We start from the raw sequence: 60,348 nt of genomic DNA, 5'->3' as shown, positions 1-60,348 counted from the left end.
TTTCTAATTGTTGTACTTTCATGGTAATCCTTTTTTTACAATCCCTAAAATCAAGAGTAAGCCTTCAACCACAAGTCACAAAGAAGTGTTTGGAATTCATCTTAAAGTTGTCAGTTCAAAGTTTTAACACTCAAACTTGTGGTATAAACAATGTTAATTCCCCAAGAAACTGCTTGCAAAAAGTGCTGGAGGAGCTTCACAGCATTGCCATCATAAATAATCATCTGCTATATATTTCAATTTCATCACTCCCACGCATTTCCTGTCTCGATCAATCCTAAGCCGAGGAGCCCTGCATGCTGCAGTAAAATGACTGGAATCTGATGGATACAGTCCCCAGTAGAGCACGTGACTTGTCTCCATCTGTGCCTATGGCACCACATTTAATCTAAATGTAGTCCTTGACAACGGGAGGATCCTCACTCAGCTGTGTGGGATATTTGCAGTTGAAAGTGTAATATGTATATATGTATATACATATGTATCTATATATATATAGATAGATAGATATATATGTATATATGTTCTTTCATGTGTTTTTTACTCTGAAATGTAACAGGTTACGCCATCTGTTTTTGTCATCTTGATTAAAATGGTTTAATTTGAGAGGAAGAAAACAAAATGTCAGTTCATGTTTTAGTATTCGACTTGATTTGAGCAGCAACAATAATTAGTCTCAGGCGAATAGTGACATGCTTTAAAGTTGTGAAAGTTGTGTCAGTGTTCGCTGGAGGATGCAGGTGGGAGCTGGCCAATCCAGTGCCAGCTCCTTTCCACTCAGCTCCTTTCTCCAGGGCAGGGCAAAGCGCTGGCCTGCTGAGAGCACACATGAGTGGTCCACGCAAGGGCCGAGATCCGGACAGCCCTTACCCCCCCCCACCGCCGACATCCTATCCTTCTTTCAGTGTGTTGGCACTGTCAAGGGTAAACTGGGCTGATCTGTGGGACAGGCGGGGAGGGCACAGGAGAGCAGCCTTCCCACTGGAGCCCCAGACCAGCACGCTCAGATTAGAGGAAATTTGTTCCACAATATTGTGGCCTCCTGCTTTCCAAGGCTGGGCCCGCACAGAAGGCAGAGGCAGAGATTTGGGCGGTGGCCAAGCCTTTTCGTCGGGCTCCTCGTTCGCACCACATGTGCCGAGCTCGACTCCCCACTGATCCTTCTAGCTTTATAGCCTCCCTGCCTGATGGAACAAATGCTACATCGCAGAAAATAAACTTATCTCATTTGGATGACAACACATTCCCCCAGGTTATAATGCTGCAGCATTTTGAAAAGGCAGACAGGGTCAATTGTACATTTCCAGCTCAACCGGGGAGTCTTTTACTGTGAAAATGCCTGTCTCGCCACATGCCTGACAGTGAATTTGGAACAATTTGCCTTATTGACTCCCTTGGTGTTTAGTGTAAAGTATTCTCCTTGTTTGGTGCTAAACATATATATTTAAACTCACATTTTCTTTTTGTGAAGAATGGAAGAATGGAAGGGAGTTGTTTTATAATAGGTATGTTTCAATCCATTACATCAGGCAATGTGTTTTTTTTTTTTTTTGCATGACATGATTGATGACCTTAGTAGATTATCCCCAATACAAAAGCCATCATTGAACAGCAGGGCTGCCATTGTGTGTGGGATTTCTCCCATTGATTTAAGTAGTATATTTTCATGATCTATAAAGAGGCCAGCTGGAGAGAAAATTGTTTGCTCTCAAACATTTAGTGTCTATAAGCCATCACACTCGTGATTAGAAAATGATTATCGCTCTTTGAAATCCTTTATGTTGTTTTTTCTGGGACAATAGTATAGTTACATTCTTTACCAAAAAAACTTGGTTATACTGAACTGAATTAAGTTAAAATGTCAGTTAAACCAAATTACAAAAAGAAAAGAAAAAAAACACATGGTAACACTAATTTGCTTTGCCAACTAAGTTTTGAGAAGCAGTAATTTCTGCCTGGATTACATGAACTTTTTTCCTATCCAGAAAGTGTGACATCCTCATATTTGGCAGAAGTCTTAGGAAGGAAGTCATGGTGGATGTTTTGGGAGAACAAAGCACTGGAGACTGGAGTTTACTTATCCACTAATAACATCTATGATGACTTACAAAGCTCTCACTGATCTGGCACCAAGCAGTTTGTACTCAACAGTACGGTATCCATTTAAACCCATTTAAACTCATTTAAACTCAGGATTAATTTACGTTACACAGATATTTTTCAAAAGTGCTTACATGACCTGCAACAAGGAGAAAAAAATTGCTATTGTTAAATGCTTGGACCCACTTAACATTTTCAAATGTATTTTCTCCATATCAGAATACCTATGCTCGCTGGATTCTTCAATACATTAAAGTTTGATAGAAAACATTGAATAAAACCTTAGAAAAGCCAGTGAACTTTTTAAAAGATCCTTAATAGACTCTGTATCTTACTGCTATATAATCCTCCTAACTTCTTGCCTTTCCTGCCACAAGTGGACTACACACATGTGCAATGCAGATGTTGCAAACACTATAGGAAGGAGACCAACTTCCGCTGATGAGGTCATGTGATTTTCTTTCAATGCGGAGGTGCCTCTTGTGGAGGTCCACCATGTTGTCTGCAGCCAGGTACTCAAGGATACTTTAAATATAAATGTTTCCTCATCATGTTGAAAACACTTCATCCTTGGTGGCATTACATTTCCTACAAATTATATGATCTTGCAAATTAGTTGTAATTTAAACATGCAAAAACTGAGCTACCTTCTACCAAAGAAAATTCTACCAAACCTATGGGTTTTCCAAAATAACCGGGTCATTCCTCTAAAAAGAGACATTACAAAAAAAAAATCCCATTCACCTTAATTGGTGTTGGTGGCAGAAATCTCAGAAGCTGATATCTCAAAACGTTGGCAAATAAAACCAAAACTATTTGCATGGCTGTGCCAGCAGAGGTAAGTGAGAATATCTGTATTTTGTACTTCAGGTGAACTAATCCTTTTAATCCTCAGCACTGAAAAGGTACCTACATTTGTAAACTAACAATACAGTAAAAAAATAACAGCTATAAATGCTTCACTGTTGATCTGAATAAATGAAAGTAGGAATAAAAATCTAAAGCAAATCTTATCAAGATGAAGTCAACCTGCAGAAAAGCAGCTGGTTGTCCACGCTGTTATCAGTGTCCTTTCATTTCAGCCAGTCCTCCCATTCATTCCCAAAGGACTCTCCAATAGACCTCTTCTGTCCACTGAGGACCTATTAACCGTAGATTTGTTTTCATCTCTCTGACAAACCAAGGGAAAAGTGTACTCTCCACACAAAAGAGCCCCAAAAAGACATGAAACAAAAATGCGAACAAAAAGACTAGAGGATATCATTATATACATATTAATTCTCTCCGGAGCCGTTGCTGCCCCCTCTTTTGGCTAAGAATTGGAGTGTCTTAATTGCTTTATCACTTAGCCTCGTGCTTCCCAGCAATCAAGTTGCTTCCATTTAATTCAAGTGCCACAAGATGGGGAGAAAGTGGCCTCTCCCCGGCCCTGGAGCATAATAGACAGTGGAGAGTGAGGATACACCCTCCAAATTGGAAAACACTGGGCCACAGATTAACAGAAATGAACACCATTAGCCTGGCGACGAGGAAATCATTTTCCCCCTCAGGTGTTTTGGAAGGCACAGTCAGTCTGTGGCTGAGGTGGCAACTCTGGAAGATTGAATCTTTTTTTAGCTGACCCTCTTGAATATTCAAGAGCCGAGGGATTTGAGACAATGTTTAGTATTAATTTACAGTTTTAAAAAAAATTGAAACATAATCTTGATAAAAGAAAATATTAATTACAGGGGGCAATGACATATCAACAGATATGTTTTTCATGCCAGTCCAAGGGGAAATACCTTAGGACATTTTTATATTAAAGAGGAAAAAAAATTACTTTCCCCTTTTTAATTATTATCTTTATTAGCCCAGTTTACACTGACTGTTTTCAGCCGGTTTATTGGTGAGTGGGATATCTAAATATAAAGTCAAATTGAATTTAAAATTCGTTTTTGCTGAGAAAGCAGTAAATTTAGTATATCCATGGGGTTTGTTTTGACTTGTGAACCTATTTGGCCAAAATTCAAAATTTTAATTTGTATTTTTCTCCAGTGGTAATGGCAAACTGAAATTAAAATTCACTTTTCCTACGATATCAGTATATATATCCATGGTGTTTGAAGAGAATTAATAGCGATATGGCCCTCTACATTTCTTTCACTGTAAAGACCGATGACGTTAGTACTGTTAAACTGAATGGTGCAAATTGTTCATAATATCACTTCAATGCCAACGGGCATACAGGCAGTTAATCCCTAAAATATTCTGTGACTCTGCACTGTTACTCTATGTCATTATTCAAAATCACAGAGTTACGTACGTAGTGCTGAGGTAACGGGACTACTCTTTGCTGTGAGTTAAAGCTAGCTACATCCCCACCTTTTCCAATTCAGGACAAACACATGTTGTTCAAGAGGTGCCAGTGACTCAGCAGGTGTTGAAATCAAATGAATGAAAAGTAAAATTTAGTAGAGGAACGAGGCACAAACCGGCACTCTGTGGCTCTGAGCAGTTGTATTAGGTCCAGAAAATACACAGGGACAAGATACAACAGACTGGTAATTCATTTTACATGTAGCTAAAGAAAAAAAAATGGTAGTACATTTACATGGTAACAACAGAATGATATAGCAAAAGTTTTCTGGTTAAAACTTCTGGGTCAATATACGCTTGGTTTCTTGGCCCAAGTCTGGCCCATTTTCTTCCACATCTGGGCTGATTCCGGCTGTAATCCTCTAATGTTGGCTGACAGCCAGGAAGGTTTTCTGTGTGTGTGCCAGAATTGGTCCAGATGTGGTAGCATCTGACAGTTATGCTCTATGTGGGCCCGACTTGAAACGAGGAGCAAGGCATATATTGAGCCAGAAGAAACACAAATATGTGGCCCGAGTATCCGCCGGAATAATTTTGCTATCTGGGAGCTGACTTCATGAAAGCAAGCTCCAGAAAAAAGTAAAACAAAGAAAGAAATAATTCAGTTGCTCAGCAAAATACCATACAACAAATTACACACAACTAACATCGTCACAAAAGTTTTATGATGTGGTAATTTTAAGCCCTTTTTTAACATGTCAAGTACAGAAAATATGGTTTTACCATCAAAGACAAACTTGTTGAGGTATTTTAATGGAGCTTATTACAGTTGACTGGTCATGAAGCTTTTGGCAAACCCCTCCTAGTGGGAAAATTAATATAACGCATTAAAAACAAGCTTAACAAAAATACAATAGTAAATAACATCATATTAAAAATAAATAATTTACAGTTAAAATGTCTAGTAATGGCAAGTGGAATTGTTATAACTCTGCTACAGTATGAATCGGTGCTAACATTAACTAGCTTACCTAATTAGCGTCCACTTTAAGGCTGGAAGCTAGTTAGCTTAGCTCGCTAACTTTGACTTTCTGACTCGAATACAAACTGAAGCTTGATGAGACCTCACAATTGTCGAACGTTGTGAAGGGATGGGTTAAATCCCCGTTTTGTTACAGCTAACGTTATGTGGGTGGTTGAAAAAGGGGGTAAAATGGCTTCTGTCAACGTTTGTTGGATGCCGCGGATCAAAAGCCGACAGCGCGTCTCCTAGCAACAACAGCCCTCGGATGTCAGTCAGCGGCTGTTATGAGAAAGCTTAGACGCTGTTTTCGCGAATACGTGCGAAAATGGTTTTGTATTGTTTGGAAAAATGAAAAAAATATGCACAATAGCTGCAGTATCGTTATAGCTCATGTTTCCCTACACCAAAGGAGGAGGGTAACCTCGGGCTTCAGTTTGACTGAATCAAATCTGTCTTTGATGTATGTTTTTATGGCAGTGGTCTGACACGTAGACTTTTTTTTCTGATGATAGCACAGCAGACATCTGCAGACGTGAGACTGTTCACTGATCTTGATCAGCAAGGGCTGTTCTCACACTTCTGCAGCGCTTTAGACGGAGGTGAATGACAGGTGCATGAAAATAAAATCCCTCATCACAAAGAGCTCGCATTTTAGTCTTAGATGTGGCAACTGAAGTATACAGTATGTTTGTTGTCTTTGTGCAAGGCGTTAATGATGCCTCACAACCAGGAGAGTTGACAGGTTTTGTGACCAACCAGCTTCATGTTTGTTTTCAGCCTGCTCAAATCCACCAAACTCATCCTCCACTTCCCTTCAGGTTAATCAGGAGTAATTTAAAATCCAAAATTCCTGACAGTACATTTTCTGATGGTATTGCCTGTATGTTCTGCATGGCTGTTTGGATCAAAGACTGGTTATCTCTTCTATTGAGCTGTGCTAACCTCTGTCCACTCTCATTACAGGCAGGCAGCAGTGAATTTCCTAAGCAATCAGGTCTAACGTTCCCGGGCAGGTATAGACTACGACACTTTAACGAGTTAAAATGCAAAGCAGAGTAGAACATTAAATCAGAGTGAATGAGACAGCCGATACCCAGCGTCATCAAGCTTCTTGAAAAGAGAGGAAACACCCGGTGACATGTCTGTACATACATGCAAACACCTATTATTTTATAAAGCTTTAGAGTTTAGTTCTGTACATACATACAGCATGGAAACAGATGCAGTGTACATTATTAAATTATATATGAACACCTATTATTTTATAAGGCTTTACACTTTAGTCTTAGTTTCCAGACCTCTTCCCCAACATATATCTAAAAAACATATATCTTAAAATATACATGGTAACATTGCTTGAAATCCAATACATTACCAATGTTGACAACAAGACCTCTTGCAAATAGAACAAAATTTTCTCTTTATTTACAATGAACCCCGAGACTGTCCTCATCAGAAAATGTACAGCATCAGTCGATTACTCAAAATGACCTAATGCTTCCGTTGTCCTGACTTCTTTTGGTTATGAGAATAATGATTTTCCTCTATTAAAAGTAGAAGTGAAAGTAGCATAGTTTCGTTACAGTATGGAAGTTTCGACCATGATCTTTCCCTAAACTTAAGCAAGTTACAATCCAAATTTTGATACAGTGTATGGCTCGCATTTACTCCGCTATAGATAGAAAAATGTGTTTACATTCACTAGCTAACTCGATACTGTGTACAGCAGCGGCGGCAGGGTCCACCATTTCCAAGTCGGATTCAGATGGCTCGCACAATCACAAGGAAGTCACAGGAACTGCTGCACGCATCTACTGGACAAAAATTCGACATCAGCTGTGGCTTTGCAAAGGAAGCATAAATTCGTTTTGGTGGAGCTACAGGGATTTATAAAGAAGACATCCAATTTTTATCACAGGATTATAACTTGAATTGCCAAACTGTAAACACAGAGATGGATCCAGAAAAACTCTCATATGAAACGTTTTTTGTAACGCATAGTTGTTATAATAATTAATCAATAGTAGTTACTTTTGGAAGGCACTGACAAACGACCTATTTTCGTTTAGGTATGAGGGAGACTGTCCTTCCAATAAGAAAGACATCGACATCATCCGTCTCAGCAAGTGCCCCCAAAATGAAATCTGTTTACGTTGAAGTGACGAAGCCCTCTAGTGGCCAGAGTAATTATGACTCTGAAAGATTATGTCCTGTCGATGGGGACGTCAGATCAGAAAACGCTTCTGTGTGTTACTCCAGAGCGCATGGACATCCATGTTTCTCTTTATCTTTCATTAACTAGCTATCTTTATTCTTACATTTGGCAGAGACGTGTTCAGGACTCAGTCTGCTCTGGATCCTTGTCTCAGTTTCAAACTTCTTTTGCCGAGAGCTCAAGCGTAGCTCAACCAACTCTTTGCAGTTGAAATAAATATATTTATTTCATTTTGATTAAATACTGACATCATGTCAGTGTCGGTTGGTGCTACTAAAATGGTTTGCCACTTAACACTGCCACACAAAGGCAGTTTAAAATCTGCCATGAATACGTTTTGTCTTTCTTTTTGCTACGCATTGGAGTTATTTCAGTAACTGCTTGGTTTTGTGAATGTATTTGTGGTTTAAAATCATAGTGTATCTCTGTTTCCTCTAAAAGTGAATACGTGTTGTAGGTCACCTTGCCTTGAAGAGGTACTAACCAGAGGAGAATTCAGAGAGTTTTCTTGTGCCACGATGGTCTATAAGCTTTTTCAGTGGCTTTTTAACCCTGACAGATTTCTGAAAATCCTGACGGCAACACTGAGTACTTGTAATGAGTTGACATGAACCCTTGTCTTGCCTGCAGCCCCGATAAAAGAATCAGACGGCATCATGAATCTGGGTTATGCATGGTATTCAGGGTAAACTGGGGGGGGTTTCGGTGGGGTGAGGTGCAAGGTGAAGGTAGATCTGAGAGTTTCGACGCTGAGACGCACCAGCTGTGTTTATAGATTCCAACTGCACCTGCTGGGGTTACAGAGCAAGTGCACTGAGGGATTAAGCGCTGGGGCACTGGGGCACTGGGAGAAGTAGAACAAGGAACAACAGATTCATGTTAAGGAAGCATGTCAACACCTCCCTGGTGTCTGTACTTAATCTATTCATTGTTGTTGGTTGCTACGTAGGTTCCAAACTAATCTGTGCTTCTTTTTTTCTTAGCTGTTAATCAAATATGCCCAGCTGAAGAGGAAATGTGTCAACTTGTTGAAAGAGGAATTTGTGCAGAAAGAAGAGGACGACATTAAGACGGAGATAGGGAAGATAAAAGCTGTTGGACAGTTAAATTTAGTGTCCATAGACATTTACATTTTGCTGGAGTGTGCTTCTTCTTGATTACAATGTTGACATTTTACTTAGAATTAACCTGATTAATGTCACTGAGCGTAAAAGCCCATAGCTCAGCATTTCTCATGATCACAGGAGATGGATTAAGAAAGAAGGCTTTCAAATTGAGTATACCTCTCCCTGCTCAGCCTGCTAATTGTGCCATTTACCACTACTTGAGTCACTGACCAACGCTATTTAGTCAAACTAGTGATGATGCAGAGTCCGAGGCATCCCATGATAATTAAAAAAAAGCTCTCTCTCTTTTTCTGTATTAGCTGTTTTTTTGTTTTTCTTTTTTTCGGGAGGTATCGTATCGAGCTGGAGTTGCTTTGTTCCTTCATATCACTTGTAGCATTGTAATCTGGAAAATGACTTTTTCTTTTAGAATCCATTCTCTGTCACTTGCTATTGATTACGCAAAGTAATAACCATTAACATTCTTGTTTTGAACTTTTAATCAGGTGAGCCTGTTCATTGAGCACACAGCATCTGCTCAGAAAAATCTCTCACTTGCCAAGACATTCATTCATTTATGGAGAATATTAGAGTTTATAACCTCATTGTTCTTACTGGTCTTATTTGTTTTTCAATGGTTTTTTTTATTGTACTCTTATGGTTCCACTTTAGGTTGTTTCTGGGGAGGGATCACTTGCGATTCTTATCTGCATTTTTTATGATTTCATAATCACATTTGGTTTCATTCTGCCTGTGACATATTTTGTGTTATCTGTTTTGTGTTTTTAATCTGTAACCTATTGGCCAGGAACTCTTGTTTAAGAAATTTTTAATCTAAGGCTGGTTAAACAAATGCAAAACATCACCAGCAATGGACTTTTGTTGAAATGCTTAAAACGACCTTACGTTTTCCTGACAAGTGACCTCTTCTGCGGAGCAAACGCTGTAGTTTGGCTCAACAAAGCATAGTTGAACAAAGGAGACCATCCTTTGAGTTTTTTTTTTTTCATCATGATCCCGATCTGTCACTAACCTCAACCAAGTTTTGGTTGCCTAAGTCTACCAGAACAATCTAAACCAAACTGTAACCACGGAGGTGAAGGATCAGAAAACACCCAAATAAATTTCCTTCGTAATGGTCATACAGGTCTATTTGGACAAACAACCTACTGGTTTTGCTTTGGTTTTATTCTGTCATAAAACAACCTACACATGTTTCCACATATTGACAAACTTTCCACACATAACCTATTTTGACATTAAGGTATGAGGAGTTGTTGTAAAAAATGTGTGAGAAAATGTGTGCGTAAACTTTTAAATATATTTTAGTCAAGTTTCAGCAAGGATGTTTTTGCCCACGGTGGACATGCTGTCTACACATGCAGGCTTATTTTATGGTTGTGTAAAAATTCAGGCTCCATCCAGATAGGGAGGGGGAAAAAATCAGCTTTACTGTAATGCTTTCCATCTTCTGGCCTGATTGACTCTGATATCACCAGTGTCTCTGAAATAAAATGCCCATGTGTCCCCGTAAACACACAGCATTTGTTCGGAGGCAGAGCGGCACTGCAGAGCGGAGCAGAGCTCCTCTCCGGCAGCACTGAGCCTGACCGAGCCAGGGAATAAGTAAATGAATAAATAGGCTGATGTTGAATTTTCCCCTCACTTGCCTCCACTGACACAAATAGGATCTACAGTAATTTATAATGCTGTTAGAGAGGCGGCTCTCTCTCTAACCGAGGTGTCTGTCACCTCTCGTGCAGGAGGCCTCTCAGTACCAGAGTGGCGGACCTGCAGCACCCTGACACCCTGCTTTGCTATTCCACACACACGGTCCAAAGGCTAAGTGACATCAAGCCTCATTATTGTCATCACATGCCACATTTGTAACTGGTTAGCGAGCAAATTGTGATAAAATAGGCTGATGCCCCTTCTGAGCATCTCTGGCTACACAAGCTGGACTTTCCGTAACGTTGGGAACCACATCTGTGTGAATGAAAAAGAGGATGAGAGCTGCTTTTTGTGGTGCCAATACAGGTTTTCTTCTATCTTGTACACTATTTATGTAAAACAATGGTTCATGTCCATAACAGTGACTTTATGTGCCCTGATATAACTCTGGAATAGGAACTAGTGAGCTGGTATTACGTTTATCACCCAAAAGTGAGAAAAAATTACACTGAGTTCTGTCAGACCTGTAATATTGGAATTCTAGATTACACCAGAGGCTGCGCAGTCTGTGATATAAGCCCTATGTTGCCTTTTATATGCATGGTATTTCTAAATGCGTAACATCTCTATAATGTCTCTGGTGAGCTGCTGTACATGTTCATATAGTAGTGTCTCGGTCGTACAGTTCTGTTTTTTTTTTTTTTTTTTCATATAAAGAAATAATGAGGAGGAAAATCTCTTGCTTGCATCAAACTCAAATTGGTGAAATGAAAAACTGTCTTAGACAAAAGGAAAGACCCCCATGGCATCTGGGTCTACAGTTTCTGTCACACATATTCCTTGGAGGTTTCATGTGACAAAACACAGAAAGTTGCTTTGTCCCTCCTCTTGTCATGTTACACCCCTTACCCATAGGTTTTTTTTTTTTTTCCCTTCCTGTTGTCTGGCTGTCTATGCTGTCAGCCCATAGCCTGGCACCTGCTCTCATGTTCCTAATTAGTCTCATTTAATTAATTATATACTGCAGCACTTCTCCTTATTTCTGGCTTCCTCTGGATTTCGTCGCCTTTGTTTCAAACTTGCAGAGAAGATCAGCTCTCAGTGAGGTACTCAGTTTAGGGCTGTGACTATGATGCCAGTGTGTGGTTTCGACGCACAAGATGTTTAGTTAAAGTATTGCGACACCCATGACAATGGGAGAATTGGATGGAAAATCATTTAACATTCCTACATTAAGGTTCTATGTATTTCTTGTTTCATAAAATTGCTTTGTAATGCTGTTGGGGCAGGTGACGTTGCTGTTTTGCTCTGGATTCTTGTGTGATCTCGGTAAGGAATACCTGAGGGCATCAGCAGCATCCCAGCTGCCACTTCATCCTCCTGTTACACTGGGATGCTTAATGTGCTAAAGAAAAGGTTCCATCAAATATTTACCACCTGATCAACACAACACAACAGGGAAAGATCGGACCTTTGACTGAATAGGTCAACCACAGACTCATTGAGTTTCCAGCATAGAAAAGAAACTGTAGGAAGACAATAGTGGCACTATTACGTTCTATAGAAAAGGAACAAAAAAGGATTTGTTATTTTTTTATTCTTTAAGGAGGGTTTTTCATTGCATTAAATGAAATGGTCTAAAGAAAAACTCATTTACCTTAAAGCAGATTTCTTTCAGATTAACCCATCACATTTAGAAAGGACTGGGTACTCTGCTAATGTTTGGTCAGTCAGTCCTTCATTTATCAGTTCCTCTCATTTCACAGATGATCTTTTACACAGAGTGACTTACATTTGATGCAACGGCACAATTAATTACAATTTCCGGATCACTGCAATCAGCTTGCAGTAAAGAAGTCAGCGGTTCGGTCCCACTGTAACGGAGATGGCAGAGAAGAATCATCTAATGATGATTAACTGAGGTTAAAATACAGTATACTGTAATGAAGAAAATGTACGCTGCGTACTTCCGGCAGAATGGTGTGATGTCCAGTTTTTGGTTATTCTGCCATCTTTAATCCACTCAGGCCAAAAAGCCTAACATTGCAAACTATTTTACATCTCTCAGACAAATAAAAAACCCTTCGTATTACCATAAAAACTATCTAGTGTCCAATAGAACTGTAGCTTTCATATTAAGCTCGTCATCATGTGAAAAAAATGGACGTCCCTGTACCCTGGCCTCATTTTCTCAGTTGACTTTACGATATCATTAGTTAGCCCCCTCTGCGTTTTTTGTTTCAATATGATTTGGGGTCCCTTTAATGAAAGGTTATCTGTAAGGTACATAATTATGAAATCTCACAAAAGTAGTACAGGATATTTGTGGAGGTTTTAAAGTGAGTTAACAGTAAATCTTGCCACGAATGGTACAGTAATATGGAGCGCTTCAAGACTTCAAAAGCACATTGAACAACAGGTAACTAACAAAAATTTTGAATTACAAAGTCTAAACAACTGGTATTCTTGCTTTGACATTTGATTCAAAGGTGTCCTTTAACAATAGTTTTTCTTAATCAGATAAAGTATATTAGATCTCTGTTCCCAACATGAAGGTCGGGACCCTCACAAGGGATCACAAGATGAATCTAAAGGGATGTGAGCTGATCACCCAGGTGGAAAATAATTAAATTCTGCAAACCATTTTTCTCTGTCTTTCCTTTAATTGTGAAATACTGAACAGTTTTACCTCTCCAGGCGTCTAAAAAGTTGAAAACTTATACACAAGCCTGGGTCACAAAGACGTATTGCTTTGTTTTAAGAGGTCAAAGCAGAAAACAACAAAAAATCAAGGGAACCACTGTATAAAGTGGATGTATTTTTTCTAACAGGAGTGTGCGCTCTTCGAGGGGTGTTTATGTTTGTGTTGTTTTTGTGTCGAGAGGTCGTGAGAGTGACCTGACTCGCTGGAGCCCTTTCGCTGCTGACCGCTGATCAGCTGACATAACACAAGGCCAGATATTGTTTCCTTGATGACAATCAAGTGTTTACACTTTCAAAGAGGGTCACACTTTTGAACCACTCTGAGCATGACAACTGATTTTGCTTTTTTTTAAAAAATGCAACAGCCGTTGCAACAAAAATATTTGCCCGATCGGTAAATAATTACATTTTCTCCTGCTTTTGTTCGGGTTTGTTTCTAAAGGACCTGTTTATGGAGAGGAAATGACAAGAAGTCGAGTTGACAGGCCCGGAGTGAGACAGTTAAATGCCCCTTGCTGCTCTGGATAATTAATAAATAAAGTACCAGGGGAGTCCTGTCATGGCTTCTTCTATGACAGGGGCTGTCTCCAGTGCGCTAAAGCATTAAATGACCAATTCCTGTCAGGCTAACTTCCACTGCACTCCCTTGGCGCCCTCTCTCTCATTCTCCCTCTCTCTCCTTCGCACACACACACACTGTCTCTCTTTCTTCCAAAGAGAGCTACTTTGCTCTCTTTGCTCTGAGTTTTTCAGCGACTGATGGCTCTAGTTCATTTCTGGCGAATTAATTGGTCCCTGAATGAATTCTGTTGACAGGGCAATTCATCATGTGTTTGGCCTGACAGTGACTGGGGTGTTGGGAGTGTGGTGGTGTTGGTGGTGGTGGTGGTGGTGGTGGTGGGGGGGCTTCAGGAGAAGCTGGGGTTAGCGGGGGGAAAGGATGGGGGTTGATGATTGTGCCCTCTCTTCTACCCGCTTCTATTATTCCCTCTTCTGCTAACAGGAATAGCCCGCATCAAATTCTGCGCCCCCCCCACTTCTCTCTGAATATTTCCCTCCGGTTGCAAACAAACAGGCCTGGCTGACAGATCCAGCTGATTAGGGGGCTCTTCTGTCGGCTTTGGAGGATATCCCCATTACTGGCCAGTCAGGTAGCAAGCGCCCGTTAGCCAAGGACCACCGGTGCCTGTTATGTGGGACCTGACATGTTCCCTAAGTGAGGTGCATTGCATTAGGCTTTAATTGCATCATGTATCACAAAATAGCCATTAGGGTAATTATTTACTGGTGAAGGGTAAATGAGCTTTGGTGCTGAGCTGAGCCAGCCAGGCAGGCAGCTATCCTCGTTTTGGCAAAGGTGTGGTGCTCACCTATACGCTAACAGATGTAATCGTTGGCCATTTGCTTCATTTGGAAATATGTTGTCATCCAAAACACACTGCCCCCCCTCCCCGAACCCCCCCACCCCCCACCCCTTTTTTTTCTCACACTCGCTTTCAGTCAAGCAGGGCACTTATTATGTCCAATCAATCAATGCTCACTCATTAGGAACCTCCCCTCAAGTATCCTCTGGATGGCCTCACACAGCTAGAGTCAAAATTACCTCATAATTGCTGCTCAGGCATCATAACAAGCTAGGCTGCCCCACTGACACGGCCATACAAACAGGTCTAACACAGGAACTGATGGATACTGGAGAATCGTATTATATATTGCCATATCCAATTAGATACAGCACATAAAGCAGCAGATCCATTCCCTCCTTTCATAACGTCCAAACTAGTACTCAGATATAAAGACGTGAAATGCATTTTCATATTTCCACAGACCCCCACCCTCGTCTTGGTGTGTCACTGCAAATGATAACATCCTGAGGATTTATTGTACATTTGACACACCAGTAACCAAATTATAATTCAGTTGCTGCGGCATATTCCTAGAGCCACTGTACAAATCGCACAGAGAGTGTTCAGTCAGCATGTATTAGTGCGGAGCAGCTGGAAAGGTCAACAGTTAGATCTGACATTGTGGTTTGAACTTATGCATGATGGGCTTCACTGTTATAATACCGGAAAAAGAAGTGTTTCCTATTACTGTCAAAACTATATTTGTGCGCACAACCTCCCACATGTAGATCTCCAACCTGGTTCTTTTTGTAAATTAACGATGATTCTTCTAATTCGTTAATGGATCGTAAATTTTCAAGATCAGTCATTCTGTCTGCACATAGTTTTATCCTGTGCAACTTTTCAGACTGTAATAATTCAACTTGCTCAGGAGCAATCTACAGAATGAGATCCACTCATTAAGATAATTACTGCTTATCCAATGAGGAGTAATAAGATTAATGTCACAGTTAGCTACAGAGCAAAAAGTAGAGTATAAAAAAGTATTTTCTCTCAAGTGCATTAAAAATCTTAGCAGCAGAGCAGCCTTTTTTGTGTAGAAATTTCACAGTAAATAAAGATTTCAGCACTTGTGCATTAATTGATTACTGTACTAGTTTTTCGTGTGAATAAAAATCTTTGTATTCAGCCCTCTGCTAAGTCTAACTTGTATCTTTATTGTTTTTTTCAGATCAAATATGCAATTTTATACGGGCGCTTACGCTTAGATGTAGTTCATCTGAGACAAGCAGTGTCATTGTTGTGCTTTTAGTGTGGATTTTCTTTAGGAGCTGAATGTTTGACGAGCAAAGACAGATGCTGATTAGAGCCAATCAGTTCATCCCATTGCTCTTATACAGTAAATAATATATATATTTATATTCTAGAGGATGCTGTTGTCATCTGGCACAGTGTAGTCATTTTGAGCTTGATTGACAGATATACAGTTTATTGGTTTCGGAGGAGAGAGCCAGATATGCCAATTTAGCCAGGGAAAGTGACAAAAAAGTTTCCATCTAAATTCTGCTTCTGGGAATACTCAGCTGGGGAAAGGAAAGAATCCAGCTCTTTTTTTCCCCCCCTCCTCCTTTAACAAGGGCTGTGAATGACAAACATATACAACAGTTAGGGGCTGACAGAACATCAGCTTTTGATGCTTCACAGGGGAGCTATGAAATAAACAACAGGCAGAGAAATTGAATTACAAAGCAAAAAGGGGGTCTCTCCTTGTGGGCGGAGAGGCACCAGTGTGCACCAAAAACAGCTCAGCTCAGTATGTTGTAGAGAAGCTTAATTTCTCTTTTGACAATGTTGAAATTTGTAGGAAAATATGTGACAGAAGGATAGAAAGTTAATATTTTACCTAATAAACTTCAGAAAATTTTCATTTAATATCACATCACTGCTATCACTGCAGGACCGACCAGAGGGTCAAACTCACTTTTTTGCCATTAAATCAAGATTGAGAATAGTGTTTGGACCGACAAATGGACGTCTGAATTGCTGTGTTATACATTTTTATATTCTGTCTGACATCATTTCAAATGTACATGCCGCTTCATCATGTGCTACCGCGGCCCAAATCCTTCGCAAATCGCACAGCGCTAATCAGGACAGTGTCCACTTGTTGTAAATCAATAATGATATAACTAAGTCATACAAGCTGGCAGTGGCGGAGGGATTACGGAGCGAAGGAAGAGTGAAAATAAGCTCTAAGAGGGATTTCATGCATAAATCTCTCGCTGCAACTTAGCACAAATTGAAATCAGGCACACTGCTAGAAAAATTAATTCAGCTTTACAAAGCGAGGAGAGGTTAAACACTGTATGTGCTGCTCAGTGATCCAAGTCATGGAGAAAACATTCAGGGAAATTCTCACTGTAGCCCCTTTTTTACCATGTGATGCTTATACCTGAGAAGTAAATACATCTATCACAGAACAGTCTGATTAGGTGCCTGAATTCATGGTGGCGTATTGTTTATTTCAACAGGCTCAAAATGATATGATGATAATTTGTCATCTCAAGCGGAATTTGTAGACATCAAATGTATACTTAACATGGTAAAACTTTATTTAACCCATTATTTAGCATTTGTAAGCAGTATAAACACTTAAAAAAATTTTTTTTACTTAAGTAAAAGTAGTAATACAACACTATAAGAATACTCAATTACAAGTAAAGGTTTTTAATTTTTTCAAAAGTATTTTTTGGGGCAGCAAATAAGAGAAAACTGGGTGGATGACATGTAACAAAGGACACAGACTGGACTCAAAGGTCGCTTCAGAACCTTATATTTTTATTATGATGTTGTAGATTATATTAATGAATTATTATTACTGATGATTTTTTGTTTAAGTGGCACTTTGATTTTGTAGTTCGTCAGTGTGATTCCAACTTCAGCTACTTTATCTACTGTGTGAGAGTTGAATCTATAACAATGCATCATATTTTATGAACTGAACATATGTTTTTATGTAAAATGTTTACCTGCAAAGTAACTTTTAGTTGTCCACTAAATGTAATCGAGTAAAAAGTACAGTATTCCCTCCGAAAGGTAGTGAGGTGGAAGTATAGCAAAAAAATGGTAATACTCAAAGGACAAATATTAAAATTGAGTGTTTAAACCTTTAACCTCACTTAATATCACTATTTTGACAGATCAATTAAAATCAAGCGTATGATACATTAAATAATGGGGACCAAATATCAAACTGTCGCCCAAAGGCTCAAATTTAAGACACATGACCTCTAAGGCCCATTTGATACAACTTGTTCAAGATTTGTTAATAAAATTTAAGTATTTGGGTCCAAATTAGGGCCACGAATAAGGATTATTTTCATCTCTTCATTATTTTTTCAATGAATTTTCAAATCATTTAGAATACAAAATGTAGAAAATAGTGAAAAATGCCTATGAAAACTTCCTAGAGTAAAAACTGACATCTTCAAGTTGCTTCTTTTGTCTGAGCAACAGTCTAAAACCCCAAGATACTCTATTCATAATATGAAACAAAGAAAAGCAGAAAATTCTCACTTTGAGAGGATGAAACCAGTAGATTTTTGTCATTTTTTCTTAATGAATAAATACAAGGATTGACCAATTATCAGAAATGGGTTCATTTAATCTTCTTTCTATCGGCTAATCCTTTCAGCCCAACTCCGCACAGTCAGAAACACCATACAGCCCCTTTTGCGTAAAAGATTTCAGACACTTTTATTATTGTACAAGTGAGACCAGTGTAATGAAAGTGATAATACCCATGAACATGAAAGACATTTTTTCTTACTGTATTTACAGAGAAGTGTCTTCACATCACACACAAAAAAAAAACCTTCTACAAAATGAACAATTTGTAAATAACATAACAATTAAATAAACTCCACCTACCTTTAGGTTTACAGCTGAATATGCATATGATGACCATCTCTGCACTGCATAGAATTTATACATTTACTTTCCTCATGAACAACGTGGGTTTTTCCTAATAATAATTATAATAATAATAATACTGCTCTCATGATGCATATATGCGGCCTGTAAATTAACATTAACAAGAACTAAGTCTTTGGCAAATGCAAATACATTCACTTGACGGATGAAGAAACCATCATTCCAGCTTGACTCAAAGAAACGACTTGGCCTGAAACATGCGAAGGAGCTGAAGTTAGGAAGGAACATGTTTAAGGCATTTAGCTGAAATCGTTGCCCTGCTTTTTGACATTATTGGAGTCCTCAGAATCATCCTATCAGAGTGAATCTGGATGCTTCTGGCATCAAAACGAGACAAATGATGATACTGGTTTGACTTGGGATGGCTGTTATATCCTTTTCTGTGGTTGAATGCCAAAGACTTAATCAAATTAAATAAAAATGTAAGCTGGGAGAACATAGTATAGTGCACGTCAAGGCAGTGACATAATGGGTTTTTGAAGTACAGGAAAAAAACAGTGAAACTGTAAGTGCCTTTTCAGACTGAGACTCATTAGACTTACAGTCATCTTCATGAAATAAAGCAAATATGCATCATCATTTTTCTGCATAATAACGCTCCGGTGTTGCAAACCTCCAAAATAGTGCAAAATTAACAAAAAACACAGAAAGGATTTGCCTGATGACCTCTTGAATCCTGACAAATAAGAAATAGTAAAACACTAGCCAAGCAGTCTGCAGTTTAGTCATTAAGAATTATAAAAATGAAATAAAAAAATTATTTTAAGAATATATTTACTAGTTTCTTGAAATCTTGCAAATAGCAGGCCATGGTGATATATTGTCATGGCTCCCTCTATTTCCAAACTGATGTTTCTTTATTTATTTCATTTTCATTTTTACATCTTGATTGTGTATCACAGAGAATATGTCCTAATCTTCTCATGGCATCAAAAGTGATCGATTTACTCATGCTGGGTGTTTGGTCGGTGACTGTTCGGATGGATAAAAACGTTAGCCTGCCACAGTCTGCGTGTGCTGCCGCTAATCTCCTCTGATCTCGCTGCGCTGCCATTTGAATCGAGTGGGAGATGAATGGGAAAAGAACGAAAAGGCTGCTGCTACATTTTATGCTCCAGACAGCGTCCCTGCTGAGAGCCGTCAAGAAAAGGAATGTGCAGTATTGATCCATGATGGGATGAAATTGTGACACTGCTACAGGGGGAAAATGAATTCTGGATATTTTTGTTTTCAGTCTTTTCATTTTTTTCATTTTTTTTTCAAAACCACTACAATTAGCCACAATTTTCATCGTGCGTGTAGCGTCTCTGAGCGTCTCTGATGATGTCTTGTAGATTTTCTTTTTTCTTTTTTTTTCTTTTTTTTTATGCTTTGAGTGTCCAAAAACGCTGCGAGGAGAGAGGAGATAAGTCGTCTGGAATCCCCAAAAAACCGTTAGGTTTCTCATTGTGTGAGTCGGGAACATTTTATGCACAGTTGCTCAGTGTCCAGTGGACCATGCCGCTCACACGGGGGCAACATGGAGGCTGAGGCCATGGTCCTGCAGGTTGATTTGGTTTCCATGGTAACTAGTGACGGTCATAGGCAGTGGCAGCAGTGGGAGGGGCGGAGCCTCTCGATGCGGCACTATAATAATAAGGGGAACCTGAAAGTTAACAGAAGAACGAACTGTTTGAAACAACAAATACAGTTTCAACTGCCATTCACTAAATTCATTATGATTATTGCTAGTAGTAGCAGTTGATTTCAATTGTTAAGATGTTCTTTTATAAAACATTTGATACTAATAAGCTCTTTAAATTTTTATGGATAATTGAGCGCTCGCTAAGCTCTGTTGCCCCTTAGTTACTGTTGCCTCTACACCTATCAAGCTTTCCACTTACAATGATGTCGGTCGCAGATTAGCCACTCAATATTTCAGTAATTGTGTAAACAAATGGGTCCATGATTTTAGATAGCGACAGTAAGTGAAGAATTGACGTGGCATCAAATGACATGCGAAAAGCAAAAAAAGCAAAATGACTTAAGGAAATAGGCTTGTTATTCAAACGCCTTTTGGTGAGACCAGGCTGAAGAGGCGTCTTAAATTTGTATTTGAGGGCTAGATACATGATATTGAGCTAAAAGCTGAAGTTAGAGCTACATATGCAGGCAAAAAGTTAGCATCCTAAATAGCTGATGATCAATATGAACATAAAAAGCATTATTCATGTATTGCATTGGAGAGCCAGTTAGTCCCTGGATTATAAGTATGATGAGGAAACATGTAAGATCGTGTTTTCAATTCTTAGTGTTTGCTTAGCATCAAACGCCAAGCAACTGTTTTGTTGCTTAGCTTACATGCTCATTTTTGTTTTAAAAACATATTTCCATTTTCAACGTTACGCTTTACGTATAAGGACTACTGTTTGGCAAGCGTAACACTAACTTAGGTTTGGCTGGGGTTGCTGCAGCGCAAACTTCCCCAAATACAATGAAGAGCAGGACAGAGCCGCTAACGTTAGCCCAAACTTGGATTATCGTAGCATCCAGGACAGGCTTCCACACAGTGGCTGTGCTAGTCATGACATGACCTTTTTTTTGTGGCCTCTAATCCCACAAAATCATGTAAATAGTTAATGATGTCCAGTGTGTAAAAGTAATGCTAATTGTAAGTAGTAAGATAGTTAGCAGGAAGGAGCAAATATGAACCCTGTTTAACCCATTCTTTACACTTTGGCTCTTGTGTTTTTGGTTTTGGAAAGCCTAGCCCCGTCCAAACTCTTAAAAGGCAGAGTATTGCTCTTACTGGTGGCCCACACACGCCACATTTGGCAGGTAGAGAAATCAAAAGCTTGCTTTAAATCCTCAGCCCAGTTATGGTTGCTAAGGCCACAACCTGGCAATACATTTTAAAGGGAAGGGGTTTAGCAAACGATCAATTAACGGTCAATTAATTGTTCTCAACCAGTTTTTCATTCACTACTCACTTAGTAATGCTGGGTTGCTGAATCGCCAGGCTTCATTGTAGGTTGTGTACTGTGGATGACTGTAGGGGTTCCCCGAAAACTCACTCCCTGCAAAACAAAACAACAAATCAATTAGCATTTCAATGCGTCAAACCATTACCCCGTCACATGCAGCCATTTCTTGTCATTCAAAACAGGATGCAATTTGAGGGGGAAAATGATAGTCATCGGTGTGCGACCAGTCAAGCAAGTAATTTATTTCTTTTTCATTTCATTTAAGTTATGCAACACTGAACAATACAGGATGTGATACTGAAGGCGGCTTTCCCTGTCCCATTTATGGATATCTACCCATTCTTCTTACTCCAGTATATTCCAAACTGGCCTAATAAATACAGAGTGGTAATAAACAGTTTCATGCATACATTTTTGATATGCTGCAATAAATCCTGCAGCCTTTCTTGGAGGATTTTTAACGTCTCCAATCCGAAACCCCTCCAGTCTGAGCTCTGGTGTTTCTTGCCACAGAATTTCATTGCAGGGGAAGTAACTTGGAGCATGTCAGTGAGCACTGCTGTTGGTTCAACATGTTTCTTTCTTTTATGAGACAATAAAGGCTAGATTTTATATGAAGCTGGTGAGAAATGGCTTTGCTTTAACAGTGTTTTGCGCCTGTCACTAAATCTTAGAGGTTGTGTATAGGATGAATGGGTTGTAACACAAAACCACAAGCCATGGGATTAAGGCCCTCATCTTTTGCTTTGTGCCACATAAGAACAAATGGAAAGTAAAAGTATGTTTGACTTGACGCTTTTCCACCCACATGATTTAACAGTTTTATTAGTCAAAATCCAAAACCTAAAAGTAAATCCAGGTTGCTACCACGTTTCCCCTTTGTTTTTACTGGTAGCTGTTAAATTGACTCAACTGTTTGCAGAAGTATGTCAAAAAATGTAAAGCCTCTATATTTTCAAAATAGTTTTTCAGAACAGCAGCAGAGGGAAAAACTAGAGAGCACTTTAGATCGAAAGGCTTCTCTAAATTTGCCATTTTAATATAGAAACATGAAAATTTCTATCTGGGCCCATATCTGCATCAAAAAACACACAGTTACAAATCATCATGGGGTACGTGTAGCAGATATTTTATTCAAGTAGGTGCAGCGGTTAATGAGAAAAAAGCCAAAACTATTATTTTGTTATTTTAAAGAGTCAGTTCACCACAATTGCACACACAAAAAGTATTTTATAAAATGTAACTTACTCAGTTAAAACAAAATTCAGTTCATCTCATCTATTGAGGTGGGGGCAGAAAAATAACAGGCAGATATCTAACTATCTGGACAAATAAAACAATCTTCACAGCAAGATAACACTAGAGGTAAGAGGAAATATGTTTCTTTGTAATTTGGCTGAACTCATCCTTTAAAAAACGTCTTTTAAAATATTTTACAAAAGCATTTGTTCCTTGTTCCATGACATAATTTTCAGGTTTCAGTGAAATATGTTTTTTTTGTTTAAGATTACCTGCTAACTAACAGACAAAAAACAAATGCGACAGTAAATATGACCTTCCTGGCTGAGGTGATAACGAAACGTGTCATGGCAGCCCTTTATACAGGAGAAAAAGGGAACAGCCCGTGCCTGCGATGGGTTGTGTGATTGCTAAATGATATGCAAACACAGCACACACTCCACTGGTTTCCCCATCCATATGGTTTAATTACATCAAAGCAAAATGCCGGCTGGGTTTTGGTGAAAATGTGTGTGGTGATTCTATATCTGAAGAGGAATTACCGGCACCAAAACTGCATCCCTGCCCCGTTCCTGGCAGGGAAACACAAGCCTGACCTCCTCAGAGAGACAATGATTTGAATATTTACCGGGCTCCCATGCCTCCGCCTTTTGACCCTTAACTGTTTGCTGTGAACCTGAACTGCGGGTTAAGTAGAGAAGGGGAAAGGGATATGCTCTGGAGCGCAGAGGCTGGGGAGTGATGGTGGTGCTGTTTATCGACGGCCGGTGAGAACAGCCATGCGGGGAGATAATGAGCCAATAAGGCCGAGAGGAAAGCAGGAAGCAAGGGAGAGCTACTGTCCTCTCCCTTGTCTCTGATCACTTATTCAGCCTGTCTAATCCAATCATGCACACAAAGCTAATATAAGGATGTGTGTGCCTCTTACTCTGCAGGTCAATATTCAACACCTCTGTGTGTAATTTGGTGCTAAAGTCTCCTCACTGTGCTGCTTCTTAGCTTCTACACCTGTTCGTTTCGAGGGCAACGCCACCTGTTAGATAGACCCTAATAACGATATGAGGAATGGACGTCGTCTCTCACTCACCAGGAACCATTCCAGCAAGCGTGGAAGTTGGGTAGCTGCCCTGGCCTGTGGGGGGAACGTGAGGGGGATACCCAGGTAAGGTTGTGTTGGCCATATCCCGACCTGCTGAGACAAAACAAAACGAAACAAAACAAAACAAAACAAAAACTTATCATCAGTGCTGTTGAGGTTTAATTTGCAACCTGGACAAGCTTCTTCTTAGAGTTTAGTGATGACGTCCTTTAGAGACAAATCCTGAGGCTTCTCTTCAGAAAGTGAATAACAACTCATATGATTTTATTAAAATTTCCATGGGAATTTTATTGCTTTATTTGGGCTTTTGTTCTGTTTAAGAACTGGACACCACATTAGAATCAAACTATTTGAATGGAATACCCATGTATAAGAAATATCTCCATCCTTTACTTATTTAAAAGAAGCAACATAGTGCAAAAATACACTTTTAGGTCCTACATTTCAAAGTTTACATGAGTGAACCAAAGCACTATGAGCAAAAGTAGTGGTTTTTTGGGTGTTACTTTTAACTATACATACTGTATATATTACATTATTGCCTTATTGTATCTTATACAGGTAATGTCAGCAACATTTTAATATTGTAGCAACTGGAGATGGATCTCATTCTACCTACTTTATATATTGTTGGTTAGATAATCTATAAAAGACTCGCCATATTTCATGACCTGTTTTATGTTTTAAATGTAAAATCTGATTCTGCTAAGTAAATATAAGTAACTATAGCTTTCACATAAGGGAAAAGTACAGTATTTTCCTCCGAAATATCATATAGTAGAGGTATAAATATCGCCAAACTGCACTTAAATACAGTACTTGACTAAATGAACTTAGTATATCTCTGCTTTTAGTTTTCAGTTCCAAAATGCAAAGCAGCCCCTGTAAACACAAAACATCTCCACCATGACAGATTTTCACAGACAAAGACCTGCTGTTCACTGTAGATATCGTGACTCATCACCACCACCGCAAGTCAGTCAGAACAACAACTCGATTGTCACTGTAGTTTAGAAACACTCGATCTGCTCGTGCCAAACGTTTAAAAGGACGTGGTGTCATTTAAACCTGTTATTTAACACCAGAGAGCTTCCGTCCACCTCTCTAACAGGTGGACTAAAACAAGATATCTGCTGGTGTTTTGCAGGAGGTACAATTGTAGTTGAAAGTTCCAACTTTAAAGCCTTTACCGAATTCCCATAAGGCTCCTCACTTTTACTGCGGCTGTAAAGGCCGAGCATGCAGGCCCCTCTGCAGAGTGTCACCCATCTGCAGATATTCAGTTCTGTAATTGAGAGTGACAGTTGAGTTGTCCTCACTGACCACAGGGACGTTTGGACTATGGCATGTAACCCCAATCTGAGGCCCCAGCTATATTGTCAGCTGTGAGGACCACATGGAAACAAAAGGAAAATCATCTCCCAAAGGAGCTTTAATGAGGAACTAGTTGCAAATGCGTCATAACGCCACAAGACAACAGTTGCCCATGCGATTGCATTTACAAACAAATTCCAGCTAAACTGAGCAACTCTCAACAACCTAAAGAATCAATAAAGAGGCGTCACATTCATCCTGATTTGATACTGTATGAGATGAAAAATACTTGTGTCTACAGTGCTGTTAAAAGATGCAAAAAGTATATCAAGTATTAAAAAAATGTACAATATCATGACCAATTTATTTATTTAAGGGTGGGTGAATGATCACTCTGGCTAATGAAGTACCTGTTGCCAGAGGCTGGCAGGCATGCTGACTGCAGTTCGGGCCACAGGAAGTGAAATGGCCAGTAAATCTGGTGAAGAAGCAGGGTGGCAGGCCTTTAGGACCACAAGACCAAGGCCTGCCAGGGAGAAGGAGGAGGAGGAGGAGGAGGAGAACGAGGAGGAGGAAGTGGCGCTGAAAGGGGCTACAGAGGCTTCATATGGCTCTTTCTTAATATGGTGTGACAATGGATGGAGGAAAGCCTTTTTTTTGTAAATAGACATGACATAAATACAGAGGCTATATGAAAGCGGCAGGAGCTTAAATGTCTCTATATGCATTATATATATATATATATATATATATATATATATATATATACACATACATACATTGTATCTGGACTCAGACATAAAAATATATACATAACAGGGAAAATCCCACCAATAGGAGAATTAATATTGTGGTATTAAACTGTTGGGAGACTCTAAATTCATCTACAAACACATGCGAGTTAGATGCTCATTCATGTCCAAGTCAGCTGCTGTCACTCAAATGAGACGCATAGAGAGGTTTGCCTACGGAGGGAAAAGCCCGACCTCGCACCTCGTGGGGCAATACTGGCGACTCTCTAGCTAAGGTTTGTCCAAGAAGTCGCTAGATTTGTCGCCAGGTGCTACTTTGAAAAAAACTCACTAAAAGGGCTCTGAAATGTTGGTAAATCTAGTAACAAAGGCACTAAGTTCAAGGTTCAATGTTTCTTTATTACTACCCAAGGGTAAATTTGTTGTGCAGATGGGAGATTTAGTATTCCAGAGTTAAAAACAACACAAAAGACACCAAAACAAAATATATTAATACAACTATTAAAACAAGTGAGCTGGCAACACTGCCTGTAAACGCCTTTTTTCGATGATGTATTAGAAACAGATCAAACCAATTCATTTTGAAAGCGCAATAGCCAATGGGGAAACTCCAACGCTCGGCCGGCCAACCAATGGTGTAACTTCATCATTCAGTCAGTCAGCGACAGATATTCACGTTTAATGGGCTGGCCCGGCTGTTGATGCCAAGCCAACATTTCTGAAATTACAGCAAAAGGACTTGTTTTAGTTGTTGTCATTTGACAACTTTAGGAGATGGTCCATCGAATCAGTACCTGATTTTGTGGGATTATAGAATTTTAGTTTTAGATATCCTCCACAGGTGAAAGTAGCGTATTTACTGTTCTGGGGGATTTTTATACTACCTTTACTTCACTACATTTCAGAAGGTAGTTACTAATTACTATGCCGATAAAGATTTTATATTCAAAGATATTGAATGATCTGTTAGTAGAATATGAAGCATTACTATAGATTTAACTACTACAGTATTTAAAGTATTTAAACTTAGCTTCACCCTGATCTGCTACGTCATTAAAATGTGCTGCTTATGTTTTAAAAGCGCTATTTGTAAGTTTTCTCTGCCGCCTAACGTGGTTTCTTGCTGAAACCGGGTGGTATTGATGGTCACTTACCAAGACCTTGAGCCATAATTGCGTTTACAAGACAAGAGGTTAGAATAAGGCCTCTGAGCAGCGCTGCTTCTTCAAGGCAGCCTGGACACTAAAGGACTAGCTCGTGCGCATGCAAACTTCAGTAGAAGAAAAGAAGTGATAGAAATACAAGGAAAAAAAAGAGTTAACATCGGCGTTGCTTTCCACCACCGGAGACTGCTCTTGGCAAGTAAATGAATGAAATTTGATGCTGAACGCACAACGTTTCTTCTAAACTGGTAGGTTAATGCTGTTAATGCTAACATTGGCTATATAGCGATAGCAAAATTTACAAATAATTATTTTAAAGCGCATGTCATAAAAATTCAAAAATGTTCTTACTATATACCGTTTATAATATAATGCTCTAAATGAGTGAGTTTTGATACTTTGGTACTATTTACTGGTAGTACCTTTGTTGTTTTACTTACATTTTTAATGCAGGACATATCATAAGGTATTTTTCAATTTGTTATCACTAATTTTACTTAACCTCACTACAACCACCGGGAATTTTATATTTTTTTTAAATTTGTAATGCAGAGCTTTCTCTTCTGCTTCAGAAGAAGTGCCCATTCTTCAGTAAAATCACCACCTCGCTTCTGTCCTCGCTTGTCTGTGGAGCTGCTCCCGGATTTGTCTCTGGGTGACGTAATGAATAAAGTTTGTCGGGCAACTAGTTCAATTACGGAGATTTTCTTCAAAGTATGTTGCAAAATAAACTGTAAATCTGTAACATGTAACAGAAATTGCATGTGGGAAATCTATTCTGGAGTGAATTCTCGCTTAAAACAAATGCCAGAATATTAACATTTCCATTTCGGATCTTAAATTGTATAATAAAGAAGTAATTCGGTCTGATGTTGAACAACTGTTCTCTATTATTTGCAAATCTCAGTGCCGACTGCTGTATTGTATGAGGACCTGGTGAGATGTGTCTTTTTGGTTAAAGCGCTGAGACTCGACGGCTGCGGAGTTAAAGAGCTTTACAGAGAAGAGTGAGGTCATGCTGGACCTTTCATTTATAATAAGAATTAGTTAGCCACAAGCCAGTGCACATAAGTCAAAGGGAGCTGTGGGAGTACTGTAGGTGGGGGGTCCAGCAGGGGTGAGGCCATTGTGTTTGAGTGTGTGTGTGTGTGAGAGGGAGAGTGTGTGTGATGGTAACTGTTGTCTAACTGTCTCAGCAAATACTGACCCGTTCTTTTCTTCATTATTATAGCAGCAGCTACAGCAGTTGTACACGTTTAATAAAAGTAAATACTCTTATCTCCTCATTAACTCGCTTCAAAGAGATGACATACAGAATGAGCAAAGGATCCCTGGTCTTACTATTCAGAATCACTGTAACATCTAGTTTACCGTTTTCAAAGTATGTCAATGTCGCGATGCCAGGAATGTAATTTTCACCCTGAAAGCTGCTTTTCCTGTAACTAGGGATAAACCAATCTCGTCTAACTGAAGTGGAGACTCTCATACACCAAATTCCATTAAGATTTGCAGAGATTTTAATGATACTGTTCCAGAAGGTTTTTGAGTTGACTAAGAAACTCTATTCAAAGTTGGTCGGTCACTTCTACCTGATACCTGATCAATATTAGCCCCGATACTGATCCAGTGCATCGGCTTGGGGCATCAATACTTTCAACCTAACCCTGATTGGAGACTTCACCCTTCATTCAACCCTTAAAAAGCAACAATAAGACACAGAATTTGGTGGGTTCTTTGCTTAGTTTTCAGACCAGACGAGTGAAAATCATCATGTATTTTGGTAAAAGCACGAGTTGTTGTTTAAATATGAAAATATACAAAAGCAAATGACTGGAGAAAAGGAAGATATGTTTTCTTAAAGGTTTGAATCACCCAATAATAAATAAGTAAATAAATGTGTATGCCAGTATTTGTATTCTGAGTGTTTTCCATCAAGTTAAGTTTTATTTTTTCATCACATGTTGACTCGGATGATAATAACAGCCTCTGTTGGGTCCTGTTTTTGTATATTCCAGGATGCAGTTGGCAGTGACTGCCAGCAGCTCTGTGACTGTTGCTTTATGTCCCCTTTAAAGCCCTCTTTCAGAGAGGCGCCGGTTCGGAGAACTCTCTGTACAGCAATGATAGCCTCATTAGCTGCTTCCTAGCCTTTGTTGTTTTTACAGCAGAGATGTGTGTCCAGATTCTCATTAAAAGATGGGCTTCTTTATATTGTCCGCTTCCTCTGACAGTCCCCTTAGATTGAACGCCAGCAAATCAAGCTATTTATTTTTCCTCTGCCCTCTTTTCTTTCCCTGCGAAAATCAATTCAAAGATTTTCGGGTTTGCTGTTACGAAAGCCTGTTGATTTCTGCCTTAATTTGAAAAGTGGCTTGTAGCAGTCGCTGCCGAGCTGGGAATACAGTATTTCCTGTTCTTAGTTGGCCAGAAATAGCAGATTTTGTGTGTGTGATTCTTGTGCTTTTGCAGCTATCGAGTACTACAGGTAATTTTCTCGGTTGAACCACACATAGTGACTTAACAAATCATCATGTTCAACTACTTTACCACTGAAAAAAAGAAACTTTTTGTCAACACTTGATTATACTGTACTGTACTGACAAAATTCATGGGTTTTATCCCAACCCACAATGTGACAAGAAACAATATTCACAGCTTTTGCATTACCATCAACTCAGTTCCTTAAAAGCAAACAGAAAAGCAGGGTGACCTCTCTTTTTTTGGCACAGGAACAAAGTCATTTGTGAATGACTCTTTTGCTTGCAAGAGTATTAAATTTAGCATGACAGGGACACCTTCATGTTTGGTACAACAACAACCAAAAATCTTTGACCTCCATTTTCCAGGCTATATACAGAATGGGGCAATTTATCACAAGCCAAAAAATCTCAGCACCCTAATTAATTACAACAAAGTAAAGAATGTTTGGAGAGCCAAATTGCTTTAATTCCCCAAACACCAGCTGAAAGTCATTCATTATCAAATGTGTGCTCAAAGGTTAGTTTGCTTTTGTGAAGACGAAATAAGCATTAATTTCGGCTCCTAAGCCTGCATTTCCCCCTGTGGGAAGGCAGGCGAGCGGATTGTCGCGAGGCCACACATCAATGAGGGCAGGTTTGCTGTCTGATCGTTGCTCGCCGCTCGCTGGACGACGGCAGGTCTTGATACTTTCCGTGTAGTTCACCCTGAGAGCACTCGCTCACCTTAATTGAATTTTAAGTGTGGATAGTTGCATTTGCCGGATGAAGTTTTGTTTAGAGGAGTAACGGGAGGGGATATAGGAGTGTACAGAAGCAGCTGCTTGAGGAGGAGAGGTGTTATTGACACAGGGGCTTTAAGCCTTTGGAGGCCTCCATTAACAGGCCCAGCAGGGAATATGTTTAAAGAGTCTTCAGTATGCAGTCATTGAGTGGAGATGTGTAAAACTCCCACTGAATGCTCAAGGGAATCCACTCGGTGCTTTAGGAAGGCTCTTAAGTCTGAAGTACCATCAAGAAAACAGGTGGGCTCCGACTAATTTCAGGAAATACAGAGACTCTCTATAGAAATAGTGGACAATTGGCCATATCAAGGCCATCTCTCCATTTATTTCTCAAAATACACAAAAAAGTTCAGAGCTCCTCCTTCTGCTATTCATAAATTCACCCACAGCGAACACTATTTGAATTTTAAGCAGTTCGAATGAACAAGAATAAGAAGCACTTGAGATGAAATCCATCTCTCGAAGGGAATTCATCAAAGAAATTACTTCCCATATCAACAATAGAAATTACCTCACAATATGCAATTGTCCTATCCACATATTCATGGAACCCTTTGGTGTTTTTATGGGGTAAGAGGGACTATTTAGCAGGTAATACAGCATTAATGTGGAGGAGAGGGAGAGAGAGAAAAAACTGTTTTAATGGAAGTGGCTTCTTGCCTCTGAATTTCGATGATGTGCACAATGCCCTTAAATCCCTTTCTTATTTGAGCCTGCTTTGCAGGTACTTTTGAGCCTTAATAGGATAAGCAGAGGACACAATAGATTTCTATCTCTCAAGTCTTTCAGTTCACTGAGAATCCCGATCTCTGGCAAAGAGCACTTCATGAATCATTCATTTTTAATAGATTATGCAAATTCCAGGACATAAAATCAACAAGATCAATAACTGCAGGCGTTTTAATTGGTGTTCGAAAACATTTTAAGGATGAACATAATCTCCAGTTCTTTCCCCCGTAAAGACACAATTAATTTGAAATTGGATCTCGGCCTAAATACTGCAGATAATTTACCACTTTTTGCCTGGCTTAAAATTCCTCTGGTAGGCTTATCGCTGGCAAGTAAACTGTAATACTCAGCCATTAGAGAGACCACACACCTGAATATTACCTATTATCCACACAGGCAGGCACTGAGGGAAAACCAAGCGGAGGAGCCACTAACCAAATATTAATTACCAAGTGAAAGTCAGGGTGATGTTTGTTCCATTAGTCTGACCTCTGTATGCTTTATTTCTCTGCCTCCAATGAGATCTACCAACAGAAAAGGGTATGGAATAAACGTATTTACTAATACAAAAACGAGTAATGTGCTCTTAATGTGCAAACACACACACACACACACACACACACACACACACACACACACACACACACACACACACACTGCAACACACTGATATGCATACAATCCCATCTTTCTTCCTCTACATGTCACCTTGCACCTGTAATGCAGTAAGGAGACCCTCTCGGCAGAGACCATCTAAAAGATCCCAGGTGCAAACAAAGCTGCCTGCAGAACCAGGCCTGTTTTCTATGGGGCCATCAGTGCACAAAGGACAAACACACACCTTTCGTCTCAGGAGGCCTGCCTTAAAGGGGAAACCTACCTCCCACATATTAATGAGTAAAGGGCTCTTTATTTTCTCCGAAGACTGCTCGGCTATCATTTGAGAAGGGGGGCTGCTGCAATTTTCAATCACCCTGTCCTCCCCCATGAAGAACTCGTTGCCTTTGATGGCTGCTGCATAATTATATGAATTTTAATAAAAGCTCTGTATATTAATCTCAGGCCTCCGACAGTCATCGTAAACTTTCAGTAAACTTAACCTTCTTCTTGGTAATAACATGGCAACAACGAAACAATATTTCAATTAGCCAGGCAGTCATTAACTGTGACAAGGAGAGGAGACGGAGAGGGGGAAGTAAGAGAGGGAGAGAGAGAGAGATAGGAGGGTGAAATAAATGATCATGGTGTTAGAGTTAGGCGGCAGAAATGCCAGAGCGTATTTACCGAGGCACATTACTCGTGCTTTGAGACACACAAACTGTCTCCCGGCGAACAAATCACAGGAGCAACACAGAAGCAGCCAACAAGCAGTCATTCCTGCATGGCCTTTTTTTTTTTTTCGTGAGACCTTGCACTGATACACAGTCATAGTTCTGATGTGCTGACACCCAAAGGTCCTTGTCCAGTGGTGACTGAACAGCCCCCCCACCCACCCCTCCTTTCTTATCACCCTGCTTGCTCAGCAAAAAAAAAACCAGACGGAGGACAACTGCTAAGCTTTTATCGTATCATCGTACCACCTTTTCAGCTCAGAGTGAAATGGTATTAAAAAAGTCTTCACACTTAACTTTTTGGTTTGCTTTTATTTTCACACATTTCTCGTCAATTGCACAAACACGCGTTGCATTGTTGTCTTTTACATTATTCTTCAAAACCCCTCAGCTGAAGCTGTGGCTCGGCAGCATAAAGGCATACTGTATGGCACTTGATCTTACCTACAGGGTAGCTTTGTGACACGCTGGGGCCCAGGTCTGGGTTTGCGCTAGAGGATAAACTGGGCTTGACTTCGTCCAGACTGGAATTCAGGGCAGGGAGCGAGTACTCATTAGCCTGGGAAAAGGACAGTTGAATCATTACACAACCAAACAATACCTAGATGGAAATCCTCCCTTCTCCTCCTCCATTTAGCGCTCCACACAGGCCTGTGTGAGTATAAATTTGTATGAGAGCATTGTGTGTGTGTATGTGTGTGTGTGTGTGTGTGTGTGTGTGTGTTCAAGCTGCAGGGTGGCAGTTCAAGCATATCATGAATGTATTTTGGTATTGTCTGAGAGGAAGTGGGATTTTGAGATGAGTGAAAAGCCAAGGCGTCAGCTGGCCCTTTGTGCTTGACTGCAGTCCTACCCCTGATCAGCCAAGGGAGAAAGCAGTTCTGCTTTGTTACAGGCACACCATGTGGCCCTGTTTGAGAGACAACATTCACCTTTTCTTTCTTTCTTTTTTTTTGTTTTTTTTTTTCTTTTTGCTTCTAATTTGGAGTCTATACCACCTTTAAATTTCATTACCTCTTATCTCTGAATCACTTGTGCAACCTGTGCTTTTTGTTACTGTTGGGGTTTTGCCTCTTGTGTGCACTCGGATGTTGTGTTAAAGAGCTAGTTCACCCAAATCACAGAAAAACAAAAAAAGCTAGCAGTGCAGATGATTTGGGGTTTGTGTGCCAAAGCTTTGAGATATCTGCCTCTTACACCTCCATCTCAACCCCACCTTAATTGAGGTTAATTAAAATTTGTGCGTTTGATCAGCTTCAAAAAACAATGACATTTTTAATTTAAAAAAGTCCACAGTAGGTCTCAGTATCATTTGACATACCCTAGTAACTGGGGTACCAATACCAAAACCGTTTGTTTTTCTACAAAACCCTTTTTTCATTTAACCAAAGAAGTCAAATGCCTCTAATTTTTTTTATATTTTTTAGACATACTGTAAACCTAAATAAGATACAATCTAAAATTAGCATAATTATAATAGTTAATATCTGAATCTGTAACCAAAATTATGAATTTCTCCAGACATCCGATGCCATCGGTTAATGTCAGTTTCAGTTGGTACCAAAATAGTATTGAAGTTTGATGCAAAGCCTATTTAACAGCAGCATCTCTTCGCAGAAACAATGTTCTAGCTAGTTTCTCTGGATAATCCACGTGTACTGTTCATAGGGGATATTTCTTCAGTAGAAAATAGTTCTGGCAAAAACTTTTGACATCAAAGTCAGTGGATTATCCATTGTAACTGTTTCTGGAAAGATACGTTCTTGTATCATGATGCGGATGATTTAAGTTCCACAAACAAAATCCCATTCACCTCCATTACACTGAGGTGGAGGCAGAAATCATATCTAAAAACCTCAGCAGATAAAACCAAATATGTCTTTTTGTAATTGGGTGAACTGACCATTCAAAAAAACACAAAAAAAACCCCCAAAAAACAAATTTCAGTCATTTAAAATGATCTCTTCCCAGCTTGTCTTTCATCGTCCTGTTTCCTTTTGTAAATCCGCTAAAAGACACTCATGGCAGATGTTAGCAGGTTTTTTTTAATGAGATGAGACTTCCGGAGTCTGAGTGTTGACAATGTTTGTCCAAAGCCCAGTGTGAGCCTGAGTGGCTCAGTGGGCCGCGCTCCCATAGGGGGACGCCTGTGACCCCGCTCTTGTCTGCCACTATCACCGATAAACTCTAATTGTCTGCTACAACTGTTCACTGGCACAATGTCGGATGTTTTCCTCTATTCTCGGAGGCTTCAGACGCCAAACAGACGTTTTATCATGCAGATAAAGGGCAGGAGGGGGAAAACTGAAAAGATAGGTCTGAAAAGGATGACCAAATGGCTAGCAGAAGTGTGGGAGGGGTTGACTCCATTGAGTTTTGCATCTCCAGAATGGGTTTTTAATGCCTCGCTACAGAACCCAGACACTGGGTAATAGGGCCGCATTTTCCAGAGAAAAAACAAAACAAAACAAAAAAACGTGAGGCACCCATGAAATGGAAAGTGCTCTGATTAATATTGCATTAAATTAAAGCTGATTTTTCTGGACTGTTCCTGGCCTCCTTTCTTTTTTCTTCCTGACTTGCCCCTTTTTTTCCAGTCTAACCCTTTTCCCTCTGCCTTTTAATTCTCTCCCCAACGTTCTTTGTGATTGCAAGTCATTTCCAATTCGTTTTGGTATTGATCTTCCAGTAGAAATCAGTTTTGTAATTAGCTGCAAATTAGGCCCTCTTCTGGAGGTGAGGCCTGTCCCACTGATTTATCACCTGCGTAATTCGCCCCGATTGGAGAGAAATTAAAATGAACTCAATTAGGCGACTGCTTTTGCTTTATGGGTCCAACTCGTAGTTTGGTGGGAGAAATTAATAGTCTCTGGTTGTTTAATAGTATAATGAAAGTAAATAAAGGTTATCCATTGTAATAAGCCCAGAGCTTTTAATAAGCAGGGGTTTCTGGCTGTCGTTTTGGCATGGGGGTGGCTGTTCTCAAAATGCTTCCTAATTTTTGAAATGAAGATGGATGGCAACTGTGGTTTTAATATCAGAGGGAGTAGGAATATATGGAGGCTGTTTGCAAATGTTTCATACATCCATTTCATGAGTACATGTTACGATAATGGTAGCTTTCATTAAACATCAAGATATGCCACAGACTTGGAAAATAAACAACAAAGGCAGGAAGCAGCAGTTGAATAACACAGCAAAGATGAAGAAAAATCTAGGTATTGATCAATTTCATGTTGCCCTTACTGTTATTCTCAATTATAGTGGATACAAGGAATGTGTTTTTCATCAGAAAATCAATAATGTGTGGGAGTTTTCCTTGTGATCCCTCCAGCATTATACATGCTTGGTTGTAATCCAGTGCTTGGCCATCACAGACGCTGGTTTAATTAGCTTTCGCTTCTGAATTTGGTTTGGGAATATTTGTGACAGAGGTGGTTTTTTTTGTGCTTGATTCAGCATCACATGCACATTTGGGTGTTTTGGGTGTTCGCTATGTGAAGAAATAGTGGTGAGTTGCAGTGCTACTAACCTGTTCAGGTTTGATATGCTCCGTTGTGGGGAAGACGTCAGGGTACGAGGGGCGTTCAAAGACCCGGTCCAACGCTTCCAGCTGCTGCTGGGTGAAGGCATCTGCCCTCAGGTGTTTCCGTAAACTCTCCACACTACCCTGAGAATCACTGTTTGGGCCAGAACCATCTGAACCATCTACAAGAAGAAAGAGCAACAATCGAGACACTGACCCCGGGAAGCTGGCCTTTACTTCAAGCTATGCACTTTATATTCTCCTCATGTTTTTTCTGTAGCACCTCTGTGGGGGATCTGTGGAGGACAGAAAAGGATGGAGTGCAGCTTTTTCTGCACCTTAATGGCTGTAGTGAGCCACTGGCTACATCACACAGGCTTTCCCCTGCACCCCCCACCCCACAGTATTACCACCATCATGATCTGAAAGCCCTGTGGTAATTGATGGATTACCATCACTTGCAAATATATACATGTTGTGGCAAGCATGTATACTAATGAAAGCAGCAGCTAGCCCATTATAGTGCCTTTTCTTTCCAGCCAGAGGATTTTTTTTTTTTCTTCTACTGCTGCACACTGAAATCAAGAGCAGGCTTTTTTTTTTTTTTTTTTTTTTAAAAAAGCACAATTTCCCTTTCACAATTCAATACTGCTTTCATTCTCTGCAAGTGTGTGGTTCCATTTGCAAACAGCGGCGGCGGACAAGAGGCTGAATAAAATCGTACAGTCTAGTTTAATCATCCTGCTCTCCAAACACAGGAATTTTCTCCTGACTCCTGACCTGATTACCCAACTGTTGGGAGAGGGATGCCTTAGCTTTTCCCGTTGTCACTCGTGTGCAGCACTTTAAAGCCCTTACAGACCATTCTACCATACCTCCCTCCCTCCCCTTTTCCTCCTTCCTTTTCCGTCACCCCCACCTCTCCTGGCTGCAGTGGCTGGATCTGTAGGTCTCCTCCCCGGATCCCGCAAAGCTTCAGCTCCCTTACAAATCTGTCATTCTAAATTTGCGGCAGATTATGTTCTCCCCTCGGTGGGAGAGTGGTGATATATGATATGCAAGGCCCCTATTGATTGCCTGATCTGGTGGCAAGAGGGAGCTGAAATGAACTTGAAATGAACATCATGCCTCAACTCATTGTGCGTATAATACTCTACTTAATCCCACATTTTTCTCTGCCATGGAATTCAATTGATCAATCATGTCTGTGTGATAGTACCATTTGGGAGGGTTATTGCCATTCTATTCTGCTGCTTGACCTTTTTTCACAGGCTGAGGCCAGAGGATGAACCTGAACTCTCCCGTGAAGAGCTGAAGGAGCCATAAAAAGGGAGTGTGAGTGGGTGCGTGCGTGCGTGTATGTGTCCAAGCACTTGCAAGTGTGTGTAACCTCAAATTGTGCTGATAGTTTGTAATAAATAAGTAATGAGTTTGCTAACAATATCTTGGTAACTATTTATTCTATTTTCATGGCACAAATGACTGCATTAGGTCTCATTTACAAGCGAAGCACGATGCGACACGCTGGATCGTTATCAGTGCCGATACTGCTCTTACTAAGTGGATCGGGTGTCGGTCGTGAGTTTCTTTGCCTATGTCATTATAAAAATCAAATTTCTGCAAAGACAATATTGTGGAGATACATAATTTTCATAAGACAGTTAAAGGTATTCTGTATCTGCTTATCCAAACCTTTTTAAGAAGAGTGATTTAATCAAACCCAAGATGTCATGGTTTTTTTTTTTTACACAGTAGCTGCACCATCACATCTAACTGAACATTTTAAAGATGTTTTCGTGCATCATTCTATACACATTTTCCCAAAATTTGGCCAAGATCGCTTGATTGTGGAAAACAATTTTGAGGTTTTGAACAAGGCTTGACCAAAAAACATACGTTTTTCAGGATGGACATTCGCTTTTTTTGTTAAGAGTTAGATGAGAAGATCGATGTCACTCGTGTATCTGTCCGTAAACAAGAAGCTACAGTTGGTTTGGCTTAGCATAAAGACTGAAACTGCTAGCCTGCCTCTGTAGAAAGGTAAAAATTTTAAAAAATCTGCCTACCAGCACCTCGTAAACTTACTAATTGACACATTATAACTTGTTTTATTGTTGATCAGTGCAAACACCTGAGTTTAGAAACAGGATCGGGGTTTTACAGTGAGTTGTGTTCACCTGTGTCCAGTCTTTATGCTAAAAACCTTCTGAACTGTCTTCTTGCTGCAGCATCATATTTAACAGACAGACTCATCTAACTCTTGGCATGAAAGTGGATAAGCGCATTTCCCAAAATATCCGGCACACAGCTCTAATTTTTCTGATTTGTTGCTCGTATGTACATTTTAACACATTCAGGTGAATATTCAACTTGTTTTCTGGCCCTCACCTCCTATAGCTGCTGCTTGTCACTTTATCAAACTCAATTGTTCTCATTGCTATCAAAGCAAATAGAGTCATTAATTACTTTCCATCAGCCAGCCTGAGCCACAACACCTGATCAATACCCCCCCCCCCACGATATTTGTCATTCACCACTGTGGAATACACTTCCCACTCACAAGACAAGCCATCCTGGGTCAACCTACACACTCGTCCTCCCACTTAGACTGAGGAAATCCCATCTGCCCTCCCAGCTGCTGATTCCCAAAACAGCAACGACTGTGTTTTGTTGATGAAGATGATTCTGGCAACATTTAGAACATTTATGTAGCCATGTAATTATGCTTCGTCAAGGTGTACAAAACAATTTTATGTATCTTTTATCATTTTATGGTTGGTATTCCCAAGGAAAACGATGGCAAATGCCCAAGAACGACATATGTTTCTGTTTCAGTGACAACGTCCTCTAGTGGCTGTAGAAATTACGGCTCCTGTCCATCAGAAGCCATAGAAGAGGTAGTGTGATATTATTATAGAGCCACAAATTGTCAACAAAGTGTCAGACTTAAACACAGGAGATTGTTGCTAATTAACTGTGTTTCCTACTGACAGTTGACGTTGTTTTCTTTTATCCATGACCGCCACCACTGCGTGACCTTAACCACCCTGATGACGAAGGCTCCCCTCACCTTTAACGAAGCAGTCATTTAAGCCCAAACCACGATCTTTCCCTAAACCTAACCAAGTCATTTTCATGGCGGGTAATATTAAAAAATGAACTAGTTCATACGATGTGTTGGAAATCAAAAAGTGCACATTTTCTGACAGTCTCTCCTGGAAGGCATGTATGGTGTTGCACTCAGCTGTTCACATGAAAAGTGCCACAAATAGTTGTGTGACAAATGAAAAAGAGAGCCAGAGAGAGAAGTTCAATCCTTGGCTCCTTTCTCATCTCCACACAGCTGGACCATCACTGCGTAAAAGTGGATGTGAATGTCGGATCATTGGTTTGTGAAAGTTACAGAGAAGGTCAGACACAGCCCAAGCCCCCCAAATACGACACCGGAAAAGTGCGGAAGGAGGGCTTTTCCAAAGCTGTTTAACCATCTGAGAAGCTTATGAATATGCTTATGAGGAAGCAGATTGGCAGTTTAAACCTAACGAAACCTTAACCAATGCTGTGTAAGATCAGGAAACGGTTTTATTTTCGCTGCAGTGATTTTGGAAGGCACTGACAAATGACAACGTCACTTGTGTCGTTCTGAAGAGCAGTTACAAAAGACATTAAGTTGTTTAGTTTACTCTAATTGCAATTTAATTTTTTTACTGTAAGTGATGGGCTCCTTCATGGAAACGCTACAGTATCTGTTGCTGAAGTCAGAAGAGTCCTGGTAATTTTACATGAGAGATTTCTGTATTTGTGTTTTCTCTGTGCTCATACTTGGCAGAAAAAGGTGATGTCGGGTCTTTTAATGCACTAATCAGAACTTAATAATCTGACAAGTTGTTTGCTCGGTCTGACGGCCGGGAGAGGCCAATGTCAATGAAATTTGATCAAACCTCACCAGCAAAATCCTGATGAAGCGGATTAGCTGAGTTTTCGAGTGTAAAACTTTGATTTATGATGTCTTTTTACAACTTTAACTTTGATTTTTGCTTATGTAGTCACAGATATTTATTGTTATAGAGAAATACTAGTTTTCAGCTGCTTTAAAGTGTCTATAAGCACTTGTTGTCACTACAAGTCAGATCCAATATTTGGAAAAATCTGCCCATTATGCAGCAGTGATACTAATCTTTGACCACAGTGGCTTTGTTGGTGTGTTACATGCTTGTCCCATTCCGTGGTTTTTTATCGATCACTGGAGTTGAGTGTATTCATCTTGACATCACTCTGTATTAACACTCTGGTAACGAGGGAGCAGCCTCTATCAGATCAGATAACCAGCTCTATAAAATGGACTCCTCTCTGCGGGTTTGGCACCCAGAGGTCACGACCCCCAGCAGGGGGCTTTAGCCAACGCAACTCCGGGTCTGGGAGCGAGTCTGAGCGACTGACCGCCAAACAAAAACAGCATAATTGTCATGAATGAAGTGCAGAGTGAGCATGAATAGTAGTTTGACTAGTCTGACTCTAGAGTAGAGTAGCCTGGCTGCAATAGAGGAAAAGAACGATGACGGAGTAAAAGTTTAACTCTTCCACGAAATGAAAATAGAGTTTTATAAGTTCTTGTTAGAGGCATGAGGAGTTGATCTGGCACCTTGAGGTCATGAAAGCCCCCCTAAGATGAATGAAGCCCCCCTCGTCTCCCCAAGTCTACCCCTTGTTTAAATAACATGTCATCATACGTACATTCTCGTTCCCTTCACACATTGTAGTGTATTTCGCAATAATACACCTCTATAATTTCCCGCCTGATTCAATTCCTGGCTAAATGAAATCAAATTAAAACTCATTTGCATCAAATTGGATGAACTCAGCTGCATTTTGTTTTTCTAACTCAATGTTTTGATTATGTAAACATAAACGAAATCAGCATCACCAAAGAGCTGTGGTTGGTGCTGAAAGGCATTAAACACTAAATTCGGTCGATCGGTTAAAAAAAGAATTATTAATGGCAAAATTTGGTAATCGATTAAATCAAAGAATTCTCCCAAACATTCTCCATCAGTCTCTCGAATGTGAGAATGTGCTGCTTTTCTCTGTTTTATATTCTTGTAAATTGAATTTTTGTGGGAGTTTTTAACTGGTTTTTAACAAAACAAGGATTTCTGAATTATAAACCAAGCAATTAACTGCAAAAACTGGGTAACTCCTACGATTCAGAGAGGAACAGTTTGGATAGACGTTAGGCTGAGATGTTTCTGAACTTTTAAAAGCTTTATTAATCTATTAATCTAATTTGGAGGTTGCACTTAGGTGCTGCTCTCTGAGTCCCGGTGCTGATTCTTCCTCTCCTCCAAAACAGATGCCGATACAAAGCGCAGGTTGTGACGTCGGCTCGCTCCATCACTCATCTCCATCCCCACGCATCGGTTCAGTCCTCATGACGCTCAGATATGAGAAATAATTAATTCAACAGCTACTGAAGCACAGAATCACATCCATTCTGACTGCCACTGGCTATTGTTGTTGGCTCTTGAAATATACGATGATCGTCTTATCATGAAATTTCTCTCTTGGTATTTCTCCCATAAATCAAGAAGAAAGCCCAACACAAAGCAAGAAAGAGTTCAGAATGGCTGAAATTAAGAATCATCTACAGGTCTGATTGTGCAACGTGTGGGCCGCTCTGAAAGGACATGTGATATGACTTTGAACAGCCGGACACACTTCATGGACACTGCGTGTTCTCAACAGACCTCCAGGCTGTCTGCTCGGGCCAATTCATCTCTCTCACACGTTCGCAAATAACCAGGAGTTGAACAAAAACATCCGTGAAAGCAGAGTTGTACTTAAACATCAGATGCTTTACGATTTTTTAGTTCATCCTCAGAGAAGCAGCTAAAGCCTCTCTTCTCCTTTGTCTTTTCTGAAGCCCCCGGTGGGGATGGTGGAGTTGGGATGCAGGGGTGAGGCGGGCGGTGGGGTACTTGGATGTTAATCTGTGAGGTAATAGCTTTTCTCTGCAGAATTGTAAATTCTAATATATGTCACTTTGTAAAATGTGCAGACAGCCTTGGTCACCAAAGACACTATCTCCAGCCCCCCCCCACTCAGTCCATCTGCAACAATGGCTGCCAAGTGTAACATGCTACTTTTAATTTGCAATAACACATGACAATAGCAGATTAATAGCTCTTATGACACCTGTGTCCCTGAAGCTCCTCCTGCCGAGACCCAGTGTACATAACGTGTGTCACACTACATTATCTCTACATCCCTCCTGTAATGGGGGACCTTTTTTTAAGGGCACTGCTGACTTGGAAACTTAGGAGCTGTCTGCCTGCTTGGCAGAGAGCCACAGCCAATGCCTAAAACAAATACACAGGCAATTCATTTCACCTGGGCTTGCGTTGCACCGAGCCTCCCTTCCCTAAACCTTCCCCTCCTTTCCTTCGCTCATTTTTGTTCATGTTTTCAGGCCTTGAAAATGACTGCTTGTGCCATAATCATCATGAGGCTTACCAAGTTAAGTAGGGCTCAGGCAAGCTACTGTGCTGTGAGGAAATTTAATCCAAGCATTAAGTGACTATAGACTACTGCCTACTGTGCGAAGCAAAAATATGTCTGAATAGCAAACAAGGCAACCTTGAAACACAGACTTCAGCTAGTAAAAGATCTGCTTTGAAAGAGAAAGTGACCATGAAACACCAAAAGAGCTGCACAAACATGTTTGTTACTTCTAAACTATTTCATTTCAGAAAAAGGATTTTCCAAATGCTGAGGTCTTATATGTGGCTCTCTTGGGTACGAAGTGTTTTTGCCCTGTTTGGTTAGAAAAGGACTTACCAGTTGGCTAATGGTTATCGTATTCGATCATTTCCAAAAAAATTTCTCAAGAAACCACTAATGGTCTCATTTTTTTTTTTCAATGTAAATGTTACAAAAATGCTTGAATGGAAGCAAAGAAAGAAGACAACTTAAACAGTTTATGGCATCTATGGCAAATGTGGGATCTATGATGATTTTCTTTCAATAATACACACCCAAAATAAATAATACATATGGTGATTTAGGCCACAGGCCACATGCTGGAGCTGTGGCCTAAATTTCAAAATAACAGTACACACTCTTTTCCCGATGACACTTAATTTCCACCAAAATTGAAAGCTATTCATGGTTGCAAAAAACTCCACATCCCTAAGTGTCTTAAACCAAAGCCCTGGTTTAGAAGACAATGCAGCCAGACACATTTCTTAAAAGTGACTAAAGATTTGATTTTCTTTAAATGATTTTTTGTACGCTTATATATTTATTTTATTAACCAAATATGGTATCAGTGGTGATTTTCTTTCAACAATACACACCCAAAAGCAATAATACATGGTTATTTAGGACCATATGCACCACAGGTTATGACAAACTGGAGCGGCGACCTGAATTTCAAAAATAAAAGCTCTCGCTATTTTCCTGGTGACACTCGATTTCCACCAAAACTTTAAGTAACTCATGGTTAGAAAACCTCCACAGTCCCCAAAATACTAAGAACATAACTAACAGTAGGTGCCCTAAATGGTAGCTACAGTTCAGTTTCAGAGGACACTTCAGCCTACCAGGTGCAAAATCTTGAAATTCTGGTGTTTTTTTTTTTTTTGGCAAGGCGAACTTTAAGAGAAGATAGCAACTGAGCAATAGTGTCTACAGGGTAACTTCAGGTGTAATATACTATTCTTACAAACTGTGGCTCGAGGCAAGACATTGCTTTTGCAGCCGTGTGTGTGAGGGAGGCCAAAGACCGGGGTTTATGTTTTGGAAAGATAAAGTATCCCTGACCCTGTGGTTCCAGGTAGGCACCAGCTGGCTGCTGAGAGAGTATATAAGAACCACCCCCCCCCACACACACACACCCCCCCAACCCCTATACCCTCAGTACAAGTCCTACCTCACACACACACACGCGCGCACACACAGACACGCACACAAGCACACACCTCCATCCACACACATAGCTTTCTTCTCTTTCATCGTAATACTGGCCGAGCACCTAAATCACAGAAATGGCAGCACATCAGGGGAATCATTTGAGAATGAATAGCCATAGAAACATGGCGCTGTCACCTGGAAGACCTCCACAAAACAGGCCGGCTCTCCTCCTCACACACACATACCGTAGTCTTCCCCCTGCCCTTTAATACCTCTTTGCCCTTCAGTAGCAATCTGCATAGAAATGTGTGCATTCTATCATTCAGTGACTAGACATTACACCCTGGCTAATATGAGAGGCCCTCGAACGAATGAAAATGAACCCTTGAAAATACCAGACGTTTGCATTATGCCTCCACGATTGCATCTCTTACGGGGAAAGACTTGATTATGTCATTTGCCATGTCCACGTCATGCTGGTTTTTATATCTTTGCCAGGAAATCTACCTCTGACAGGCCATTAGTCATCCCTCCCTCCCCGCCCGCACATAAAACATCAATTCCACTCAATATCCCGCAAACCCCTGTGCTTCTCAACAAACGCCAGAACAAAGAAGACGCTATGTAAACTGCTGCCGTGCTCTGATTAGCTCTCATTCCAGAGCACTGCAGAAATAAGGCACTCATTCCCCACCCTGTTTGAGATAACTGCCCCTTTTCAGCAGCTACATCATCCCTCCATACTCATACACGCCTCGTAACATGAGTGCATCTGTTTAGCTGTTCTCATCAGCTACTTATGTAGTGACATTAAGGAAGCCTATTGCTTACAGAACCAATAATCTATATCGCCTCAGGCCCCCTTATATCCACTAACCTACTGCCTCAGCAGCAGCAGCAGAAGTGGAGCCACTTGTGTTGAAAAAAAAAAAAAGCCCTCCACAGAGCTATAGCAGCTTCCTTGACTGACCTGGGTGGTTGGCTACATCATCTTGACATGTAATTATCTAAAGCCCTTTAATCACTTCCATAAAGATTAATTGCAGGAGACAACAGCGGAGGTCGTGTCTTCAAATCAAAAGACTCCTTGGCAGATTGACACAGCGGTGTAACAGAGTTCAGACTCAGGTGTTTTATAAGGGTCATCTACTGGAACTGAAGCAGGTTTTAATGCTGTAATTGCAAGTTCAGCAAAGTGGGTTTTATAGCATAAAGCTTTTTTTTTTTTTTTTTTGCTTTTTTTTTTTTTAGGGTTTTTTATATTTTCTGCATGCTAATCCTAAACTCAAGCAGTGCCCCCCCCCCCCGTAACAAGAAACTTTCTTACCGTCATCTCTTTTCCTCTTTTCACCATTGGATCGTGGAATACCCAGAATCCCATTGATGGAGTAGGATCCTGCAGGGTCATTGGAGGCGCTGGTTACAGGCGGAGAGGCTGTGCTTGGTACTGGGAATGAGAAACAAAATAATTACCAACCGGCTTGTATTTTCCAATGGATACATGCTTGTGCGTATGTGCTATATAATGCTCCTGCGGATGCTGTGAGCTGCAGTATTACCGATAGTGTGGCCTGGTGTTGACAGCGATGTCCCATCAGGAGATGGATGGAAAGGCTGCTGGACTTTTGTTCGGATGATCCTGGGGAACAAAGGAAATGTCACAGACTGATTTCTCGTCCAGGAGATTTCCAAACTGCCCTTTAATTTGAGCGTACTGTTCGGTCACAGCAACTGCTATGGGGATATGGTGTGATGAAGTTATCAAATGCAATTCATACGCAAAGAGGGATCTGGCCGGGGGTTCTACCTTAAAGGTGAGGTCTGGAGAAAAGTCTTCATTGCACTTTTGGTCTGAGTGATCTTGCAAACAAAGCATGAAATCACATCAATTCACCTCAATGATCAGCTTCACTGACTCTACCTGGCCCACACTAATCACCCCCCCACCCCCACCAATCACCCCCACTCCAACCTGCCTCTCCCCCACTGTGTGTGTGTGTGGGGGGGTGTGTTTCGCAGGGGCCGATCGCAGCCCTATAGAAGCCCTTTGCTTCCCAGATCAAACATCTCTGTAGAACCAGCGGCCCCCATGTGCCAATGCGGATGAGGTTGTATTGATCGGCGCTTGGGGAGAAAAAGTTGGGGATTAGTCATACCGGCAAACAGATGCAAATAGAAAGCTATAAATTATATGTGACAGGAAAGCAATAGTTCCTTATTGCCTTGCACAAGCTTACACCAGCATTAGATTCCTTTAATCTGAATGGCACTCGGGGAGAAAGGGAGCTGTCACAATAATTTTATAAACTTTAAAACTGTTCATTATGTACGCCGTGAGGGCTATTTTTTAGTACAAGGAAAAGAGGTCGGGTGAGGGCTATAGAGCCTTTTAGGGTTGATTTCTTTACACAATTCAGATTTCAGACATTTGTTCTTATTTTTTTCATATTTTATTTCAATGGAATGGAAGGATTAACTCGCTGAGATAAAACTTCACAATATGTAGCAGCACCCGGGTTATAATTTTCGACAAAAAAAATACTACTCTATTTTGATTTCCATCCTCCATAATATCCAGAAACACATCAGATGATCTGGATATTGATGTTACTGCTGGTGCCAGAGGGCTCCAGGGGAATAAATCCAACACTGTCACAAACAAAAAAAAAGAGAGAACTCCCCTTGGAGGCAAAGCTACCAAACAACAAGCTTTTCCAGAGAGCGCATATTGATGTTTTAATTTTTTTCACTTCTCCCATAACAGTTATTCGACCCCTTGACTTGTGTGTGCTACATAAATTCAAAGACTTTATTTGGTATCCATGTTCTTGATATTGAATAAGCAATTTGGGAGAATGAATTAATGGCCTGGCTGCTGCTGAAAATCCCCCGAAGAAATATTAAAATTGCTCCACTTCTGAATCAATAATATCGAGCACCATTGAGGACCCTTTTTTTTATGTCTGGCAGCAGGCTAGCGTTGCGTGTTGGTTGTGGTGGCCCTGACGTGTAGTACAACACTATCTCTGTAGCATTTAATAATGCATGCAGGGGAAAGGTGTTTAAATAGAGCATCCTCTTTTGTCAACAGTCCTGAGGTCAGACGGTCTACCACAGAAACCCACGACTGGCCCCCGTCAGAACCATCCAACTGGAAAAGACTTTGGCTCCAGTCTTTAGTGTTTCTTTTCCCCCCGAAATGTCTTAACTGGGAAAGCCCTGCTTAAACTTCTCATGTAATTTATTTCACTTTTTTCTTGGCTTTTTAAAAAAAAAACAAAAAAAAACAGAACAAAAACAATTTCAAGTAGCATCAGATACTCTGGAGCAAAGTCTGCTACAGTGATCGAACCACTAAGGATGTTTTCATCGATTCTTGCGGACTGCTCCTTTAGGAGTTCAAACATGTATTGAAATATTTAGCTCCAGCTAAATCAAAACAAATGCTTGTGTCTTCTCATTCGTGTGTATGCTCCGCTGAGTGTGTTGTGTGTGTGGCACTAGACTACAGAGCAACACGTAGAAATCTTACATTTCTTCTGCTAAAAAAAAAGAAAAAAAGAAAAAAAAAAAGAAAAATATTCAGCATTAAGCCATAATAGAAATTCAAAGTAGCTCTCATATTTGTCTGATAGAATTACAGCTCTTTGTATTCACAATTTAATTTCCCCACATAAACAAAGACACACAGGGCTTCCCCCCGGTCCAAAATAGAAAGCTTTAATTGGAATTGAAAAAACTTTATAGGGCTCTTTTAATGATATTAATGTACATTTTGAATTTATCACATACATGTGTCTGAGCCTCCTTAAATGGGGCTTTTTAAGCAGCCACGAAGCATGAAATGAATTTTCTTCAGCCTTTTCTCTATTTAAAAGATGTCTTGTGTGGAGCTGTCCATGCTCTCCCATCAGCTCATTAAAATGTAATGCTGATGCTGGCTCTATGGAACAGTGCCTCTTAACCAAAGTTCATCACCAGGGATCTCTGGTTGGGGGGGTGAGATGTTGGTGGGGTGGGGGTGTCCTGGGTCCTCCCGGAGCTGCCACTCTCAAACTACAGTGCTGTTTATGACTTTCTCTAAGAAAACTGAAGATGTGCAGCGTGAATATTGACACTTAGACTGTTCCGTTTCAGATATTTTACCTGATAAGTCGCCACATAGGCGCGTTGTATGGGGCGTTTTACGGCCACAATCAAGGCGAAATGGATATTGCACTTTCTACGCATCATTGTGATGTTAAATCAGTATTAATTACAGCTACATAAGCCCTCGAATTTTAATGCAAGGATTTAAATCAGGAGTTTTATCGAGAGGGATTTTTAAGGCATCATTTTGGCCTCACAGAAAGCCTCAAAATACAGGATTTTTCTCTCATTTTTATTTTTATTTTTTATATTTACGACCTTATTTTCACGTGATGCAATATTTTACAAATTGCAGCCAACATATATTACCCCCCCGATTATCCTGTTCAGACCCCTTCTTCAGAATAAAAATCTCACAGAAAGAGCCAGTGTTGCTCTCTCTCTCTCTCTCTCTCTATCTGTGTGTGTGTGCAGCAGCCCCTGCACATTAGACGTGCTTGTAGAAAATTGGCCTGCTTTATAGCGCCACGGGATCTGGTCACCGAATATTGATCGGTTTTCATCTCGACAGATTCACTCAGTCCTGGATGTACTGCCGCTGATTGTTGAGGGAGTTGGGTCTGAAAGATTGAATTGCACCTCTGAGACCGCAGGCAGCCTCGGCGTGCCGGGCAGCACAAAGTTGGTCAAACAACACTCCGGTGTGGGTGGTGCGCTGAGCACGGACACGCCGTGATAAATGATTTTCAATTTGCGCTCTGCCGGCGCTCTTCATTAAAGTGTTTACATCCTGCAGCCTGATGTTTAATCCAGCTAAATGTACCAAAAAAAAAAAATCCACATTTTGCATTCATTTTTCGGGGACGCTTGAATTTCTGTTTCCTACCTGTTAATGGATGAGACGCTGGGAACGGTGTCGTTGTCGCAGATGCCCTCTGCAAGCAGTCTGTCTCTGATCTCCCAGGCAAACATGGTTGGATTTTGTCTCTTGTAGTCGGCGATTTTCTCCACGACCTTTGGCGTGGCCACTTTCGGTTTCGACCCACCAATCACCCCCGGTTTGATGCTGCCAGTCTCGTAGTATCTGCACGAATGAGATTCTCTGATGAAGCGGAGACAGGGTTGCGATATTTAAGACACAACAGCTGCAGGTAGCTCCCCTAAAATATATTTTTTATATTGTTTCAGACTCAATGATGCAACCGTAGATTACAAGCTTTGAGGGGTTATTGTGTCTTGAAACTATTTTTTGCAAGAAAGTGTCCCAAAAGTCCAACTTTTCTTCAACAAAACATCAAACTTGAGCGTTTCAAACATGAACTGTGTCTCAAAACAGGACACAAATTTGCTTAAAACTAATTCAAGTGCAAGAAAAGGGCATTAGTGCACAAACTGGTAGACGACCTAGATGTAATTCTGCTAAAATTGCTATGAATCTTTTCGATGCACACACCGATATCCACCAGAAACCCGCCGCAACTCCACTAATCTTCAAAAAATAAGGTTCATGTATATTTTAGTGCGACTGGAATATACTTGAACCTATTTAATAATTAAAAGCTGAGTTTTGGAGGTTCGGCCCTCTTTTCCTCCACCACTACCGTCCATCGCTGTTTTGGGGTTTGTTTGCTTGTTTGTTTGTTTGCTTGCTTGTTTGTTTGTTTTGGGGTTTTTTTGGGGGGGGGACCACCTCTTCGCACCCCCAGCAGCAGGGTCCACCCGGCTGCGCGCGGGGGCTGTGGCCGGAGAGCCGTCACCTACCGGCCCAGGATCTTGCTGACGCAGCCGTGGCTGACCCGCAGCTGCCTGGAGATGTCGCAGGGCCGGACCCCCTGGTGGGCCAGCTCCACTATCCGCTGCCGCACCACGTCCGGGAGGGGTCTGCCGTTCACAAACACCCCGCCGAGCTGGTTCACACCTCCGTGCCCTACGTGGGATACAACAGCAGCACACACACACAACCGTAACATTACATAAAGTCGTAACGGTGAGGAAGACGCAGGTGAGTAAGTGTGTTTTGTTTTTGTTTTTTTTTAATTGTAGTGGAGACTAAAACCACCGGAAATAACCTGTATAATACAACATAACTGCAGGTCAGTTTCCTCTGCTTGTTTCTAGGGAGCAGGTGGATTTACACGTATTCATTATATTATAGAGGAGCCTTTAATCTGCACATAAACATTTCTACTTGAAAATAATATTTCTTCAATTTAAAAAATATATATATTTTATGTTATGTGATTAGAGGGTTGTTTGCTGCCACCATTGAGGCCCCTTAATTTCCTGTGTTTTCAACATTTCATAAATACATCACAATGACCAAGTTATAATATTTTCTCAGCGTTTAGTCCTTATTCCAAATAATTAATGCATAAAACAGGAATTTTTTGGGGGGTGAATTAAAAAGGTTCAGAGACTACAGATGATCACAACTCTGCAAAACAACTGTCCTGATGTATGTGCATATTTTCATATATGTTTTGTTTTCTTTAATGGAATAAAAACTTGTCCTATTTATTTGAGTACTTTCACGTTTTGTCCATGCGTGTTGGCCTGGTTTTTATTTTATTTTATTCCCTTCCCCTTGCTTTTAAAACAAAGTAAATTATCTTCTACATTAACTTTGGAATAACAAACATGTACAACAACAATGTCTTTGTGAGAATGAAATCAAATAAAGCACAAGGTTACATTATGCAGCGTATATATATATGTTTCAAATTTTTCATCAGTCCCACTGTTATGGTGCAGCTTGTACAATGGGCACTTTAAAAAAATCCAGCCGACACTGACCAGTGAGCCAGTGTCCAAAAACCGCTGTTTAATTTCTGTAAATAATTAAACCCATGGCTGAAATGAGTCTCCGGTACTTTAAAGTTCCTCGTAGTCAAAACGCAGACTTCATATTTTCTCAGCGGCTCCACGGCTCGTGTGTGGTATTAAGTTGCAAGCTGCTTCATTTCCCCGCACGGTAATTTTAAATAATTGAACGAGCTTTGATTACTCATATTACATATTATTTCGCAAATGAAGAGCCCATCAATTATTCACACACATTCGCTAAATTACAAGTAACCCACACTACACGTGGAGCGAAGTTGGGGCTCGATGTTATTTGGATCATTTGAATGACAGATGTGTAACTAACGCGTCCTGACTTATTGGGCCCTGAAAACCCACAAACACACTGCGCGGGAAGCTGCGGGGTGATACACGTGTAAATTACTGCGCACCTGCCAAGGCAGGTTCTTTGTTTACTATATGACAAGTTTAATTCCTGCACATCGCTGCTCCGCGTATCGAGGCATTGTGGTCCTTCCTGGTATTTTAAAGATTTTTATTTTTTTTCCCTTGACCGCTATTTGCATAAGAGATTCGCACACATAAGAAGAGGTGTGAAACATGAGGGGAATATCGTTCCGCCAGCAGCCTTATGCTTCCATGTTTGGCTCTGTTCGCTTGCATGTCAGTTTATCAGCTTGTAACTTCTCTCCCTTTTTATTTTTTATTTTATGCGCAGAGATGCTGTTTGCACACACAAAAAAACCCGCCATGCTCTCCGCTGCAGGCCTTTGTATCATGCCGGAACCGTGCATTTCTTCTGGTTATTTTTCACCCGCATACACGTAAAGGGCTGCAGTGGCAGGGCAAACTCAGGTTGTGCTACTTACGGTGCATCGCTGTGAAGGGGTCTGCTTTGCAGTGAATATCCATTGGATAGCAAAGGAAAGAGAGATAATCAACTGAAGTCGCCGTTTCGCCTTCCTGTCAAGGGTGAAAATGTGAAGAAAAAAAAAGGTGATTCTACTCAACGGAGGGACTTAGTTGGCCCCCTCCACCCCTGCTTCTTCAACGAGCGATCTGATGGCAACTTCTTCCCCAAAAGTTGCCGTTCTCTTCTTTAACAGTCCGGTCCGGGAGCGGAGGTCTGGCAGGTGCGCAGCATGACCGGAGGATTGTTTCAGTAACGCGACCTGTGTTCAGTTTCTCGGTATTTTTTTTTTTTTTGTCAAAGCAGCGGGGAGACCAGAGGTAATTCTCACAGCACGCCAGCGAGCAGACCGCGTTTCTCTTCAACGAAAGGCAGGGTTCAGGTCCAGCGTGCAGGGCCCGGTATCTCCTCAATCCTGGTGGCCTCGGTTCACGCGTCAAAAAACGGCGGCGAAACACGCACGCACGCACATCGGGTCTCTCTCTTTCGCGCTGGATGCGTTATGCTGGGTCTTTGGGCTGGGAATGAAGCCTCTCTCTGCGCCTGTGGTTCTAAAAGCTGCAAGCCTCCCCACCTCTCCCCCTCTCCTCCCCTCTGCAGACCCCCCTTTTGCTTATATGGATGACTTGTCAGACAAAGGCAATAGATGCCAACACTTTGTGATTCGCCAACGCAAAAAAAAAAAAAAAAAAAAAAACCGGGGGTCCAGATGAGGAGGTCTCTGGGTCTGACACACCGGCAGGAAGGGGAGGGAGATAAATAAGGAACGGATTCGGAGTTACAAATATCAGAGTTGATCAGACATTATAGCCGCTCTGAATGATATGCTCGCTCACTGGAAGTTTTGAATCAATGAAATAGAGATCATTTGTACATTTGTGTCCCTTTCTCGTTTCCCTGCTATTACGCGGACTAACAGCCCGTCCCTGGGGATACACGGGATATCTCTGTGTGGTCAGGTCACCTCACAACCCGGATTTAGCTCCAGCATTCTTTATATTTTGTCTTTTTGCTTCATTTTTTTTTTTTTTTTTTTTTTTTTTTGCTCATCTGCCTACTTATATCATCTCTGGAATCCAAGTAGGCCTCAAATAAATGGTTTATACCCTTAAATCTCCCTTTAATTTGAAAGAGTAAAGAGGAAGTGTTAAACTAGTGGCTAATATAAACCTATGTTATGCAGATGTACTGACCTTTTTACATTCAGCTGATGGTGTGACGGTTGCAGTGGTCCAGACCTGGGAGCAGCGGTGGTGGCCGACGGCTGCAGGTGAAACTGATCTGCACGCAGCAGTGCCGCCGAGCTTCTGTAGATGGCGCTGTATAGTTTGCTAAATTTAAAGGCGCTGTCGAAGTCCCAAAGAAAAGTTCAAACTTGGGGTGCACTTGAGCGCCCGTGGTCAAACTTGAGAGGGGAAAGAAATATTCTTCTGGAACAGTTGTCTCGGAGCTGAACCTTAACCCCACACCTGCAGTGGAAAAGTCATCTGAATGGGAAATTACAACTAAACTACTGCATGGTGGGGTCACACGAAAGCCAAGGGTCTGGGTCCCAATAATATCCTACGTTTAAAAAATCTTTAAAATTTGTAATAGATAAATTATGGAATTTATAAATATCTCTCTCTCTCTCTCTCTCTCTCTCTCTCTCTCTATATATATATATATATATATATATATATATATATATATATATATGACAATAAAAGCTAAAGTGTTTTACAGGGGAAAACAAAAACAACTAACTAAGCAATAAAAGCAAGGGCAGATGTAAAATGCATAAAAAGACACGATAAAAATGCTTGAAAAAAGATTAAATAAACGTCTCGTAATTTCGGTCAATAGGTCGTTCAATATTTCAGTTTACCTGAATTGACAACAACAATGATAATAATTTCGAAATAAAATACATAATTTCAGGGGACTTTTTCTGGAGCCTCTCGCCACATATATGGTGATATATGGCCTTTTTTTGGGGGGGGGGGGCATCTCTTAGGGGCAGACGGCCACATCTCGCGGTCTGCCTCCTGGTCAGGTTAGGGGATGATTTCTCTTTTTGTTACTGTTTTTGGAGTGAGCTTCTGGTACAATATGTAGCACTATAGGCTGTAATTTCACACCCGGCTGCACATCTCCCTTAAAGCAACATTCTTTTTTTTTTTTTTTTTTTTTTTTTTTCACCCTATAAGACCCCCACCACCATCACCATCATCTCCCCCTCCCTCAGTCCCCCCCCCCCCTCCTCTCTTATGCCCTCCTGCTCCCCACAATTTGATCTCCCCACTGCAAAAATTAAGCAATGTGTGTGTGTGTGTGTGTGTGTGTGTGTGTTTTTTGTTTATTGTTTTTTTTAACACATACAAATGAATACACCGTTTTCACGTGTTTACTTTGTTTGGCGCGAGTTTGACGAGCACGTGCTGTGTGGTGCGTTTGACCGTGGCCAGATGGACCTTCTAACCCTTCTCCTTTTAGGAACGGGGGCCGCTCTATTCAGCTGCTACAACGCGGGGTCAGAGAGCTCCTTCAAAGCCATTCAGGATAAAATAACTAACAATAGGACGAATGAACGAACTATCTATCTTTTTTTAAAATTTTTTTTTTTTTTGCAGTTTTACCTCTAATAATGAAACCCCGCATATTTATAATCTTCTGAGTCACTGAAACTAGAAAACTGCCAATATATATACATATATATATATATATATATATATATATATATGGATGAGTTTCAGAGAAGAATAAAAATGCAAGAATTTAAATCCAAAATCATCGACTCGTTTCCACTCTGACACACAACTGCAGCATTTAAGACGACGCCGCTGCATGTCAGGAGTTTGGAAAATGTTTTTGGAGGCTGCGTGCACCCATTAGGAGAGGTGTAATGTATTGACAGAGAGCAATTTATCTTTTGCCCCGCTTCCTAATGGCCTGTGCAGAGGAGAGAGGAGAGGTGGCACGGTGGAGGAGGAGAGAGGAGTAGGAGAAGGAGGAGAGGGAGGAGGAGAGGGAGGAAGGAGCGCCGAGGGGTCCAGCCGAGCATCAGCTCACACTCTCGGCGCATCTGTGTTGGAGGGTGGTGGAGGCGTCTGGGTGGTGGCAGGGAACTTTTGTGTCTTAAGGTGGGAGAGGGGTGGAGGTGTCACGTCCTCCCGTGTAGACGCCACTGGTTGTCTCGCGTTAATTCCAGCGTCACCAATCGATCTGAGTTTCCCCGCAGAGGGGAGCTGACACCGCTGGTTGTAAGTTGAATATTAATCCTTTTGGATCTAAGGGAGGGGTTTGTGGCGGTTTCGATGAATTTGGGGTGTAGTCGAGGCGGATTTGGGTACTATTTGCACATTCTGTAAATCTGAGAACAATGTCCGAAAAAAAAAAATCATAGTGTGTTAGATTTTCTGCATGCTTAAAAAAATACATAAATAATAGTCTTTTAAGGCTCTTTATTGGACAAAATTTCTTAAAAAAAAAACCTACTTCAAACATCAGCGACTTGCTCTTGAAATACCTACAAATGGGTCTTTTCTACCTGAACGGAGCAGGAGGGGGGGGGGGTCTCAGAAGTTGAGCTGCAGCCTCCCCACAGTTCTCCACCCGCATGCGTTGCCCTGACGCCAACCAAAATATCTCCCGACACCGTGGCCACTGTGATATTGGATTTCCACACGGCGTCCTGTGCTCCGGCAGCGAGGCTGCCACACTCCGGGCTACAAATCTCGCTGGCGTGAACAGATGGAGCATCAATTTGATTCCATCCTCGACACCGTGAAAGATTGATTTTGCACTTGCTTTTAATTTTGCCCATAATTAATTGGATCATTACGACTATTTTGCATTGATCCCGTCGTTTGAATGTAAAACTAAAGGTGAATTAGAGTGTGATCTATGTTTCTTATCGTTACTTTTATTTCTATTTATTCTGTGGAGGAACATTTTACAGCAAAAATCCTCTCTTTTTTTCAAATAATCGAATATCGTTTATCTCCAGGTATTTCAGTGTCTGTTTCCGGTACGACGCACTACAGCCCAACTGTTTATTAACAATGCAGAGTTTTTAAGTCATTATAACTTCTGGTTTGAACACACACACTGATCCTCTTCACCATTTCCTAACGAAAAAAACGCTATAATATTCCCACAGCATTCTTTATCTTCTGACAGTTACACTGCAGATTTGTTGACATGTTATTCCTGTAACATCCCATACAACGTCCCTGTAATTTTACAGCAATATATGCCGTAATAACACTGAATTTATTAAAGGATTACTAGGGGCTTTATTTCATTATCATTCATGTGTAAATAAACAGCTTTCGGGCTCCTGTTAATGTATCTAAACCAAACATCTTTAAAAAAAAAAACCACTTTATAGTTGATGTTGAACAAATCGATCAATCAACACAAAGGCAGTAAGAATTGCACCTTTGGTGACTATGACTGCAAACGCAAACTCCACACTGGATACTACACTTTCAACTCCCATATGCAGGTGACAGGCAGGATATTTGCAACTGAAAAGTTCGGCCACAATGTCAATAAACTGATATCAATGAATAATGAAAAAGCGTCTTTCACATCGAGTTCAGAGATGTCAGGTGGGTGAACACACTCACTTGTCTCTGAACTCGCTGTTCGATTTTTGCAGACTACAGTTTATTCGTTAAGGATTAAGACTAAATTCGATTTTTTTTTTTCTAAAGAGTGAATGCAACATGGAACAGACAACAGAGGGAATCAATGATATCGCAGATCTCTGAATTTTTTCTTTTCCGCCAATTTGATGCCTCTCTATAGCCAACATTTCACGCCACGTCGCTGCTTTCAAAGTGTGCTTAAAAGTATAAATATGTCAGTTTAATGAGGCCACTTCAAGCGTTTACTGTCTTTGATGGGGAATCATCAAAAATTAAGAATAGGGCGTAAAAGTCAACGCGGAAGTTTACAGCTGTCAGGGTCGTATTTCAGATAATAAACCACACGCGGGAAGGACGTTCAGCTGCTGCGAGTCTTTGTACTGTAACTGTAAAAATCCACGCAGCGACTCCGAGGGAAAAAAAAACTGCATCCAGTTTGGTGTTAACTCCAATTAAACTCTTCTTATATCTGCAGTGATTTCAGGTTGACTGTTCAGCTGATGATCTGTCCCCTCATTAGTCCTCAACAACCCCCCCACCACCACACACACACACACACACACACACACACACACACACACACCACCACCACCCCCACCCACCCCACAAACACCCACACAGACACACTGAGTGTGGTTCCAGCGATTTTGTATTGTATGATTAGAAAACACTTTGTTAAATTACTTTTCATACCCTGAGCACAAAAGCAGTCAGACAGTTGAGTTTCTGAGCTTTTCCATGCCTCAGGTAAGCAAATCATTAAGAAAAATTAACATCTCATTTGCATTTAAACGTGAAGGAAAGACCTATTTACAGAAAACAGCGTTTCTTCGTCTTCGTCTTCTTATTATTAATAATATTAGCATTTAAATCTACTATGTAAAAAGGTAGTTTCATATTCAAAAAAACTCTAGATTTCCGTAAATGTTTCAAATATTTCAGACAGGTCTTCTTTCCATCTCCCCTGCATTAACACACTAAGTTGGGGGATAAAACACCAAAGTCTTAAAATACACTCCTGCTCCTGATTCATTATGCAGATTTGCAAGTAATTGTTAAATATGCCCTGCAGTGCTGGATTAAAAATAGGACTGTATCTTGTCATTTTCAAAAGTATTCTCAATGTTGCATTTATTGTACTGGGAACAAGGGCTAAATCCCTTCTCTTCCCCATCAAACTTTCCACATGAATAGTTAAATGTGTGCCCCTCTGGTTGGAACTTAACAAAGACCGGAGAGGCTTTACAGAACAGTGAAATTATAGGGGCATTGGAAACTAAAATCAGAAATATTGTGGATGACTGTAGGAGAAAATCACAAAGATTTGACCGAGTATCTTTATTTTTTTCTGCAAAAGTTTATCATTGTTGTCACTGATATCAAATTATGACATTTCCCTATATTTTCTTTACAATTACTTTACACAACAAGTCAATGAAAAAACAAAAACAAACGCTTCGTCATCTCCACTTTCCCTTACAACAACAACCGGAGCTGCAAGGAAGCCCCTCTTCCAGTGGATAAATGCAGCACACACCAGTCAGTCCTCCCATAAGGCCCTGGGTTCATCGCTGTGGGAGAAGCTGGATCCTTCAGTGGATCAGTGTGGTGTGTACGTGTCTCTCTCTCAGTGTGTGTGTGTGTGTGTGTGTGTGTGTGTGTGTGTGTGTGTGTGTGTGTGTGTGTGTGTGTGTGTGTTTGTGCAGCACAGATCAGCCTGAGGCGGCTCAGAGGTGTCCTGCCAGCTGCCTCTGTCCCAACCAGACAGCCAACAGCTTCCAATCACATGTCAGCAATATGGGAAACAGAGCTTCTGTCCAGTGGGCCGCTGACATGTGTTAGCCTATGGCGTGTGAATGCATAATGTAGCAGTCACCTCCTGGTGGCAGACTTTGAACTCACAAATGTTTTTTTTTTGTTTTTTTTTATACCACAGACAAGCTGATTTTCTTTAATTTTCCCTCTTTGTCCTGTTGTTTTCTTTCATTTTTCTTCCTCGTCATTGCCAGTTATCTTCACTGTAATGATGATATGATAATATGATTGAGGAATGTCAGCTGCACAGTGTGATTTGCTGATTAGTTTGTGTGTCTGTGGGTGTGTGCGAGGCTGTGTATACACGTATATTCCTCTCCCCAGAAATCTACGGATGAGCAGCTCCCACATAAGCTCCTGATCACTTCTGTAAATGCTTCCTGTCACCTTCAGTGGTGTAATGATCATGAAAATTGTGACCTTGATCTATGGAAAGCCATAATGTGACGGAATGGCCTCCTCCCACGTACTTTCTCACCGGCTCTGAGCTGGGAGGTACGCTAAAGGACAGCTCTGAGGAAGATTGTTTAGTGGTAATAAAAAGCCAGTAGTCTGGCTTGTAATGGTTCGGGCATTCCTCCTCTCCACAGCCATTTGGCTAAATCTTCAGTGATGGAGGCCTGTGTGAATGTAGATGAGAATCTGGGAGATGTCGACGCCTGTCCGCAGGCATCGGGGAGACTTTATTGTCTGGTGGCCCAACATGATCAAACACATAACCGTGTTTAGCGGACAGAACAGTGCAACATTGATGTTATGTCCTGTGCTCATCATTGGAGGGGGCAGAATTTAAACATCCCTCTGCCATCATGATGTTATCGTGCTCAGATTGGTGTTTGAAGTTGCCATCTATTGGTTTATTATCATTGTTTACTTCTGAACTGATCGAGGAAAGCTGTAATCTGTGACTATGACCATAAAATACATACTTTTATGATGTCAGTCACATTAGACACAAAGCTGGAATTTTTTTTTTTCCCAGAATGAATTGTTTCGTGCTTTAAATAAAGTATCTTTTTACATGAAATTTAATGTGTGACAGTCTGACATGTTTGGCACAAGATCAACTTTTTCCAATGTTTGTTTTTCATTTTTGTTTTGCTCCAAGTGAAGACAGACAAGAAAAAAAAAAAAAAAAAATCCATCTCTGGCATGATGTTGCATGAATTCTCATTTAGTCTGGAAAATCTGGTTTGCGCAACATTGTTTATGATCACACCCTTGCCAGCTTTTCATATTTAAACGAGCAAAGGTTTAATTACCAAATGATGACAGTGTCATATGGTGCCATGATGGCATAGAGTGTCTAATGAATGCAGAGGAGCGAGGGATGCGTACGCAACACTGAGTGACAGTGGGATGCACAGATCAAACCGGAAAAAAAAAAAGAAGGAGAGACAGTAAAACATCTGTAAATTGCAATTCACTAATGCTCAATGGTTGCTCATGGATTAAGAATTTTAAACTATTGTCTGCCAGATGGAAGGGGGGGGGGGCTTCTAAGCATCACATTTACATCTGTATATTATCAACCCTAGATTTAGTAATCAGACAGAGGAAAAACCAACTGCTTCCAAAAACACTCTCGGGGCATTGCATCTATTACCTATTTTCCAGAAGCACAAACATTAGAGAATGATTCTCCCATTTTTTTTTCTGCGGTGTATTTAAATTTGTCAGGACAGCTTGTAGATTGTGGGGAGTTTTTGCACGACTTGCTCTATCTATCTCGATATAATCACGAGACAGTTTGGAGTGCCGGACCCGGGTCTGCTCACACATCAGAGTTAATTTCACTGGGATGTTGATGCGCTCTGAAATATTGCACTGAAGTAATATCAGTTAGTGGGCCGCCAAAAGACGTACATGCTTAACCAGGCATGAAACCTTGCTGATTTACGTCGTATTTATACTTATCTCAGATCAGCGCTTTTGTCATTAAAATTTGGCCTCGTTGCCTGTCTGTTTTATGTATCTGTTTAATGGCGCACTGTGTAATAGTGTTACAATGTATAGACCAGCTAATGGCACATTTCACTCAGTGGCATCAATAAATAACCACAGACACCGTCAACTTTCATCTCAACTCAGAGGCGTCTGTTGTTTTTGTTGAGTCTGTTTCCCTTCAGCATGTGTTTGCAAGTTTCAGCTCCCTGCCAACCAAACCAAGCATAGTATACTTCATCAGCGGTGGAAGAAGCACTCGGATCCTTTACTCAAGTAGAAATAGAAATACTGCAATGTAAAATGTACTCCATTCAAAGAAAAAGTCCTGCCTTCAAAACTTGTAAAAGTACAGGAGTATTATCAGCAAACTATACCAAGGGTATCAAAAGTAAAAGTAGTCATTATGCAG

The 60,348-nt window shown here is 40.6% G+C and overlaps 1 protein-coding gene across 11 annotated transcripts; it reads right to left on the bottom strand.

The window, feature by feature from the left end:
• Positions 1 to 19,960: 19,960 nt before the first annotated feature.
• Positions 19,961 to 51,551, bottom strand: pax2b (paired box 2b). 11 transcript variants are annotated; one of them, XM_040135262.1, is made up of 12 exons: positions 51,503 to 51,545; positions 50,823 to 50,825; positions 49,593 to 49,758; positions 48,718 to 48,915; positions 45,302 to 45,381; positions 45,070 to 45,189; positions 35,841 to 36,016; positions 32,753 to 32,867; positions 26,151 to 26,153; positions 23,746 to 23,850; positions 21,426 to 21,512; positions 19,961 to 20,082 (listed from the first exon to the last, which is right to left on the bottom strand). In XM_040135262.1, exons 1-12 carry the CDS (start codon positions 51,543 to 51,545, stop codon positions 19,961 to 19,963), a joined length of 1,218 nt encoding a protein of 405 aa, XP_039991196.1. The 11 variants fall into 11 exon arrangements, with proteins under 11 accessions (XP_039991196.1, XP_039991194.1, XP_039991195.1 ...); XM_040135269.1 differs by having other exon boundaries at positions 20,025 to 20,101; positions 51,503 to 51,551; XM_040135265.1 differs by lacking the exon at positions 50,823 to 50,825 and adding an exon at positions 38,938 to 38,940 and having other exon boundaries at positions 20,025 to 20,101; positions 45,055 to 45,189; positions 49,593 to 49,770.
• Between the last annotated feature and the right edge of the window lie 8,797 nt (positions 51,552 to 60,348).

Source organism: Xiphias gladius, chromosome 9 (assembly GCF_016859285.1).
Source record: "Xiphias gladius isolate SHS-SW01 ecotype Sanya breed wild chromosome 9, ASM1685928v1, whole genome shotgun sequence".
NCBI classification, from domain to species: domain Eukaryota; kingdom Metazoa; phylum Chordata; class Actinopteri; order Istiophoriformes; family Xiphiidae; genus Xiphias; species Xiphias gladius.
The sequence above is the reverse complement of the archived record's forward strand: the minus strand, read 5'-3'. Positions and strand labels throughout refer to the sequence as shown.

Excerpts from the sequence above, each read along its gene's own strand:
- pax2b (XM_040135260.1), bottom strand. The coding sequence starts at position 51,545 with ATGGATATTCACTGCAAAGCAGACCCCTTCACAGCGATGCACC. Across the intron at positions 45,382-48,717 it reads AGCGTCTCATCCATTAACAG|GATCATCCGAACAAAAGTCC; the intron begins GTAGGAAACAGA and ends TTTGTTCCCCAG. Across the intron at positions 45,190-45,301 it reads AACACCAGGCCACACTATCG|TACCAAGCACAGCCTCTCCG; the intron begins GTAATACTGCAG and ends TCTCATTCCCAG.